At 55.1% G+C, this 55,533-nt stretch overlaps 2 long non-coding RNA genes across 2 annotated transcripts; both read right to left on the bottom strand.

Moving 5' to 3' along the window:
- Positions 1-2,593: 2,593 nt before the first annotated feature.
- On the bottom strand, positions 2,594-38,841 carry LOC105069230 (uncharacterized). Its single transcript, XR_835316.3, has 3 exons — positions 33,318-38,841; positions 15,989-16,119; positions 2,594-4,078 (listed from the first exon to the last, which is right to left on the bottom strand). It is a non-coding gene; the product is annotated as an uncharacterized LOC105069230 (long non-coding RNA).
- A 2,540-nt stretch (positions 38,842-41,381) lies between these two features.
- LOC141575276 (uncharacterized) lies at positions 41,382-47,403 on the bottom strand. The gene is made up of 2 exons (XR_012502743.1): positions 47,229-47,403; positions 41,382-47,052 (listed from the first exon to the last, which is right to left on the bottom strand). It is a non-coding gene; the product is annotated as an uncharacterized LOC141575276 (long non-coding RNA).
- Between the last annotated feature and the right edge of the window lie 8,130 nt (positions 47,404-55,533).

Raw genomic sequence — 55,533 nt, 5'->3', positions numbered from 1 at the left:
ACAGAAGATGGATGTTTTTAGTTCTGAAACAGCCAGGACGCGTCTCTCAAAGTCAGAGCACAAATAGCACACAGCATGCATCGTGGAACCTGGCCTGTTCAGGTCAGGTCCAACAATCTTCTGGAACACTAATGTCAGTGCACTGGCTCAAGGGGCGTCACGTTATTTTCACAGAATTGCTCAAATGGTTATGGGCTTCCAAAGACCCTGCAAGATCTACTCAGTTTAACTCACTGAAACTTCCGCTCCTCTTACGTGTGTATTTTAAGGGTTATTATGATGTTCAATTAAATTAAGATATGTGTGCCTTTCACCTTCCAGTATCGCCCCTCTGCCTGGGCTACTGACTACCCACCCAGCTAACCCTACTCCTCCTGGCCTCAGAAGCCCACCCCAGGCCGTATGAAGTCTCTGCTCTGAGTTTCCGGTGCACCACTTCTTAGAAGTGCGTGCGTAACTGCATTTTTGGTAGTGTGTTCAGTATCTTTCTCCCTCCACACAGTGAATTCGGGGATCAGGCCTGTGTTGCTCACTTGTATCCCCAGTACTCATCACAGTGCCTGGCTCGTTGCTTGCATTTACTGTGTACTTATCAGAGTCCAACCCTCTCCTTTCACACGGGAGGAAATCAAGGCCCAGACAGGAGGAGGAACTTGCTCCGCACCAGTGATTAGCTGAGCCAGAACGGGAAACCGAGCCTCAGGACCAGCGAGTGCTCTTCCCACCGCGACAGGCCTGCCCCCTCCCACCAGCCTTCTGCACTCAGTTCACACTTAGCAAGCACCTTCCAGGTGGCCAGGTTCAGGTGTGGGTGTTCAGGAGCTGAGGTGGGGGCCCACAGGCCCAGATGAGGACGGAAGGCGCAGACGCTGGTACCGGGTCTGGCTTTACACATTCTTAATCCGGGAACCCGCAGGCCCCGGGTCCGCTGGCGCAAGGCGAGGGCGTCCCGGCATCCCCCCACCGCAGGTGACGCCTTGTTGATAAACGTGGAATTCTCAGCAGGTGGGACGGCTGAAGCCTGCGTGGCGCCCGCAGCCCGCAAACTTCCTCCTGGACACGGTGACCCGTTACCTACCTCGTCGCGTTCACGTGGCCTAGAGTGGGAGAGAAGGCGCAGGAGAGCTCGGAGACCGAGGCCAGGCCGGCTCGCCTCTCTGTGCCTTCGGGAGGACCCACACTCCGTAGTGGCGCTGATGACAGCTTCACGCACCTGCGCTCGAGCCCCGCCTCCCGTCAATCAACACCGCGCGGAGGAAGGGGCGGGGCCAGAAGCCGAGCGTGGCCGGGGAGGGGAGCCGAGCGCCGCACCTGCACTGAGGCCCAGCGACCGCCAGGGGCGCGCGCGCCGCCTCGGGCTTTCGCGCATGCCCAGTAGCATCCGTCCCGCCTGTCCCTTTGGTGGCGGCATCGCGGTCTGGGCAGCTGGTTCCTGGATCAGGGCAACTAGTCTGTCGTGAAGCCTCTGGGTCTGGAGACCCCTGCACTTTAATTGGCCGACAGGAGTGAGATGGGGCCTATCTGTAGGCCCATTCCCGCCTCAAGCCTGTGTGTGGCGGGGAGGCGGGAGCCGCGGCGGGTCCGGGCGTCCGGGCGTGGCTAGTTGGCCGGAGTCGGCCCCCTGGGCTCCACTTCGGGGGTGGGTCTGGGCTGTGCCCAGCGCCTGCGGCTCCGGAGAGCGCTCTCGGCCCGGAGAAAGAGGCAGGAAAGCACGCCCTGCTTGCGACTGCCTGTCATGGGCCGAGGCACCTGGGAAGCCGCGAGACGAAACGAGACACCGAGGGAAGCCGACGAGCAAGCCGCCCCCGGGCCCAGAGCCTTCTGACCGGCTCCGCTGCGGAGCGCCGGCCGGGGCAGCCCGGACCCCCACAGACCCCCACAGCGCCTGGCACGCTGGCGCGCGGCTTGAAAGAACGGCTGGGTTAGCGGCTGCCTTCGGATAGCGAAGGACGATTCAGCAGTTGAATTACAAATCATGCCAACACTTGCACATGGACTGTGACTTTGAGCGAAGATCACGACAGCTCTTTAAAGAGTGTGATTGGGTTCTGTCTCTCAGACTTAAGAGTGCTCGTACCTCCCACCCAGGAATTTCACTTCTAGGAAGCCGTCCAAAAATACATGTACGGTTTCACCGAAGCATTATAGGAGAGGGGGAAAGGTACATGAAGGGAGGTTTTCATGTAGCCATTAACAGGAGTGCTCTAGTGAAAGGCATCTGGGGGACCGCAGGTGAAAGCAAATCGGTGTACATAACGTGACCCTAAAAGACTCACACGCACGTTTGTATGTGCAAAGGGAATTCCTGGAATTCAAAAGCAGCTACACGGGTTCCCTCTGAGAGGAGACTGGACAGGGTGGGAGAGAGGCTTTCCTGTTCCAGTCTATCCTCTTCCATATTGCTTGCATTTCTAAAAACCACAACCATGCACTACCTTTAGTAGCTCTTAAGTCTGGTTTAGTAACAGCAGTGTGGTCTTGGGCATCGGCTGGTGGATGAAGGCAACTCGTCTGCTGTGAAACCTCCGCGTCGAGAGTTGTTCAGCACTTTCGCTAGCCAGCAGGAGTGGAAAGGGACATTTTTGTAAACAGGGACTAATGACCTCGTTCCTGCTGTAGGGCTGTTTGAGGGTTGGGGAGCAACAATGAATGTTGTTATTAATTTTTCAAAAATTGTAGGGGTTTTAGTATGGAAGAGAAACTCACTTTATTCGAAGCAGCTCTGGAGGGAAAAACCCTGACCAATTCGGAGTTTTAGCTCAAAATAAGGAAAATAAGGAGAAACTTTTCTGGACATTAGGCTGAGGCTGGGATAAGGAAAACAATGTCTGTTGAGGGAACAAATGTGGACTAGACAGCTCGTCCAGCCATGAGATCGCATAGGTATTTTGGTATACAGGGTTAAGCACCCTGATGTCAGGCCACCTGGGTTGACTCAAATGCCACTCTGCCAATAAATAGGGCTGTGTGACCTTAGGTGAGTTGTCTAACCTCTCTGTGTCTCAGTTTCTTCATGTGCATGGTGGGGCTAATGATGGTACCTACCTCAGAGAGTTCTTGTAGGATTAAATGAGATGGTGCATGTTAAGCACTTAGCACAGTTCCTGTTGAAAAAAAAACTTAGCATTTCTTTGCTATCTCGCATGATGGATTGACACTTAAAAAATTAAGGGAATCTGAGAAATCATTCCTACCACTGGAGTGGCTGTTTTATTTTTACACCCTTTAAATATTTATGGGAACAGCCATATTTTGGGTTTTCAGGATTCACGGAGTTAGTAGATTGGTAGAATTGCACTTATACTGGACGGTTTTGCCTACAAAGAAAATTTTGGACCTTTTTTCCCCGCTGCTGGCTCAGTGCTGCCCCCGAGTGGTCGGTCCTAGGGATAGCTACTCGGATAAGTTCGCCTTGTGATGGGGGAGCCTGGGTGGGCTGGGGTGTGAAGCAGGCAGCGGTGGCGGGGCTGGTGGCCCAGGGGCGAGCGCGTCAGTCCACACATTTGAAAGGGAAGGCATGTTTGTGTGCCCACCAGTGACCCAGTCAAGAGGAAACCAAGTGCCCTTGAATATGGTCTTGCCTCCTGTGCAATTTGCTCAGCACGTCTGACTTTCCCTCTAAATACGCGTAGGCTCATTTCTCATCTGAAAACAAGGCAGGACGTTCCTGAGCTGCCGTGCGGCCCGGCGTGCCCTGGGCTCACCTGCACGGTGGCTGGACGGCCCGGCCACGGGAAGACCACTGTGCGTCGGCCGTGAAGCTCGTGGAAGGGCCATGTTGTTACTGTCTCCTAAATAAGGTCTTGGGTGAAACATTTAGGGCCAGGAGACAGTCTGTCACCTCTGGGAAGGGGAGCCACGTCCCGTTCATAATAACCAGGGCCCTGTGACCTAGCGCGCCCGCCGCCCGGCCCCGCTGCCGCCGGCCCGAGCTGGCCGCCTCGCGTCTGCTGAGCTGCCCTCGCTGGGCGGCGGCTGGCTCCCCCAGCCTCTCCTCGGCACTAGCTAAAACAACTTCTTTTTGTGGTTCTTGTGATGACTTCACTGCCACTTGTGCTTTGATCTGTGTTCTTAGATCCTGTCAAGAAAGAGGAAAGGAATCCATAAATTAAACAAGAAGTGGAGTGTTTCAGGTTGGGTTCTTTTTTTCTGGTGAAAAGTTATTTGAGATGATTTAAAGTCAGCATTTGCACTTGGGTTTTTGAGACTAAAAAGTTTATGGCTCAAAGATTTTAGACCTAAATTTTTTTTTTAACTTGGGAAAATGAGAAGCCCCTGTAAATAAGGCCGTCAAGGAAGTTGTGAGGTGTGGGCAAAGGCCCAGAAGCCATTGAGGTTTGTTTCCGCAGCCACTGCCACGAAGGGTAAGACTGTATCAGTGTTAATGCTGGGGGACAGAAAGCTGGTCACCTGTTTGGGCCCCAAATATCTTCCCACCACTGTCTTCATAAGGGCCGCAGTTCCTTGCTTTGTGTTTAAGTGTAAAAGTCGCCCCGGGAAGGTTGACACCCGGATGCCTCACAGCAAATGAGACGGACCCCCAGATTCTCCTCTTGGAGAGTCACTCAGAGGCTGGAGTTTTGCCTTCTCCACAAAAGAATCAGCTCCTTGGGAGGGCAGAGCCCGTTGGGCAAGAGAGGTCTGCCTCTGCTTCAGCTGACGTGTGACCGTCACTGAGTCCCTTGACCCCTCTGGCCTCCCATCCCCATGCCTCCTGGCAGGAAGGTCTTCCCAGGGCGCTCTGGCCCTTGCACCACAGGCAAGGCCAGCTCCCTCCCAGGACCCCGGGGACAGCTCCCAGCCCAGGAAGGAGTCACCTTCCAGCCCTCAGGCGCACCTCAGCTCCCAGCTCTGTTTACTCTCAAGCAAAGCCTTCCTTCTGCTTACTCAGTGAAGATTCTCTTAAGACGGGCTAAGCACACGGTTTACTCTGCTAACAAGCCCTGCCGTTTACTGTGAGGACCTGTGTTGACTTATTCTTGAGTCTCCATTGACATTCACTGGGAAACGTTAACGCAAACACGAGGAGACGTCCTGGGAGCCTCAGGCCCGAGGACGTGCTCTGGAAGGGCCATCCGGCTGCTTCGGTGACAACCACCTCAGAGGTAGAAATAGCAGCCCCGTGCCGCCCGTGGGAGCCGAACCATCTCCGCTTCGGTTTTTAGATTTGGTATCTGAACACTTTTGCTAAAGGTCTCTAGAAAGCTTGCTGCGTTCACTCTGGACGAGACTCCGTCCGTGCCAGCCTCCTTCCAGGCACAGAGTCCTGGGCCACCTAGGGACCTTGGCACGGCCACCAAGTACCGGGCTAGGGGTTCAAGTACACCCTGGCCCCTAGGTGGCCCTGTGATCTTGGGACAGCTGCGTCCTCTCTCTGGCTCTCCGTTTTCTCATCCACAAGGCGAGGGAAAGTGGTTCATCCTGGCTCCTCTCCCCAGCCAGACTCAGCCCCAGGCCTGAACACAGGCCTTAAGAGCCCTCAAAAATGTTTATTGAATAAATAGGTGAATAAGACATGCCAGCTGATCCCTCCGGCCTTAATTCTGGTGCCCGAATCCTCCCCAAGGACCGGCTTGGCCTTGAGTCATCGTCTGACCAGATCTGCTAACGGGGTCGCTGCAGACAGCCGCAGACCATGGAGGTCTGGGTCAGCCGGTGCGGCCGCCAAGGGGCGTGACTGGCCTCCGCCCCCCCGCCCCCGCGCCCATCCAAGCTGCCGCTTGTAGAGGAAACGTCTTTTCGGGTGAGGGGACTGCATATTTGGTTTGTCTTTGTTGCTTGGAAACTGTTGACATCCCGAGACGTTCTGTTGCCTTCGCTGGGTGATGAAAAATTGATGACTCTTTTCTGTCAACAGACTTGCAGCCTGTTCACCTTGGCCGGGAAGGGGTGGGAAGCCTGCTCCTTGCTCGGCCGCTGTTTGCTCTCTTTGAAGCTGTTGGGTTTCTTTCCTCTGAGGTTGGGCGGGTGGAGCGCGCGGCCTGTGCATGGCGGCCAGGCACCGTGGACAGGGCTGCCCTGACTTCCCTCAAGGCTCCTGGTTCCGGCAAGTGCCTTCGCGCAGCGGCTCGTGGCACCTCTGCCTTCCGCGGCACCCCGTCGCACCCAGCCCGGACCCGCCTCGCCCTCGGGGACAGCCTGCGATGCACAGCTGCTGCCGTTTCCAGTCCGCTGGGTCTGCCGTCTCCTCCGGGCAGTGCAGGAGCCTTGCTGCCCACCCTGAGGGCCGGCGGCCCACCTCCAGGGACAGGCGCAGGGCGTCAGACTTAGGAGGGATCCCAGAGAGCATCTGTGGGAGAGGAACCTCGGAGTGGCAAGGTGGCCTGGCCATCCGACTCTGGACCTAAGCCCTGTCACCCCTGTGCCCCATGTCAGGCTAAGGCGCCCACCCCACCTCCAGCTTGCCGGGGGGAGGGTCCGCCTTCCAAAGGCCTCCTGGGCCCTGACGGCCTCAGCTTTCTGCCCCTCTGTCCCACAGCCGGGGACGGCAGAACCCAGGACCCGGCTTCTGGGCACTGTCTTCGGGGCCCTGCCCCTGGGGCTCTCTCAGGCCTCAGCTCTCCTTCTGTTCCAGCTGCAAGTCCAGAGATGCCCCCGGGCCAGCAGCTGGACCCGAGTCTCAGGATGGCGCAGAGTCCTTGCCCTCGGCTGAGGCCGTGCCCCGGGGGATGGATTCCTCATCACTAGCCACGTGACCGCAGGCCAACCTTTGCCCATGGCCGTTTGGACCAGTGCCACTCTTGGTGTGGTCCCCGGACTGTGCTGGCTCCTGGACAGTTGGCACCTGGAGGCAGGCACAGGGAGCACTTACTGAGGACGTAGGGGAAGCATGTAGAAGCTTTTACAGCAATTTGACGTTGCCATGTCATTCAAGCGGCATTTCATTTTTAAACTAATTCATTTTTATTGCATTTTCACAAAGTATTGGTCCATGAAAGACTGGAGGTTGGGGAAAAAAAACCCTAAAACGACAGCTTAGTCCTTCTCCAAGGATGACGTCTCAGGAAGCAGTGCTCTGGCCAGCCGTCCAGCCCGCACTGGGCTGCTCCCCGAGGGCTGCGGTCCTGTGAAGTTCCCGGTTGGGGCAGCAGGGGGCGACAGAGACACAGCTAAGCGTCCGTCCCCAAGCAAGGCCAGTTCGTTCTCCAGGCATCCTCCACTTGACGGCTTCTAGGGGCTGGGACATAGGGGAAAGGAGGTCCTTCTTCCTTCTGCTCGGCTCAGCTGACCGAAGTGTCACCAGAGAGAAGGGCCACGTGCAGATGGCAGGGAAGCGAGGACCCCGGGCAGGGGCTTTCTTCCTGGGGAAGTGTCACCCTGACTTGGGCGTGGGGCTCAGCGCTCTGAGCCTGGGCTGGAATCTTGCTTCCTCCCCTCAGTTGCTGTGAGACCTTGGCAAAGCCACTCAGTCTCCCGGAAAGTCAGCTTCTCCAAGTGGCAAGGGGCCACGTTCACGGTACCTTCCCCACAGGGCTCTCGGGGGGTTAGGGGAGAGAACCCACAGAAAGCACCTAGCAGAGCGCCTGGTGCTCACTGTCACGGCAGTCCCGTCACACCTTGCTCCCTCTCCGTCCCAGATGGGCAGCCAGGCCCCTTTCCACCAGTCACTCTGCACCCTGCGACATGGTGAGATCGGGCTCAGCCCCCACCTCCTCCAGGAAGTCTGCTGAGATGGAGGCAAACCCCAGGAGTCTTCCCACATTTTTGTAATTGCTGTTTTTTTCCTAATTTCTTCCTGCTCCACATCTCCCCAGCCATGCACAGACTCTGCACGTTTCATAGCCTATAAGGCGTCCTGCCACTGGAAGGCACTGTGACACAGTGGCTGCGAGCCTGGAACCTGGAGCCATGCTGCCTGGGTTGGAATCCTGGCTCCATGTCTTGCCAGCTGTGTGACTTCGGGCAACTTGCTTGACTCCTCTGAGCCTGGATTTCTTTATTCTACCAAAGTATTACTGTGGTCGTTGAGTGAGGTAATGTAAGTGAAGGCCAGGTGGCCAGTAAGCAGCAGCAGGGGAGGAAACTGAGGCTCAGGAGCTCAGGTTCTGGGGACTGGCCACGTACCAGACCCCAGACGTCCCCTAGCAGCGAGGTGGGCACTCTGGTCTCCAGCTGGCAGATGAGGAACTGAGACTCAGCTTACTCACGTCTGCAGGGCCACGAAGATCTGGAGCTGGGCTGCTGACCTCTGGTGCCTGACACCACGCCCAGAGTTCCTCTGTCTGATTTGTGACAGGAGAGTGGGACAATGCGAGGTTTTCTAGGCCCCAGCAATACATACACACTTCTCTCTCTGAGTTGCCCCAAGCCTAGAAGACTTCCAAGAAGACAGGGCTGTTAGTGAGAGGCTGGGGCTCCTGTTTGGGGAACCCCCAGAGTCTGTTCACAGGCAGCCCCTTGGCATTGAGCGGTCCTGTGGAAGAGAGTGCGGTCAGCAGCGGGGCGCCCGGCCTCCCTGGGAACAGACCAGGGCTCCGCCTGCCCCTGGGCGAAGCTACGTGGGCGACACCAGGGCAGGACGCGCTGCACATCTTCCTCCTGAGGGCCGAGGGCTGGCCGGGTCTCGGGAAATCAGTCAGCACGGGCCTTGTGAGCGCTGATTCGGAGCTGGAGGACCTGGACTAGAAAGCCTGCTCAGCTCCTTCGAGTTATGTGATCCTGGGTGAGTCGCTTAGCCTCCTGGTGCCTCAGTGGCCTCATAAAAAAAAAAACAGATGCCCGTCTCACGGGGCTGTCGGGGAATGAACGTGACGAGGCAGGGATGTTTCTTAGTGTGGCGCCTGGCCTCGCGGACGCTCTGTGGGTGGCAGCTGTCACTGTTACTGAGAGACGTGATCTGCAGGGTAGTCCCAGAGAGGTGAGGCCCTGCCCTCCGAGGGCTGGGGCCCTTGGGCGCTCACCCTCTGGGACACGGACCTGCCCCTTCCCGCCCGCGCAGACTGCCTGTGCCGCGAGGACACTGCTTGCTGCCGTCGGGCTTGCCCAGGGACAGCGGGGGTGGGGGGAGAGGAAGGGCGTGTGGTCCCTGCCCTGCTGTGCATTCGCTGTAAGTCCCTTGCCCTCTCTGGGCCTCCCTTTCTCCATGCACAGCTGGAGGCCCTGCAGGAGATGAGCATCAGGGTTCCTCTTTGTCTGCCATCAGCCATCTAGGACGTGTCCCCATCCTGCAGACACATTCACGTTTCAGCAGGCCCTTTACTGCGAAACCCAAAGTGTGGCCCAAGGTAGGGGACGGGGAGGCTCTAGCTGATGCCCATGGAGGAGACGGCTGGTGGCGACTTTCCTCAGCCAAGAGGCGACCCCGGCCTTCCTCATGTCCCGCTGGCCTCTCCTTGTCCCTCTACCCACGTGGTGCCCAGCCAGGGCTCAGGGCCCCCACGTTCTCTCCCCCGCCCAGCGTGGTCTGCTCTTAGAGGCGGGTCCCAAGACCAGTTTGCTGTCAGGGACGGATGCCTGGGGGCCTGGTGCCATTCGACTTGGGCAGGAAAACGTTTTTAACCCAGAGAAGTTAAACCCTGTGCCTGGAATCCTAGCAAGAGCCTCTGAGGCCAGAAGGACGCTGCCTCCCTTCAAATGACCGCAGCCTCCACTTCCCGGCCTCGGCCGTAGGGGGAGCTGCTGGGACCACAGTTCCAAGCCCACGGCACACAGCGATCAAAGGACGAGAGGGGAACTGGATTCCGTCATAGCAAAAACCTTTTGCGCTTCAGTGGACATCATCAAGACAGTGGAAAGACAGCCCACAGAATGGGAGAAAATTGCAAATTACACGTCTGAGAAGGAACTCGTATCCAGAATATACAAAGAACCCTTACCACACACCACCCGAAAGGCAAATGACCCAGCTTAAAAGCAAGCAGAAGACTTGAACAGACACGTCTCCAGAGAAGATGTGTAAACGGCCAATGAGCGGTGGCAAGATGCACCACGCCTTCGGTCACCAGGAAGATGCAACTCAGAGCCCTCACGCGGTGCCACCTCACTCCCACTCGGACCACTGCTCTCAAAAAGACAGGGACAAGCGCTGACACACATGTGGGGAAGCTGGGACCCCTGCTCTTCGCTGTTGGGGTCTTAAATAAGACAGCGACTCCCTTAAAAAGTCAGGCATCAGGTGCCCGGACGACCCAGCGGCTTCCAGGTGGACACACAAGAGAGCGAACCAAACACACGCGATGCGGGCGGGGGAGGGGCGGGCGGGGGCGGCCACAGGCACACGCCCACCACGAGCGCCAGAGATGCCACGCACAGCACGGCAACGGAGCGAGCACGGCTGCCTGCTGTCCAGGGGAGCTGTCGGGAGAGTCAGCCCTAAGGGTTCTCATCACCGGAAGACCTTTTCCTCTTTCTTTAATTTTGTGCCCAGGTGAGATGACGGATGGCCCCTGGACGCATCGCGTCCAGCCTTTCATGACGCGCGTGAGTCACGTCATCGCGCTGCACACCCTCGCTCGCGCGGTGCGGCCTGTCGATTCCATCTCAGCACAACCGGGAGAGGAACACGTATACTTGAGTGTTCGTAGCAGTGCTGCTCATCATAGCGAAAAGAGGAAGCAACTCAACAGACGAGTCGATGAACTGTGGTAGATCCAGCTAATGAAATACTATTCAGCCATGGAAAGGAACGAGGTGCTGACTCAGCGGTGGCCTTAGCGAACCTAGAAAACACTACTTAAAGCGAAAGACCCACACGCTGTATGATACTGTTTACATGAAATGCCCAGACTAGGCAGACTCAGGGCTGGAAGGTAGGCGAGCGGCTGCTGGGGAGGGAGGCTGGGGAGCGACAACTAACTGCACAAGGTTTCAGTTTTGGGGTGATGAAGGTGTTCTGGAACTAGTGGTTGATGGTTGCCCACTTTATCAATATGCTAAAATAGTAATTTATACTATTTAAGGGTAATTTCTCCATGAAGGTGGGAATGCTCCAATGGCCACTGAAAACATAAGGGGGCATTTCTGGCGGTCCCAGTGCTGAGGGGAGCACTGCTGTCACTGGGCGGGGGGGTTGAGCCCGGCATGCTGGGCATTGTGCAATGCTGGGGACCAGCTCACGATGAAGAACTGCCTTGCCCTCCACGTGTCTCTCAGGACATTGATGTAGGTGATTATCTGAGCTCCAAACCAAACTCTACTTTATGTAATAAACACCAAGTATATTTGCAAGGGTTTAACACACACTGAACTTCTCAGGAACACCACCACTGTGTGAGCTGGGGGGGGGCTGTGTAGCATCTCCTGCTTAATGTCAGCGATCTGTTCTTGCAGATGAGATGTTCTATATGCAGATGCTTCTGGGAACACCTTTCTTGTCCTTTCCTCTGTATTTCCTTTAGTTTTAAAGAGGAAACACTGTATTGCTGTCACCCCCAATCCCTTAACCAATTTGCCAGCTCTCACTAAAATACAGTAAAATGCCTACATGTGCAACAAACGGCCATGTTAGGTTGTAAGATGCTTAAAGCTCTGCTTCTGGTCACCCCACAACCAACAGGGACATTGACGAGCAGTGTGCCCTCTGCACACAGGAGTCTGCCCCAGTGCCAGCGACGGCCAGGAGGCACCACGTGCTTCACCGTGACTTTCGTATTTTTCAAAACACAACTGGATTCAGACCATCCACTAACTGTACTTGGAATGTATCTTGATTCTTTCCCTGCTCCCTGTTTCATTAAAAATGTTGTATTAAATTTTGGAGACATACACATACTTTTCTGTCTTCCCATGTAAACATCAGCCCAGAAGCACTCCACTGGGGACACACATGTTGTATAAGGGAGCGCTCTACGGGAAGAAGGCTAACTGGGGACGCGGTGTGCAGGGCAGACCCGGCTTGATCTTCCCTGGGCAACGGAGGGAGCGGGACTCTCCGGTGGGAGCTCGAAGGACCCTGGAGAATGTCTCTCCTCCTTCAGTCCACAAGGAAGAGGCCAAGGAACCTGGAGACTTGTCTAGGATTGCAAGGAGCCCGTGGCAGAATTTGGTTGGGAGCCCAGACTCCTGGCACCCGGGCAGTGGGTCTGAGTTCTGCACCAGGACGTCTGGCTTGGAGTGGCCTGTGGAGGTACAGGCTGCTCGACAGGTTTGGGGGATCAGTTAATTTGCCTTTGAACAAGGAGCCTCCAAACACCAAGTAAGGGATGCCCCAAGCCGGCCCTGCCGCTGGACGTAGGGGTCCGCGTGCTCTGGGTGAATACATGCCTGGCTATAGACAGCCCTGAGCACGGGGATGAGCGCGCGTGATCCAACGGTCGAGTCAGGGGCGGGGCGGCCGGGCAGAGAGGCTGGGCCCGGGGTCAGAAAAGCCTGCTGGAGCAGGTGTTGCTGGAGATGGGGAGGTGGAGGCAGCCCCCGCTGCAGCCGCGCAGATGCATCCTGACTGGGGGGTCCCAGCCTGCATTCCCGAAACCTCACTGAGGGTCCTTGGGTCACCAGGACATGCCTCCTTGTCCTCCATGAGCAGCAGCCTCAGTAATATTTCGTCTCGCGCATTTCAGTGTTTAGAAGTTCTGCCGGCTTCCGTGCTAACTGGCTCTTCTTCCCCTCCCCACTCTCGGGACCAGCCCCCGCCCCGGGTCCAGGCTCTCCCGCCCCGGAGGAAAAAAACGAGGCTCCTCGGCTCCACACCGGCCCCACAGGGTGAAGGCCACATGTGTCCTCAGCAGACCCAGGGGTCCGCCTGGGACGGAGCCTGTCCTGCAGGAGGCACTGGAGTGCACTTTCTGGGGGACGCAGAGCGGCCTCCACGGCCCTGTTGGGGTTCTGGAGGCCCCAGTTCTGTTCTGTGGGCCTTCTCTCTCCTCCTTTCAGCTCCAGTGGGCCTGGCATGGCATCATCTGCGGCTTGGAGTCAGATCCCAAACAAGCCGCCTTTCTTGGGGAGACAAACACCCCGGAACCCGCTAATCTCTCTCCCCAGGGCGTCGTGTTGCTGGCTCTCTGCAATCTTCACCTCTCCTGGCAGGCCGGGAGAGAGCGTCCAGGGGAAACCGGATCTGAGTGCGGCCTGGGTGGCTCCCCTCCCGGAGCAGAAGCGCCCCCCAGCCTGCAGCCCCACCAGGGAGGCTTACAAGTGCTCCAGGCTCTGCTTCCCCTCCTGGCCCGGCCCCGGGGCTGGGCTCTGGGCGCTCGGCTTCAGCGAAGGGTCTCCAGCTCACGTCCCTCTGCGCGGAGGCGGATGTGTGGGGAAGAGGAAAGAGCTGGGCGTTGAGGCCCTGGGTTGGCCTTCCCGCTCCACTGTCGCTGCCCCGGCTGGCTCAGTTGTGGTGAAGCTGGCTGTGTGACCTCGGGCCTCAGTGTGCTCGTCTGTAAGCTGGGCCTAGTGGCCCTGCTGCCTGACAAAGCCGCAGTGAGCACCAAGCCAGAGGCGGCGGGGAAGCGCCCTGTGAACTCCAGCGAGCCGTTCAGCTGCCCCTTGTTAGCAGTCCCGACTCACAGTGTGACCTTGGGAAAGTCACTCCCCTGTCTGGGCCTCCGACTCCTGATGTGTAAAGTGAAGGGGGTGGAAGATGGACCTCAGGGAGTGTTTTTCCAGTGGACAGTGTGCTGTGATGTGGTTTTTATGTCAATTTTATTAAGCTGTACCCTAAGGAAGCTGTCACTTCTATGTAATAAGACGTGCCCATCCGTTCTAAGTACACAGTCCAATGAGTTTTGACAGGTGCACACGTCACAATCCAGACCCATTTCACTCTCCCCAGGAAGTGCCCGCGTGTCCCTTTCACAGTCACCTGCTTTCTGTTCTTACAGCTGGAACATCATACCGTGGAATCCCACAGGTAAATTCTTCCCTCTAGAAATCTGCATGTCTGGGAGATTCACGCGTGGCGTCCGGTGTATCAGCGGCCTGTGCCTCCATGAAACGGAGGAGTTTCTGCTGCAGGCACGTACCACGGTCTGTCCGTCCGCTCGCCTGCTGCGGGGCGTCTGGGCTGTTTTGGGCCACAGTGAATGAGGCTCCTGTGCACGAGTTCTGGCGTGAACATCAGGTTTCACTTCTCTGGAGCGAGTCCCAGGGAGGGCACTGCTGAGTCTTACCCTAAACACAGTTGGCTCCTGAACAGTGTGAGGGTTTGGGGCGCCAGCCCGCCGCATAGCCAAGTATGTAACTTGCAGTCAGCCCTTCGTATCCACGATTCCTCTGCATCTGCAGATTCAACAAACTGGATCGCGGGTCGTGTAGTCCTGTCACATTTACCATGGAAAAAAAATCCACGGATAAGTGGGCCCCCCACCTGCCGCTCAAATCAAATCTGTGTTGTTCGAAGGTCGACTGTGTGTGTTTGACTTTGGAAGACACCACTGCGCTGCTCCCCAAGGCTGCTGACCCAGTCTATGTTCCCCCGGGAGCACACAAGGTCCCAGGTGCCACCGTCTCGTTGCACTTGCTGTTGTCTGTCTGGCTTCCTTCCTCCTGCTGGTCTCCGTCCCCAGAGCCCCAGGGCCTGCCGATCCGCGCCCCTGCCCTCTCTGCCCTGCTTCCCAGGCCCAGCGCAGGCCAGCAGCCTGGTGGAGGGGTGGGGGTTGGTGGCTTCTGGGGAGACAGGGAGACTTTCGGGCTCAGCCTGTTTTGCAGACCTGGCCTGAGATGGAATTTCAAATGCAGCCTTTCAACTCAGCAAAGCGGATAGATGAGGGCCTTTTTAGAATCACTGGCTCCCACGGGCCAAGAATTTTGTTTTGCTCATGTTAACGGCTCCTTCCTATTCACTGAGGTCTCTGCTCAAATGTCACCTCAGAAAGGCCTTTCCTGGCCGCTGGGGGTGGGGCAGACCCGGCTTTGTGGGGCCTGAAGCTTATCTTTGTTTTTTTCTTGAATTTTCCCAGAGTTTATTTTTAAGCTTCTTTTTCTTTTTTACATGCATATATTCCTTTTCATATTCTTCTTCACTATAGGATAATACAAGACATTGAATGCAGTTCCCTGTGCTTTACAGAAGAAGCAAGCAGGGTTCCAGGCCGGAGGACGGAGCAGGTCGTGTCCTCCGACGGGGCAGTGGGGAGGGACCAAGGAGCCTGTCCCCCTCCCAGGCAGCGCAGCCCCGCCCAGGTCAACCTGAACTAGGGAAGCCTGGAATGAATCCGTGTTTGCTGTTAAACAAAGGTCCAGGACAGAGCCTCAGAGACGTGAGCTTTGAGGTGCTTCAGGATTTGGTTTGGTTTGAAGGGACGAGGGACAGTACCAGGAGCCTATAAACACTTCCTGCCCCAGATGCCAGAAATCCCCCCCCCCCCCCCCCGAGAGCTTGGGGGAGCGGCCACGCCGCCTGGGTTACAGCTTCCTCCTTCCCTCCCGGGGACTTGGGCACAAACCACTCACTTCACAGGTTGACATGAGGATTAGTTAAAGTCATGGCATGTAAAGCCACCAATGCCTGTGAACTCTCTCCTGTCTGACTTTTACTAAAGGATCTTGGACTTTTGGACATGGAAGCAACCTTACACACACACACACACACACACACACACACAGAGGAATATGACTCAGCTATAAAAAAGAATGAAATCATGCCATTTGTAGCAACATGGATGGACCTAGAAATTTTCATATTAAGTGAAGTAAGACAGACAAAGACAAATATACGATGTCACTTATATGTGGAATCTAAACAATGATGCAAATGAGCTTATTTACAAAACAGAAAGAGACTCACAGACATAGAAAAGAAACTTATGGCTACTGGGGGAGTGGGGTGGGGGTGTTAAATAGGGAGTTTAGGATTGGCAGATACAAACTACTGTGTACAAAACAGATAAACAAGGTCCCACCGTGTAGCATAAGGAACTCTATTCAGTATCTTATAACAGCCTATAATGAAAAAGAGTATGAAAAAGAATAAATGTGTGTGTGTATAACTTGAATTACTGTGTTGCACACCAGAAACCAGACATTGTAAGTCAACTCTACTTCAATTAAAAAGAAAAGATCTTGGACTGTTTGGCTAACATCAGCCTGGTAACCCTTCACTGCCCCTGCTTAAAACACTCACCTCTGTCCCAAGCTCTGTGTCGGACGTCACTTTCATCCTGGGGTCGTTGTTTTGTTTGCTGCAGCCGTTGATGGGGCTCCTGTTACGTGCCAGACACCTCACATCCATCATCTCTCTTCTTCACCACGACTCTGCAAGTAAAGTTTATTATTCCCACTTTGTTGATGGAGAGACTGAGGCCCCACGATAATCAGCAGTGCAGCTGAGATGAGGAGCCCAGCTCTTGCTCTGTGTCCCAGGTCTCTTCTCTCTTGTCTTTCTCCTTGCTGTCTACTCCAAGCCCAGAAAGATACACAGTTTGACTTTTAAGTTATCTAATATCTATTGAGCCGTGACTCTGTGGGGCAGGGTCCCAGCCCAGGACCCAGAGGAGGGCCAGCCTTATCCTTGCCTTCAAGGAGCTCAGAAAGTAGCTGGGGGAGCAGAGGAGTAGTAAGGAACTCCTTTTTTTAAAAAATTTTGGGGATTGAACCCAGGATTTCATGCATGGTAAACATGCATCCTACCACTGAGCTATGCCGCCCCTCCCAACCTGCCCCAGTAGTAGGGAACTCTAAAAGCCTCCGGCAGGTACAGGTTAGTGCCCTGGGGGCACCTGCTTCTGCTGGGAAGGCAGCGAGTTTGGGCATGTAAGCGGTCAACACCGGCTCCATCCACATACCGCTGGTGGTGGTGTGTGGTTGTGTGTGCCCACAAGTGTGACACAGTCGTGACACGGAGCAGTGAGACGTTACTATTACAGCGTGGGTGATACAGTGTCCCTAGTGGCACTGCGTCCTAATTTCCACTTCAAACTAAGCACTTTGAATTTCCCCTCTAACATGAGAGCTTTGATACAGGCACAGGTCGACGGACTGGATGGAGTCTGTTGATAGCAGCTTGGCTTTTGTTTTAGCCAATATGCAAAATGTTCACCATGGAAGTTTTTACTTCTGATACTAATTTAAGAAGCAGACTTTGAAAAATACATGTATTTTAAAATTTTTATTATGGAGTTTTGAAAACATGCATAAAAACAAAGAGACTGGCATCGTGAATCCTCCCCCTCCACGTGTCCAGAGCCCAGCTTCCTTGGTTTGTCAACAGACTCTTGACAGGCTCGACAAATTAGAACTTTGCGAATCATTTAATGTGATGCGCTCAGTGAGAAGCTACTGAAGACACACAGCTCTGCTGATGCAACTCTGAGTGTGCATGAGGAGGATTCCAGCTCTTGGGCTGCAGGGGGTCTGGGCAGGGAGACGCCCCTAGCCCGTCTCTCGCAGACCTAACATCCTGCGGTTCTCTTATCTGTAGAGAGAAAAAGCCCGTTTGTAGCTTTCCTCCTCTGGTTTTAAATGTGGTGGCAAAGACTCAGGAACGTGTTTGGAGCTCGGCGTCCTGGGAGCTTCCCTTAGAACACAAGGCCTCCGTGTCTTCTGCTTTGACTCCCGGGACATTTTTCATGAATCGCCCTCAAACCCGAATTGGCTCCATGCTAGCTCACAGCAGCTGCAGGATTTGGGGAGGAAGGGGGGAAGCCCAAAGCTGGGGGCGGAAAAATAAGCCCTAGCTCTGTCCATTAGCTGTGTGGTCTTGAGAAAGTCGCCCTCCCTCTCTGGGCCTCCACTGCCCAGTCTTCCAACAGGTTTTCACCTGGGTCCTCTCCTGCCTCCACAACTCTGAGCGACTGTGGTCCTCGGCCAAGTGCGAGGGTAACGTGGGAGACGCACACACCTGTCCATTTATTCCTGCAGAAATGCCGCTGGAGGCCTTGGATGGCCTTTGGGAAGGTGCACAGTGTTCTCCAGGTTTATCAGATGCTGTGCAGTTACCAACGCAATCCAGATGTCAGCTGAAGGCACTTAAGATCCAGATCAGCATGTCTTCAATTCCAATTCTGAAGCCCCTTCCACGTCGGCGAAGAATTCCACGGATCCCCAAGGGACCCCAGGCTCTTAAGGTGCAGATCCCAGAACCCCTCTCTCACGCCACATGCCCCATCACTCCGTCGCCACACCCCAGAGATGCACAGCTCCAAGCTCCGTGAGTATGGCAGCTTCGCACCCGCCCGCGGACTATCCCCCAGCACGCGAGTTAGAATCACGAGTGGTCTTTCTGACGTTAAAATGCTGACTCACCTCCTCACCCCCAACTGCCCGACCTCCCCACTTACTCGTTTCTCCCTCTCTTTCCCTCTTTCCTTTTCTGATGCTCCTCGCCTCCGTCCCCTGGATGTCCGAATTCTTTTCCTTCTCTTTTGCAGAGCGGTTCCAGCACTCAGCTGCTCCGGACTCCAAGTGCACACACCAAACCTGTCAGGGTGCTCGCCAGGCAGAAAGACTTCCACTGAACAGGACCAACTTTCTCCAGAAAGGAAGTGTCGTCATAAAGAATTTTAAAAGGTTTTAGGAGGCTGCAGCCCTATGTCACTTGGGCAGAACTGGGGTGACCATGCTACGTGCTTCCAGTCCTCCGTCCGCAGGCTCGCCCTGCGCCGCCTCCCAGGCAGCCCCACCCCGGAGAAGCTTGGCCAGCATCTGACACGGCTCCTGCCTCCCTGGCTGTGTCCAACCGTGTGCTCGCGGCTGTCCTTCCCCCGCGAGCCAGGTTCCTCTTCCTCCTCCTTCGCGGGTTTTCTGGACCAGGTGTGTGGGAAGCAGAGGAGGACGCGGGAGTTCAGCCGTGAGCGTCACTCACGGGGATCCTCCTGAGGCGGGTCTGCGTGGGGGTCCTCCCCGGGGAGCAGCTCTCCCGCGATGAGCCCCGCCAGTCCAGAGGTCTTCGGGCCCACCAATGACTCTCCCGAGTGTGAGCTGGCTGCAGGCACGAGGAGGAGGGAAGGAGGGAAAGAAGCAGGGAAGTGGCGCGTCTGACAAGGCCGGGGAGGGCAGCGGTGCCCCGGTGAGAAGCGGCCCGTCCCCTCCGCCCAGGCCCCCTGGCGGCGCCGGCCACCTGAGAAGCTGGAACAAATGGGCAGCGAGCTCCTGCTCAGAGTGGGAAGTGACTTGCTTTGCTTCCCACGGAGAAGAGAGCTTGGTCTTGTGCCTTGAGGTGGGCCGGGGAGTCGCAAGAGAAAGCAAAGTGTGGGGAGAGGGGTCTGTGGGCGTGTCGGCACCTGGCAAATTCCTCACAGGGGTTCTCGAGCGAGTTTTGAGAGTGGATGCTCGCCAGCTGATCCCCTTGCAGGTAGATCAGTGCGGGTGGGAAGGGGCTGAGTTAAAGGAGAGCTCACTCCAGGCAGAGGGAGCAGGTCACGGGGTCAGGCCAGGTGACGGAGCAGCTGGCCTGGTGGGTGGACGTGGACAATTCCGAGAGGCTGGGCTGGAAGCGCTGGCGAGGTGAAAGATGATGCCTTTGTGAGATCTGCTGAGGCATCTGGGTTTCGTTCTGTAAGCCACAGTCCTTGGAGGGTTTTAGGCAGGCAAGTGACAATGTCAGGTGCTCTTAGAAAGATGCCTTTGGGTGCCGGCCAGCTGCCCGTGGCCAATGTGAAGTAGCGGGTCCAGTTAGGCGTCGGTTGCATCATCCAAGCAACAATGGTGGCAGAGCATCGTTGGGGTGGTGGACGGGAGCGAATAGATTCTATGTGTCAAAGAGAACCTGTAGCGTGCAGGGAGCAGGTGTGAGAGGCGATGCGTATACATCTAGCCCATTTTAACTGCTGCGTGATACTCCACTGGGTGCGTCAGCCACATCTTTAGGTCTCCATTTTGCTAATGATGGTCATTTCCACTTACTCACTGTTACGAACGGCACAGCAACAGACAGCTTAGTGCCTGCCTCCCTGTGCGCCCGTGACTCTCTCTCGAGTGGCTCCTTAGAAGTGGCTGCGCTGTGTGGTGCGGGCTGACCCTCTCCCGACCTGCTGGCCATGCTCAAACGCCCCCACGCAGTGGCCGTCACCGGCACCCCCCATCCGCAAGTACAGCTGTTCCTCCCCCCGCTGCTGAGAACCCGTTACCAGACTTGGCAGATCCTGCCAGTCTGACCAGTGTGACGTGGACGCCCCTCTTCTGCAGTCTGGTTCCCTGGTTACTGTGAGATTAAGCCTGTTTCTTCGTGGTTACTCACTGCCCTGTTTTCTTCTCCGTGAATTTCCTGTTCACGTGCTTGGCCCACTTCAGGTGGGTTTTTTTCTTACTGATTTATTGGAGTTCTTTATATATTCTGGATACTAATTTTTTGATGTTTAAAGTATCTTTTCTCAATCTGACTACTCTTTTCCATTTCATTTGTAAGAGTCTTTGCTAGGCAGAAGTTTTAAATTTCAATCTATTCTGAGGTGACAAAATTCTCCTTTATAGTTTGTAGTTAATACAGCTTGATAAAATTTTTTCTATACTGATGCTATAAAATACTCGTCTGTATTTGTTTTTTTCTGAAAATTAGAAAATGATTTTTCACATTTAGATTTTGATCTCCTTGGATTGTGTGTGTGAGTCAGTGTGAGGAAAAGGCTAAATTTTACTTTTTTTCTACACGGCTAGCCAACTTTCCCAGTACCATTTATAGAATGATTCGTCCATTTATTATTTATATTCATTATTTTTAGAACAATTCATTACACTGATTTGTAATTCTCTCTCTGCTACGTATAAGCTGTGTTTATGGATTTATATTCTATTCTGTGGTTTATTTAACTATTCCTGGAGCAAAACCACCCTGTTTTTAATTATAACAGCTTTGTAACGATTCCTTATACCCGTCGAGGCAAATCTCCCACTTTTGTTCTTTCATTTCAAGATTCCTTGGCTCTTCTCGGCTCTTTCCTCCCTCATTAACTTTAAGATCATCTTATCGAGTCCTGTGAAAAGGCCCTGTGGGATTTCAGTGGGAGCGGCATCAAATCCACAGGCAGAATTTGGGGAGAGTCACTATTTTTAAGACGTGGAGCCCTGCCGTCTACGGATGTAAGATGGCAGCCTCCCTTTACGCCCTTCGCAACCGCGTCACACTCGTCACCATCACTCTAGGGCTGTCTGGGCCGGGTCTCCCAGGGAAAGGGCGCCGTTGCAGAGACGGGGCTAGAAGACCGGCATTTACGAGGCGTTGGTGCCTTCCGGGCTTCTTGAATCTAAAGCTGGCTCTTTCTCTACTTGGATTTTCTCGCAGCCCGTCCGCTCTGTTGGGCCCTCCAGCTGCAACGCCGACAGCGTGCTGACCTCTTGCCTCCAGCTGGCTCTGGTCTACTCCACCAGACTCTTGTCTGTCTGTTCCTGTCCCCCAGAGAGCAGATGCCACCCCCCTCAGCCCCTCCGCTGGCCCTGGACAGAGCCTGCTCCTCACTCTCCACTCTGCTGCCCGGCGGCTCACTGGGCCTTGTCTGTAGGTCTTCCAGGGACACGTGAGCCTGTGTGACCTCCCGCAGTCCTTGGAGCCCCTCGAGTCCTCTGACTGGTCCTCGTCGAGCACCTCTCACTGGGTCTGAGGGGAAGGGGAAGCACCTGCCTCCACGCCCATCTCCAAAGACACCCGCTTTCTTCCAGGCCTCTCCACCTGGGCCCTGGTAGCAGCCCCGCCCGGGGCCGGCACCCGCCAGCTGCCTGCACAGAGCCGGGCTCGCTCACCGGCGCCGTGCTGTGGCGTCCTGTTTGGGTGAAGCCTTTGGCACCAGCATCTGCTCGTGGTCTCTGGACCCTAACTGTTCTGCTAAGCACTCCTTTACTTTCTCCCGCAACAAACAACAAACGTTTATTGAGCCCCTACTATGTGCACAGGTGCTCTGGGACACCTCCCCCCAAATCATCCACTTACTTTTCACAAGCGCCTTTCACTTGTCTATTACACAACAGAAGCTCCATTTAGCACTTTGTTTTAAAGGACCCCAGGTGACCAGAATTGGATTGATCAAAACCCTTGCTTCCTGACACACCCTCCTCTCTGGCCCATGCACAACGCCTTTCTCTCCCCTCTCCTCCTCCCCTCTGTCCTCCCTTCCTTTCTTCTCCTTCTTCCATTTTCTTTCCTTTAATGTAAAAAGCACCTGTGACCCCACCAGCCACCCACAGGCAGGACCTTGGTAACAGCCCACGTCAAGCTCTGCTCCCTAATCCAGGTAACAGTCACCCTGAGATCTGTGTTACCTGCTCTCTTGCTGGCATATTTGGTTGTCCTATATTTGATTTGTTTTCCCAAAAAGCCTATTTTAAAAGTTATCATAAGACCCAGCAATCCCACTCCTGGGCATATATCCAGAGGGAACTCTAATTTGAAAAGACACATGTACCCCAGTGTTCACAGCAGCACTATTTACAGTAGCCAAGACATGGGAACAACCTGAATGTCCATCGACAGATGACTGGATAAAGAAGCTGTAGTATGTTTATACAGTGGAATACTACTCAGCCATAAAAAAGAATAAAATCGTGCTATCTGCAGCAACATGGATGGACCTGGAGATGGTCATGCTAGGTAAGTCAGACAGAAAGACAAATATCATGCTATCACTTATGTGTGGAATCTAAAAAAAATGATACAAATGAAACTTATTTACAGGACAGAAAGAGACTCACAGACATAGAAGACAAACTTATGGTCACCAAAGGGAATGTCGGGGGAGGGATAAATTAGGAGTTTGGGATTAGTGGCTTCAAACTATTATGTATAAAATAGGAAAACAACAAGGTCCTACTGTACAGCACAGGGAACTACATTCAGTATCTTGTAATAACCTATAACGAAAAAGAATACGAAAATGAATGTATATATGTATATATGACTGAATCACTATGCTGTACCCCAGAAACACAACACTGTAACTAAACTATACTTCAATTTTAAAAAAAGCATATTTTAGATTTTAGTCCTTTTAACTTTATGAAGAGGACATTATGCTGTGTGTCATCTTTGGAAATTTTCTTTCTTTTCTTAATACTATCATGATTAAGTTACATCTATATTATTGTGGCCACTGTAATTAATTTGATTTTTAATATGGTTATATATAGTGTGATATTTACCATTTAAAGTGTACAGATCCAGTGGCATTTAAGTACATTCACAGTGTTGGGCAACCGTCACCACCATCCAAATCCAGAGCTTTTGCACCTTCTCAAGCTGAGACACCAGTCAGTTTGCTTTGACTCTGCTGCGGGAGCACGGCCCCGTCACCCATTCATTCCTGTGTTGATGGACAGCAGGGGGCCCCTCCAGGGTTCCCTGTTGTGAACAGTGCTGCTGTGATGGCTCCTGCAGGGTCCACTGACGAACACGTGTTCACTGCTGAGTGTTAAGTATGTGAACGTTCAGCTTTAGGAGATAAAGTCAAGGGTTCTGCAGAGTGGTTGTGCCAGTCTTCACTCCCCTGAACTGTGCAAGAGACGCCATGGAGCCACGTCCTCACCAACACTTGGGGGCCTGAGACTTTGACAAACGGAGGTACGGAAGCTGTGAAAACCAACTGTTGCTACGTTACAAGTCGGGGAGGAGGAGAGCTTGCTGGGCCCTGCCCTTGGGGTCTCCTTGAACTCTCAACTTTCCAGACCCTTTTATAGACTATTCTTTTTTTTAAAAAGTTTCTTTGTTAAAGTGTAGTTGATTTACAATGTTAGTTTCAGGTGTACAGCAAAGTGATTCAGTTATACATATATATACATATATATTTTCTTTATTCTTTTTATTTTTCTATAATTTTTATTTTATTTTTAAATTCTATTCTGTATTTTAATTTTATATAGATATATAAATTTATTAAAAATTCTATATTTTAATTTTATTCTAGAGACTTTATTCTTGCAGATAACCCCAAAATGACTTTTACTGCCACTGACCTTTCCTCCCACAATTATAAAAATCATACATATAATTTGTAGAAAACTTGAAAAGTACAACAGAAGTCACTTTTGACCTCATAACCGTTTTTAATACTGGTGTGTATAATCTTTACTGCACAAAATTAAAAGTCATACTGTTTGTACTGTTTTGGAAGCTTGTCTTCTCTGCTTAATAGGCAAATAATATTTCTGCTGACTATACCTCAATAAATATTTCTCAGTGTTATTGAATATTATTCTACAAGATAATTTTAAGCAACTGCACATAACCTCATCATTTGAATGCACCATAACCTAACCAACCGTTGGGCCTTAAAAAGGTTTGTACACAACGTATCAACACCTAGCCTCGTCTGTAAGTCGCTGCATGTGTTCATAATAATTTCTTAGTCGAAATACCTAGAAGTGGAATTGCTGAGGATTGTAAATTTTGAAAAGAAGTCTTCCTACCGAACCGACCTTGTTTATCGTATAGCCGTTCATCAGGGTGCGTGTCTACATTAGTCAGAAACATGGGTGTCAGCAAGCAGCGCTCCGGCTAACACGAGGCAGTGGTGTGTCGGTCCTGCACTCTGCAAGAACGTTCCGGCGCGAAGCAGAGAAAACGAGCCTTCGCGTTCACCCGGGGAGACAGCTCCCACTAGACTTCCTGAAATCCTGGCAACAGCCTGGAGGTGCCAGGCCACATGCGTGGGTCCCTGGCAGCGTGGAACCCCATGTTCAGAAGCCTTCACTAAGATGCTTCCCGAGCCCCCTTTTCTCATAAAAACAAGACAAGGGTGTTCTGAACGCTGGCGCATAGGGCCCTTGTTGGGTACTGCGGAAAGGCGGTGAGTTGCTTTAAGTGAGTTCCACGTGAGATGGGCGCGGTCCCAGGAAGGCCTCACCAGCCGGCGAGCAGAGGGCTCCACTGCGGGAGCAGGGTGATCGCCTATCCTTGACACCCGTGTGGCCATCCTGGTCCCAGACTCCACCCTGCTGAGTCCTCATGGCCTGAGAAGCCAGCAGGACACAATGTACCATCTCACTCAACAAATGAGACTGGGAACCAGAGGTTCGTGATGTCTCTGAGGCGACACAGAGGGGTCAAGTCAAAGACAGCTTTGGACACAGTCCTAGTGCTTTCTCCTGCCCCATGATGTCCTGTGGGACAGACTGGCTGCCAAGTCCTAGACCAGGCTCCGGTGTCGGCCCACGGACTCCAGAGCTGGGGGACGAGGGGCTGAGAGTGCCCCGCAACCTTTTGGAAGAAGGGACTCGGGTCTTTGGACACTTAGCACCAGTGACCTAGGGAAGGACCCCACTGGCTCTTAGGGGACATTATCCCAAGGAAGGGGTCGGGTGACAAGTTACTCACTGTGTGACCTTAGGCAAGTGCGTCCCTCCCAGGCCCTCAGTCTCCTGTTCTAGAAATGGGTGCTGGATCAGCAGGGCTCTGAAGGCTCCTCTGGGGCAGAACCCCTCAGGCTGCGCTCCACCGGGGGGCCCACCCTGCGTCGTGGGGGCCCTGCGGGGTCTCCATGCAGGCCTCTCACCGCTGCCAGGGGCCTTCGCACTGCCTCGGGCTCCGCGTCTGAGGCCTGCGATGTGGTCCTGTGGCCCCAGGGCTCCCATCTGTGGAGACGGCCCAGGGGCCTGCCCTGCCTGCCAGGTGGGGGGCCTGGCCGGGGCGCCCTCTCCCCCGCGGCCCCGCACCACCCTGCGCCGCCTTCAAAGCTCCCAGGGAGCCTTCAGCGCAGGCCCGGCCTAGGCGGCCGCAGCTGGGCCTGCCCTCTGCTCCCTGACGTGGGATGAGCGGGTGGTGCGGCCGCCTCCACCTCCGGCCTCGTTCTGCGCCCGCGGGTTTCACAGAGCAGCAGAGCCGGGGGAGCTCTGGTTCAAACCAAGCTCGAGCTGCGAGAGAGAACAGCTGGGCCTGGGGCCTTGCTCCGCGCTCCCCGCCTCCTGCGGCCTCCTGCCTGCCGCCTGCAGTTGGTGACCCGTGGGCCGGGCCTGGGCCGGGCCTCGGCCGGGCCCCTTCTCTGCTAGTAACAGGGCTCCACTAAACTGGCCTGAGCAGGACGGCGACCTGGTTGAGGGAGCAGAGCGGGCGGTTCGGGCAGCGCAGGGCTGCGGACTTTCACAAAGGCCTGAAGCCAGCAGTGTCCGGGCCCCTCCCCACCTCCCCACCTCTCTGTCTCTCTGTCTCCTGCTCCCTCTGACTTTATTTCTCTCACATTTCGGCCGTCTGATCCTGCAAGCACTTGGCCCTGGCCATTCGACGCACTGAATGTGGTGGTTGCTGACAGACCAAATCTGCTCTCTGGGATGTGTCTTCGACTCTGCCTGCCTTCCGGGTCCACATTCTGGACAAGAGACGGTCGGCAGTGCTCAGAGTATCGCACGTTCTCGTGCTGCTGGTCGGCTCCGCCCGGCCTGTCCTGTGAGAAAGCAGAAGGGAGTGTCTGCGAGGAAGAAACAGGCTCACAGGCATAGAAGACAGACCTACGGTGACCAAAGAGGAAAGGGAGGCAGGGAGGGACGAGCTGGGGGATTAACAGACCCAGACTACTGCACAGAAAGCAGAGAAGCAACAGGGTTTACTGTGTAACCCAGAGAACTATGTTCAATGTCTTGCAATAACCTATAATGGAAAACCATCTGAAAAAATACACATGTATAACTGAATCACCTTGCTGTACACCTGAAACACAACACTGCAAATCAACTGTCCTTCAATTAAAAAACAAAGCGATGACGCTATAGGTGTAACCCTGAATTCTCTCCAATCTGTACAACTAAATAAACCATTCCCAAACTTTGACACCTTATGGTCAGTAACAAATCATTTGCTCCATGCTTCACAGCCGATCACTGCCTGCTGGAGGGTCAGTGCACCTCACCCCTGAACTCTCCTTTCAGGGAACTGAAGTCTGAGTACAAACTGAGGGATGGGAGGATGGGTCCCGGCGTCGGCCTCTAAGTACTAAAACTTTGCATTTTAAATTGCACGTGGATGGCGTGTGCGTGTGCGCACGTGTGCATTCTGAGACGGCCTGGAAGAGTTGGTAAATCCTCCCCCCGACCTCTGGCCACTTCCCTGGTGCAGCTGGGGGGCAGGTGCTGCAACTTCAGAGCAGAGGGAACCAATCACAGTGTTTTTCCCCTCTGTCTTCTCCTTCCAGGAAACTCGCCTCTAGTCTGCTTTGTGATCACCCTGCTTATCGCTGCACACAAGCTGGGGCTGTTCCTCTCTGGTTTCTCCTTTCAGCGAGTCTCCCTCCCCACCTCCTTTCATTTTCATTGCTTGGTATTTAGCCCCAGGCGGTTAAGAAAATCTGCGCTGCGTGCAGCCACCCAAGCCCGGCCCCTTGTTTCGGGTTGATCTTGGTGTGCGGGCGGCATCCTCCCAGCCCTTTGGAGCATTAACAGGCTGGATGATCGTCTCCAGGTCTGCAGACAGAGCAGATCCTGTGTCTGAAAGTTTGAGCTGAAGGGTCCCAGGAAGGCCTCTGCCAGTCCCCATCCCAGCCTTGCACTCTCTTTTTCAGAGACTGAGATTCGCATTTATTCATTCATTCATTCATTCAACAAACACTTATGGAGTACCTGCAGCCGGTCAGATCTGTGGTTGGTGAATGAAAGGATCCATGGCCCCTGCTGCCTCTTTCTAGTTGTAAAAGCCTGCAGAGGGGGCTGCCCGTGCCCTCTTTCATGACCTGATTAGTGTGATGGATTTCTGGCTGTTGCAGAATTTCCACAGCAGAACAGAACCCAGGCTGGGGCAGGGGCCAGCAGGCTGTAATGATGAGATTAGGGGTGGGGGGTCTGCAGCCGTGGATGAAGGGCTGGGAAGTCAGAAGAGGGCACGGGAGTGCAAGGCCCCTGGCAGGGTGTGTGGTCCCTGTAGTTAGAGAAAACGGAGGCAGAAAAGGCCTTTGAGATAACTGACTTGATCTCTTTCATTTTCATCTTGAGGACAACGGGACTGAGGGCAGGCCCTGCTGGTGAGGCGTGCTACCTGCTCGCTGCCCTGAGCACTCTGGCATCGCACGTCAAAGTCCCTCTGGCTCATGTAGCTGGCGTCTTCTTTGTTCACACACCTCAATTACGCTCAGCCCAGCTGCCGGGAGAGCCGTGAACAGAAAGGTCAGGCGTATGGTGCCCCCGGCTGGCGCTGACTCCATGTGTCGGCCCACAGTGCCCCGGCTGTGGGCTCTGAATGAACAGGACTGTGGGCTTCTACCTGGGCGCCAGGTGCAAGGGTCCCTGTGCAGCCCAGCACTTAGATGGCTTGGGGCCAAAGGCGGCTCCAACTACCATGGGGAGTGGCTGGATCTTGAGACTTGGTCCAGAGCCTCCTCGGAGCCTGGGCCAGAGGGAGGACTCTGTGCCTCCCTGAGCACGGCAGGCTGATTTCAGGTCCCGACCGGCCTGCTGCAGTCACGCCCTTCCCCTGGCCTTTCCTGCTGGTGCTCCGGGCTGGTGGCCGGAAACTCTTGCTCAGCCCCGTCGCTCCCCACGCGCACGGCCCTGGTCCTGCCTCGTCTCCCTCGCTCGGCCGGCTGTGTCGTCCACGCTGGTGCCGCTGCTCCGGGAGCTGGAGCAAGAAGGTCTCGGGAGTGTCCCTCGGGAGGGGGCTGCCTGGAGGAGGGTGGCCAATTCCTAGGGCTGCTGTAACAGGGCGCCACGAACCAAGAGGGCTTAACGTGGATTCTCTCATAGCTCTGGAGGCTAGAAGTCCAAAATCAAGGTGTCGGCAGGACCACACCTTCTCTGAAGATCTAGGCAAGGACCCGTCCCCTGCTCTTAGGGGGTTTGCCGGCGATCCCTGGGTCTCCTTGGCCTTCAGCCTCTGCCTCCCTCGGCACAGAGCCGTCTTCGCCTGCTGTGTCTCCACGTCCCCTCCCCTCTTCTTGTAAGGACACCTGTCGTATTAGAGTAATGGTCACCCTGCTCCAGTGTGACCTACCTCAACCCATAGCACCTGCAATGACCCTGTTTCCAAATAAGGTCACGTTCTGAGGTTTGGGGGTGGTTAGGACCTCAGCGTATCTTTTGGGGGGACACCATTCAATCCACAAGCCCTGACAAGTACAGCTCCCTGAGTGGGGAGGGGATGTGGGTGGAGGTTATGCCCAGGAGGCAGCCTCCCCTTGGAGCTGTGCTCCGCATGACAGTGGCGGGGGGAGGGGGCTTGGCAGCGAGTGAGCTTTAAGGGGAGGGGCAGAAAGCGCCCCCACATTCCTCTTCAACAGCATATGTCAGCAGGTGACGTTTCCAGGATATGACTGTGTCAGAAGCTCCGGGCTGTGGGTCACTATCATTCTGGAGTAATAAATAAAAGACTGCTTTCAATTACTCCTGTGAAATTGCCCGACCAAGGTGTGATTAAATATTCATTATGTCAAAAGAGGCATTTCCTCGAATATAGATCTACGTTAAATTTAGCTGGCAACCGGCGGGCGGGATGGTGCTGGTAGATTTCTTGTGATGGGGGGCTTGTCGCGGTTTCTCCGTCTCTGCTCTCTCCAGTCCTCTCCAGGGCCCTGCCTCTGTCTTGGCCGAACTGTCTCTATGCCATTTCTAAAAAATTGTTGTGAATTTCACACAACATACACTTGATCATTTTAACATGTGAATTCAGCGGCATTTAGCACATTCACCATGCTGTGCGACCACCAGCCCTCTCCAGTTCCTCCCGCAGCAGAACTCCCCGGACACGTGAAGCCGTCTCTCCCGCACGCCTTTCCCCTTTTGTCTCCTGGTGACCACTAATCTGCTCTCTGTCTCTGCGGATCTGCTCGGATATTTCATATCAAGGGAATCGTGTAACATACGACCTTCTGTGTCTGGCTTCTTTCACTCATGTTTTCAAGATCTGTCCAAACTGTGACTTGCATCAGTGCTCCGTTTCAGTTTATGGCTGAATAGTATCCCATTGTATGGATGTGCCACAATGTGCTTATAAATTCATCTGCAGATGGACACTGGGTTGTTTCCACCTTTTGGCTGTTATAATTGATGCTGCTGTGAACATGCATGTGTTATGTGGACATAGATCTTCATTCCTCTTGGGTCTACACTAAGAGTGAAGTGCTGGGTCCTATGTCAGTTCTACGTTTAACCTTCTGAGGAGCTGCCATGCTCTTTTCCACAGACGCTGGACCATTTCACAACCCACGCCCCAAGCCATGTTACGAGGGTTTGTATTTCCATTGCCAGATCCAGTGCCATGAAGAGTTCCCCTGTGCTTTCTTCTGCTGGCTTTATAAAGTTCGGGCCTTACATTGAGGTTGTCAATCTATTTGAGTTAATTTTTGAATGTGGCGTGAGGTAGGGGTCCAGCCTCCCTCTTCTGCACGTGGACACCCAGTTGTCCCGGGACCACTTGTTGAAGAGCCCACTCTCCCCCACTGACCGGCCTTGGCACCCTTGTAAAACTTCTGCGTCAGTCTTTGTCTCTTCCTGTTTCTCTGCCTCCCCGTCTCCACCTCGCTCACATCTCACGGACTCACAATTACCGTCCCCATTGTCATTGACGCCAGCGTTCCACGTGGAAGGGAAACGATGGGATGTGGCTGTGGCCGGGGAAAGCTGCCAGCCAGACGCAGAGACGGATGGTGAGGGAGGACTGAGGCTGGCACTTGCCAGCCGGGTGCTCTGGCACAGAGAGGCAGAGGGGACGCGGGGCGGGGGTGGCAGAGGAGGGTGGGGCTGGCTCCCCTTCTAAAACCGGGTCAGGACTCCTGTACGTGTTTGTGCGTTACTTGATTACATTCTGAGTCCACCCCTGGATGTGCCCTCTCCGACAGATGCTACGGAAAACTAACCGCAGCACAGCAGCAGGTGACGGGGCTTTCCCAGTGTTTTCCCTGCTCTCTCGTTCCCTCTCGTTCCCTCGTCTGTAACTGCCTCACTGTTCAGGGTGGCCGCCCAGCACTCTGGGCAGCTAAACTTCAGGGATTCTTTTAAATCCAGACCAGGTGTGCCACTTACTAGCCTAGCTAGGGGCGAGGAACACCCCACCCTCTGGGATTCGGTTTCCTCATTTGTAAAAGGAGCAACGGTTGTGAAAGCACTTTACAAACTGCAGCGCAAGGGGTTACTATTGTAATAATTATCGTACAAGTACTTTACTGTTGTTTTAAACCCACAAAGGTTGACTAAAGGAGTGACAAGTTGCAGAAAATCCTGGAGCGTTCTCCTTGGGTGAGCAAGGAGGCTGCAGAGGGTCCACCCTCATGCCGCCAGAGCCCGGTGACTCCGCCACGTCCCCACCGCCTGCCCAGCCTCCGACTTCCTCCGCACTCGCAGGGCCCGGGAGGGCATCAAGTCTCACCCACTTGCTTTACAGACCTGGCCAGGGTCCCTCCAGCACCAGTGACAGAGCCCAGCCTCCCACCCAGGTTCTAGGCAGGGGCCCCTCTGCCTCTTTAGACAGTTCCCTGGCGGTTCTACTCAGCTTCACAAAGCATTGCTTTACGTTTTGGGAAGCTGGCATCTCCCAGGGTACAGAAAAGAGCTGGGCTCTCTGTGGGGCCGAGAAGCCCAGTAAGAGCCCAAGGGCTGCTCCCTCCTCCAACTGTAGCTGGAGGGGAGTTACTTTAGTGAGAACATGTCTGGGGCTCAGGGTATTTGTCTTTTAGTAAAATATTCTAGACACGCAAAACCATATACCCACCACCCAGCGTAGAGACAAACAGGAAAAAACGAATGCAGCAAAGTCTCGGGACATATAACCAACAAGCGAAAAACCAGTTGCACTTGTACCCGCTCAATGAACAATCCGGAAAGAAAATAAGGACACAATTTCTTTAAAACAGCATCAAAAGGAATAAAATGCTTAGGAACAAACTTAACCAGGAGCAAAAGACTCATATTCTGAAAACAACAAAACCTAGCTGAGAGACATTAAAAGAGGTGTCAGTAAATACAGAGGCGTCCCACGTTCATGCGCTAGGAGACTCAGCATTACCGTTAAAATGTCACCACCACCCAAAGTGCCCTGTAGATTCAGTGCAATTCCTACCAAAGTCCCAATGATGGCCTTTTGCAGAAACAGAAAAAGCCAACCTAAAATTTAAATAGAATCTCTGGGGGGACCCCAAATAGCCCAAACAATCTTGAAAAAGAGGAACAAAGTTGGAGATCTCACACCGTCTGATTCCAAAACTTACTTCAAAGCATGTGTGGTGCTGGCGTAAAGGCAGGCACATAGACTGATGGTCTAGAATAGGAAGCCCAGAAAAAAACTCTGGGGGATACAGTCAAATGATTTTTGACAAGGGACGTTGGCTATCCACATGCAAAAGAATGAAGCTGCCCTTTCACCTTACACCACCTACAAAAATTAAATCAAAACAGGGTAAGATCTAAATGTGAAATCTAAAACTATAACGCTTGTAGAAAAAAAAGCAAGGAAGAAAAGTTACCAGACATTGGATTTGGCAAAGGTTTCTTGGCTATGACACCAAAATCACAGGCAATAAAAGACAAAAGTAGGTAAGGTGGACTTCATCAAAATTAAACATTTTGGGCATCAAAGGACACTGCCAACAGGGTGAAAAGGCAGCCCACGGAATGGGAGAAAATATTTGCAAGTCGCATATTTAATAAGGATTAACATCCACAATGTGTAAAGAATTCCTACAACCCACGCGCTACATTAAATGGGCAAAGGCCTTGAATAGATGTGTCTTCACAGAAGACGTACAAATGACCAACAGACACGTGGAAAATCCTCAACATCCCGCGTTACTGGGGAAATACACATCAAACCCGCGTGTTACGTGTCTGTTAGAGTGGCAGGTTTATATATTAAACAAAGCCAGAAAGTAAGCGTTGACAAGGGCGTGGGGAAGTTGGCACCCACGCCCGCGGCAGGTGGGAACGCAAAGTGGTGCGGCCAGCGTGAAGAACAGGATTCTCGCGGGACCCAGCGATTCCACGCCGGGTACACGCACCCAGGAGGAGTGAGAGCAAGGGTAAGACACGCATCACATTTCCAAGACTTACCATGCGGAGGGCAGAGGCGCTGGTTAATAATCATACAGACTGATTACATGTTGACATAATAGTGCTTTGAATGTATCGGGTTAAATAAAAATATTTTAACGTTCATTTCACCTTTTTTACCTTTTAGCCCTCTCTTTAATGAGGCTGTTGGAAAACGCCCAACCAAGCGTGTGGCTCGCACTGAGGCTGTGTTGGGTGGTGCCGGCCTGGAGCTTGCGGAGGAAGCTCAGAGGAGCGAGAGCCCTGCGCAGCTAGCGGGCGGCAGAACCAGCATCCCCGGAGACACCCGAAGGTTGAGTTCTCTCTTCTCGGTTAACTGGGAACCCTTGTTGGTTTGCGCTCGGGCCTCTAACAAAGCCCGCCTGGGGGGGAGGCACTGGGGGGAGACAGGCCGGGCGGCAGGGCTGCAAAGCTCCGCACCCCGCTGCACGGCCGCCAACACGGTCCGGCAGGGAGCTCCGCTTTTCCGCTGTTTCCTTCACACTCTGGCCCAAGGCTTCCACGTGTGCGCACAGCTCCTACGTAGAAGGCTGAAAACCGCCGGAGAAGACGGGAGCCTCCGGCCCCCGCATGCTTACCGGCTGCTTGACGCCGGGCGCGCGAGCTGCCCTGAGCCGCAGTCTCACCGTCTGTAAAGTGGGCGCTGGTGTCAGCTGTCCTGAAAGAGCGCGACAGCAACGAGAGGACGGAGCACGCGCGGCGGCCGTGACGCCCGCTCCCGCGACGCCTCAGGGCTGCCCCAGACTCGGCGCCAACCCCGTGCGTGCGCGGGTGCGCGTCCGTGCGTGAGTGTGCGTGCGCGCGCGCGCGTGTGCGCAGGGGGCGGGGGGAGCGTCTCCCGGGTGTGAGGCGAGCGGTGACCTTCGCCCTCACAGCCTCTCGCCTCCTGCCCCCCCTCATCCTCAGGACTGTCTGTTTCAGCGGCGGCTTCACACCCACCTGGAGCCGGCGAAGGACTCGGGAGGATGCGGGCGAAGCGGGGGCGGCTGAGCGGGTGACCCCAAACGCCGCCCAGGCGACTGTGTTGCGTCGCGTGGGCTTTTCCTTTGCCCAGCCGGTGAGAAGCGGAGGCCTGCAGGGGGCAGCACCTGGCTAGTTCTCCACCCGTGAGTGAAGGGGGCTGGCTTGGGGGCTCCCGGGCTTTGCGAGGAGTCGGCTCCTTTCCCGGCATGGGGGACATTGGGGTTTCTGCAGGGAGCCTAAGTTCTGGTGTGGAGGTGCTCTTGACTATGCCCTGCAAGGCAGTGATGCTGGTAAAACCGGGGTCCTGGGCTTCCCGGTCTCCAGGTCCCTGTGGTTCCAGCCAACCTCAAGGACCCACTTATAAAACCTCCCACCTTCAGACCTGAGAGGGACCGAGAGGGAGCTCTACCTCGAACACATCACTGCAACCTGGCGGGGCAGGTGTGCGTGTGTCCCCCATCCGACAGAAGGGAAGACAGAGGCTCAGCCAGGTGAAGTGACTTTCTAGGTCCCGCAGATAGGAAGTGATAATTAGGCACATTTCTTCTGTTTGCAGGCAAGAGAAATGACTAGTTAGCTTAAGCCAAGGGGAGGATTGTGGATCCTGGGGCATCTTGCAGAATGGCAAGAGAATTGGCTGGCTTGGCCCAGAAGAGGGGGGCCCCGGGGCTTCTTAAGAACCACAGCAGCAGGTGGTGGCCCTCCCTCTCCTGGAGGCGCCTGCCTGACCGACCAAGCTCCTCCCAGGCCTTGTATCTCTCAGGTTTAAAACCCAGGTTCCCAGGAGAGAGGTTCTGAATGGACCTGCCAGGATCCCTCAGCAGAGGTCAGGGGTCAGCGTCACAGTGCAGATGAGGAGGAATTGCTTCAGGTCCTGCAGGGAAGCCTGGGCACAGGGGTGCACACCTGGCCTCTGCTGGTCCCGTGACTCTCAGCCGGGCCTTTGCTCTGTCGCACACGGCACTCCCAGGTAGCTGCAGCCTGATCCCGGGGATGGCCGGCCAAGGATGCTGAAGGTGCTCTTTCCATTTTAATAAAGGATGTCCAGAGACCAAAGGCCTTTGAGTCCTAAAAGACTGATTCTCCCAAACGATGGAAATTGGAGGCACCGAAGCAGATGGGGCATCAGCGATAAGGCGCCCACTCCTGGTCCCTCCTGCCGCGCCCTACAAGGGTGCCTCCGAGGCGCCGAGTTCCCATTTGCTTTATGTCTCCTTGGTCCCCCAACTCCTTTCCATCTCCCTCTCCAAGGGTTTGGTAATATGTTGTCTAGACACCACTGCCGCTGTCTCTCCTCCATTAATCCATTTTAATTGGAAAGTTATCATAATGCAAACTCTCCTTGGTATTATTTGCAGCTCTGCGTTATTAGAACTTCACCAACTCGCTTTCCCAGCAAATTAAACTTGCTATGGAAGCAATGAGATCAGCTGCTCATATTAAATCAGGCTGTGTGCTGCTGAGCGGGGCTGGGAGCGAGGCTTCCTCGGCTGGGTGGGGTGCGCGGCTGGAGGCGGCTACAATGGCACCACTGTTTCTGGGCTGGGGATTTGGCCTCGGTGCCCGGTTCTCCTCTTTTTGGCTGAGCACTGTGTGTCGGCAATTAGAGATGGAAAGAAAGAGGGGACAAAAAAAAAAAAAACCTCTGGTGGTATCTGGCCTCTCATCCCAAACCTGGGGCAAATGGCAGCGATCAGAACGTTCACAGGCCTGACACCTGACAGGTGACAAGGCACATTTGGCGAGTCCCTGGAACACCGGGAAGCAGAGCGTTCATCCCTTCGCACAGAGTGGGAAACCAAGGCACCAGGAGGGCGACAGGGCCCGCCCCGGGCCCGCAGGAGCCCTGTGTCCTTGCTCGCGCAGCCCCTGTAGTGGAGCGGGGGCTCCATGCCAGGCCCTCTGCACCTGAGGCCACGCCGCCCCCAGGGGCAAAACCTGGACCAAAGTAAGTAACTCCTCCTCAGGGCGCATCTGGGACTGACGCGTGTTTGGCTGACGATGAGGTAAGCAGTTAACACAGTGGCCGGGCCTCGCCGTCTTCCTCTCCCTCTTCGCCCGTTTCATCGAACAAGACATAGACACCCCCGCCTGCTGGCCCAGCAGCCCCTCCTCGAATTCATGGCCCCTGGAAACGCACGTGTGTTAGGGCAGAAACGTGCCCAGCCCCAGAGGAAGACGTCACGGAGAGACGCAGCCCAGAGAGGAGCGGGCCGGCCGGAGTCACACCAGGGCCACGGCAGAGCCGCGCCGGGTCTCGGACGCTGGCCTGAGGTCAGGCTGCCTCCCTCAGGAGGGGGTGCTCCTGGGCTGTTCTGGCCACAGGACCCATTACTGATGCTACAAATTGAATGAAATAGCTGCTTGGTTACAAATTAATAACGGATTTGTTAGTCATTAAGGCAGCATTGTTTAATAAAATTAGTTCAGCTGAGCGTAATTACCTTCATATAAAATTCCCCCTTAAAAATTAGTTTGATAAATCTAAGCCAATTAGGTGGCATAGAGACTGGGCTGCAGGGGTTTGGCTCTGAGCTTGGCTTGGGTCCCTGCAGTGATGTCCTGGGGCGGGAGCTCAGTTCCCGAGCCCTCTGGGCCATGCCCCCGGGGACCTCTTGAAGGCCCAGTGGAGAGCGTGGAGCTCCGCCTCTCCAAGACAAGATGCGCAGGGCCGTGGGTGGACCTCCCGCTAAATCCGAAGCATTGCTCCTCCTAAGGAGGCCCGCCGCCATTTCTCTCCAGCCTCACCCGTCCAGCCCTGCACGCTCACTCCTGGACTCGGGGTATCCAGGTCATTTCTCCCTCAAAGGCTTTCAGGGCCTCCCTGTCACCCACAACCCACTATCCCAAACCTTAACCTTATTGTTCAAGGCCCTGCGAATCTGACCTCGTGGTCACTTGGGGGAACTGGTAACCAAATCAGGGGTCAGGAGACTGAGGTCTCAGGCCCAGGCTGGGTGCTTTCAGCGGACACCTTCACCTGTTGGGGCTTCCATTTACTCCCCGAGAAAGTGGGAAACAGTCGTTTCCTTCTCGGGGGCTGTGAGGATGGCAGGAGAGGAGGACTCCTGTGCTCTGTAAACCGCAGACCCCGCTGAGGCCTCCCTGTGCCCTCTCCCCTCCTGACCAGCTGGCCGGCTTCTGCAGCCTGGCCACTCAGCTCACCACCATTCTGGGCTCCCTTGCTGCTGGAGCCGCAAGCCCTTTCTGGAACACCCTGCCGCCCCTCTCCCGCTGGCTGGCTGGGCTGTAAGTCTCAGCCCACGCCCTCCTTCCCATATGCTTGTCCCACTCGCTCTGCTGGCCCCGAGCCTTATCCCTGAGCCTGGCCTGGGGGCTGTGTCCCCAGCCAGGAGTGGGGGTAGGTCCGTGGAATCACACCTCCCGTGTGTAGCTTACAAGACTTGAAACGTGAATATTATGCCATCGCTTCTTGTAGTGAGTCTTTGAAAAACCTGCAGGAGGATCAAAAGACGCCTCCTCTGGATGGGCCCTCAGAGCCCAGCAGTTCCCGTCCTCGCTCACGGACGGGGACACGGAAGCCCAGCGACCCTTAGTGGCGGGGCCAGGCCTGTCCCTCGTCTCCTCGCTTCCAGGCTGGAACTCACCCCAGCCTGTACTGTCCTTTGCCCCCCACTGAGTCTGCTGGTCATTTCCTGAACAACACTCTGGAATCCAGCTGCCTGGACTTCAGCCCCGAGGAGGCAATCGAGGGAAGATTTTCAAGCAGAAAAGCTCATTGTATCCCCAAATCTTTCCTGTGCTACTTGCAGGCCCAAGATGCCCAGATGGCCCCGCGGGAAGCCAGTGGGAGGTAAGGACGCTGAGGCGGGCGCAGTGCTGCGCAACTCCAGGGGGCGCCATTCATAGACCGCACCGTCCCCTGGTATTGCACAGTGCACAGCCCACACAGCTGCTCACTGTGCCCTGGGGCCAGGAACCAGAGGGTACACTGGCATGTGAAATAAAGACCCAGCTTAAGCTGCAGGGAGGTGGTGGAGACAGAATCAGAGCAAGAGCTCAGGCAGGAAAGAGGACAGCCCTCCCCCCAGAGAGCCCCGTGTCCGGCTTGTCCTGGCGGCGGCGGCTGGGGGCGGCCTCTGGAGCCTGCACAGGGGCACAAACCCACTTTGTAGCTTCCGGCCTCAGTTCCCTCATTTGTAAGACGGTGAAAACAACATGCAACTTACAAGGGCAGCTCATGAGGAAACAGGTGTGGATGTGCTTCAGAAGCAGAAGGCGAAATCCGAGAGCCGTGATGTCAGAGCGAATGACCAGACGTCAGAGCGCAGGGGTACCTGGGAGGGGGGCTTAGGGTCCAAGGAGCCCCTCCCCTCCGCCCCGAGCCCAAGGCCAGGGCTGGCGGCCTGGCTGAAGACCCTGTTTCTGGGTGGAACTCCAGCATCCATCAGGAAGCCAGAGCTTTTGTGACACTGGTGAGTGCTGGGGGCACGGTGGGGTGGGGACACTGGCCTTGCTTCCACTGCAGAGAGAAGGGAGGACACCCCCCTTGGCCCTCGGTTTCCCCGGATGCCCCCACATTCCCAGGGCCCGGACTCCTGGGGTGGCCTCTCTTGAAAGGCCTCCCCATCATCCAGCCGAGGGCTTGGAAGGGGAGAGGGCGGGGACAGCAGCACGCATGGGCTGAAAAGTTCTGAAAACAGGCTGCCTGGGTGCCAGCCCCTCCCCGGCCCCCAGGCTCCCTCTGAGGCCCCTTCTGAAGGGGACCTCGAGCTCTAAAGAGTTGAGCGCTTTTATGCGAGCCCAGGCAAACCAATTAGGTTTGCTTAAAAACATTGTATTCATTAGCATGAAAATAAAGCTGAACTTTTTAGAGATAATTGCGTCTTTTAAAACGTGGTCGTCTTTGTCTGGGCTTGCCTCATAAATATGCATGCCGCATAATCCTTTTGGAACCACGGTCGCAATCAAGAGTAACACACACATGCATCCAGGGTGTTAATATTCCGACAAGAGTGGGGCCTCTCGGGCAGGCAGGCGGCGCTGGGGTGGTGGCCCGGAGGCGGCCCTGTAATCCCCAGCTGCAGCCTGCGCCTGCTCGCTCGCTCGCTTGCGGGGACGGGAGGCTGCCTCCCGTCCCTGATACCTCAGACCAGGGCTCCAGTTCTAAATCGCTGCCTTTTGTGATGCTTCCAGGGAGGTGGGCTGCAGGATTCCGGGGCTCAAGATGCGGAGAAGGGAGGGGTGGGGGGGCAGGGAAGTTGAGCTAATTTCTAGCTGGGGAAATTGAGCTCCCAGGGGTGAGGTGGGTTTGCCAAGGTCACCCAGCACTGCGGGGCTGAGACAAAGCCCAGTTTACCACTGAAGATGGCTGCTGGTGATCTGAAATCAAGCAGAGGCCTGTACCTGGGAATGGATTATATTTAAATTTGTATTTATATCTGGTAGGGAAAGAGGGCTATTCAGGTGGTGAGCTTGGGTGGCTGGGGGAAGGGTTGGGGGCTCCAACTGGCCTCCAAGCCACCCCAAATAAACCCACCATCTAAGTTAAATCAGTCAGCTTGCTGTGTCAGTGCTGCTTTAAGACAAGTTCTAAGCAACCCGCTTCCTGGCTTGGAGTGCCCCGCAGCTCCTCTGGGAAGAAATTTCTGAGCTGCCCCTGGCGCCTGCCTACAGGAGTTCTTTCATCCCCCTTCCCCGCTCCCTCCCTTCCTCCCAAGCAGAACAGCTTTACAAGATTAATATCCCACAAGGAGGATGAGACTGGCCCCCAGGGGAGGCTGTGAGCTCAGTGAAGTTTCATTTCAGCAATCATTTCCTAAGACCTTGCCCGGTCCCAGGCACCGCGCTAAGCCTTACGGGGCTGCATGGGCTGCAGACAGGGCCTGCCTGGCCTAGTTCACCATCATGGGGAGGCAGGCGCGTTTGTCAGGGGCCTGACACCAGGGCTCCTTGCAAAGCCATGCAGAGAGGAGCGTGGCACACGTCTGGTGAGTGGCAAGGCTGATCGTGGCCTGGCAGGCCACCTTTTGAAGACCAGGTGGGATTCGGGCAGGCTTTGGGAACAGCTGGAGCAGAGGGAGGCCCAGGGTCTGGGCTGTGTTTGGGCAAAACCTGAGCCCAGAAAGTTGTCCTCTGCCACTCCCCAGTGTCCCTCCAGAGGCTCCTCTCTCCTGTCCCTGGGCTCTCAGCGGCCCTCTGGCTGCCCCTGCTTCCCACCCCAGGCCACTGCAAGGCGTGCCAGGGCTCCAGAGTTACCAAATAGGAAACCGTCCCAATGTCCAACGGTGGACGGATGGGGTGAGAAAGGGCGTCACAGTTATTTACAGCCCGCTGACTTTTGCCGAAAACCTGTTAGGTTGAACCACGTGAAACTGTCATATTCAGCCATTCTGGAATAAAACGGTGACCTTTGACCTCTGTGGAGCGCCTTCTGTGCACAGGCGCAGTTTATGCGCAGTATGAACCCACGTGAGATCAAGGACTCCCACTCCCACTGAACAGACAGGGAAACTGAGGCAAAGAGAACTGAACTTTCCCAGGTCTCGTGAGCTGGGCTTCAGCCCCGGCTGTCTAGGCCACGTGGGGGAGCCATGAAATACAGGGACCGTGGGCTTGGCGCTCACAGGCGGAGGAAAGAGCAGCACGTAGTGAGCAAGAGGCAGTTGAGAGGGGACTGCGTCGCATAACTGACCGCGGGGAAGTTCGGCTGGGAAAGGCAAAATGTGCTTCTGCGCTTGCTAAGGAAGGAGGCAGTCGGGGGAGGACACCGGGGGTCCCGGCATTCTTACTACCGTGGGGAAGGGCCCGCCTGCGCAGCAGGGACAAGTCCAGGGCCGTGGCGCCGTCTCCCCAGGGGGCACGCGGACCGGCACGAGGGACCTCTTTGGCTTCGGTTTTTAGACCAAGAGCAGAGGTAACGGTGCTGAAGGCCAATCGCAGTGTTAGAATCAGAGATGCGCTTGGAGGGTGGACACTCAAGGCTTGACCCCAGGAACGCAGCTCCCTGGCGACTCGGCTTAATGCCGGGGTACCTCCACAGCGCTGTCCTGCTGTCACCTGCCCGCCACCCCCTGGTGGGCGCCCCGGGTCAGCTGGCTAACTGTGTCATTGCATACCCAGGCCGAGTGGCTCCTGGAGCGCTTTTCTTTCTCTGCTTAAAAATCCCAGGAGAATTAGTATTGCCATTACACAGACTTCACAAAAAGCCAAATGGACTTCTACCTTGTGAAGAGTCCGGTCTGGGCCCGCGGACGTGGCGGACTTTTCACTGATGCCCCTCGTCCTGCTCATTGTCGATGACGCTGACCTGACTTGGTTCTTGGGGGTCATTATAAGCACGTTAGAAATCGGAGGGCAGGGCGGGGCCCAGGCAGCGCCGCAGCCGCACACAGGAGCGTCCTGAGCGTCTCTCACGTCCATCCGTGCTTGTGGCGCCACCTCACCCTTCGTAATGACGGCGTAGATGCCAAAGCACACACGAGCCACATTTGTGTAAAAGCGATACAGTAGTCCTTTTTTCCCTTTAAAAGCAACACTGTTTTTGGCCATTACCAGTAATTCTGTAACGACCAACATGGCGCACACGCACTCGCAGGTGATATTTTGCGTGATAACACTGTGCATCGTACATTTACAGACAGTATTTCTTTCTTAAGATTATTTTTATATTAAAATTCTTTTTTCCTTTAATTTCTTGGGAGAGGAGGCAATCAGGGTTGTTTTTATTTATTTATTTTATTGGTTCCGGGGGTCGACCCGGGGCCTCGGGCGTGCCAAACAGGCACTCTGCTACTCGGCTGCGCGCTCCCGCCGCGGACGGTATTTCGCATGAAGGCTTGGAGGAACTGCTTTTGTGTTTGCGTTTGCCCTGGTGAGAGGTACTTTCAAATTACTCTCAAAAAATAAAAAAAGGGAAAATCAGCTTACTCCTCACGAGTGTACGAACAGGTCTGCTTCCCCAAACCCTCTACGCAAGCCTGCCTGTCCTGCGCCGTCAGTCCCCGCACCGGCTCTTCCTCCCGACTTCCAGGAGCCCTCTGCAGTCTCTTCCGTGGACGTTCGCTCGCTGCCGGCCACGCATGGCGGCGCAACTATTTCCCCCGGTCTGTTACTCATCTCTTCACTTACAGATTACTTTGCTGTGCAAAACATGTTTGCATTTTTATCCAATTAAATCTGTAATTCTTTTCTTTTATGGGTTCTGGGTTTAATGCCTTGACTAGGAAGCCATCTTCTCGAAGATTATAAAAAAAAGTTTACCTGATATTTTCTTTTGGCTTGAAAAAAGTGAAAGCTGCCTTTTGGGGGGTCAGGGCATGACCTGGGGAGGGCAGGCACAGTGCTCGCTGCCCCGACACCCTGTGGTCCTCTCCACTCACAGCGTGTGGTAGGATCTCACCTCCTGTAGCTTCGTGGTCCAGTGGGCCATGCAGCTGGCTGTAGCCTGAATTGTGAGCGGAACTGATGAGGTCGCTTCAGGACCAAGCATTTACTTCTAACACAAGACCTTCCAGTCCATGCCCAGACCTTCCATGGCAACGTCTGAGATGGTGGCTGCTCCGTCACTGGTTCCTGTGTGACCTGAATGAGCAGAGCCACCCCACCAACCTGCTAACGCACGTGTGCCCGGAGCCAGAAGTCAGCCTTTTGTTCGGGGGCAGTTTATCGCCACAGCACAGCATCGCCTGTCCTGGCTGAGACCTTTGCTTTTTTCCATGTGGGCAGCTGGTGATTGACTTTCCATTTTTTGAAATGGCCCATCTTTCCCTGCTGATATAAGATGCTGCACTTGTCACTGTCCAGTCCCCATTATATACACAGGTGTGTATCTTGAGTCCCATCCATCAAACCATGGGCCTGTTGGACCCAAATCCCTATTTTAATTGATAAAGCTTTAGGACATATTTTGATGTTTTGTAGAGCAGGTTTTCAAGCTTAATCTGCTTTTCCAGACGAATTTACTCTTTAGACAAACTTTAGAACTAGTTGCTCAAGTTTCCGAAAAATCCCATCAGAATATGGGTTGGAATTACACTGAAGTTCTATTGTAATTGAAGGAGGATTTCTGACTTGACACCTGGAAACCTCCTCTTGTAGACTTTTCATGGATTAATCCTCTTTTACTTTTAAGAAATAGATTTTGAGCTCCTTCCGTGTTTTTGCTCGCCCTAAAGATCAGAGATAACAGGGCACTGTCCGTGCCAGCCAGGCTCCTAGTCTAGTGGGAGACGAACAAGACCACTGGTCGCGGTCCCAGCGGGTGTCGCAGGCCCGGCGAAGTAACGGGAAGCGCAGACCTGACTCCATGTTGGGGCTGTTCCTCTGGCTCTAACACTGGGCTCGGTCACGCTGCTTCTGTACCTTTTGCGAAAGCATGTTGCCCAGAGCCTGAAAGACACAGGAGAGCCTGTGCTCCGGGCTCCTCCCTGTAAGGGTGTGGCACGTTCCCTTTCATATAGAGGTAGGAGCTGCGGAAGAGAAAATGCCACTCGTCTTGCTGGAGGTTTGGAGGCTCATCGTGACCTGACCCCCGTGGACAGATGCAGGAACAAAGGATTCTGACACCAAGAAGTCTGCAACAACCAACCGCACCCCCTCCCCTCTTTAGTCTAAAAGGAGCGTGAGTTCTGACCCAGGGAAGATGGTTCTCCAGGACACTCGTCTGCTATCTTCTGGGTGTGCCAGCTTTCCGAATACAGTCGTACCTCCTTGCCCCATCACCTCCTCTCCCGTTTACTGGCCTGTCGTGCGGTGAGCAGAACGAGTCTGGGCTGCGTGATGGAGGCAGCCCAAAGACAGGATGTGATGAAGCTGCCTCGCGGTTTGAAGGGGAGTTCTCCAGGCAGATGGAAGTGTATGGCCAGGGATTCCAGGTGGGGACACGGCAGGAGATGAAGAGGAAGGTGGGAGCCGCCTCGTGCAGTAAGTAGTGCTGTGGAGTCTAGGCTTGGGGAGGGCCCAGAACAATGGGGTGCTGCTGGTGGGGAGGGTGCGGCTCAGGGGAAGAGCGTGCGCTTAGCACGCACGAGGTCCTGGGTTCAGTCCCTGGCACCTCCATTAAAATAAATAAATAAACAAACCTCGTCTCCTCCCCCTTCCAATTTTTTTTTAAATAGGGCGCTGCTGAAGGGAGAGTGGAGAGCGGACCCCAGGGCCTTAGTGTAGCCTGTACTTGGAGGCATGGTCTGCTAATTTCACTGAGAAGGCGCGGAATCCCATAATTCCCATATTTAAATCACTTAACCGGTTTGGAGCACAAACCAATCCAAAGGCTATCGAACAGCTGAGAAAGAAGGACTAAGAGCTCACAACTCACCTACTATGTGCCAAGAACTGTCATGGCCTAGGATTCGTGTGGCCAGCGTCTGGCCAGACGTTTTTACACAATATAAAACCTGCAGTAACCCCACATCCTGCAGGAATGATTCCTGTTTGACAGAGAAGACGGAGGAGCTTCCGAGGACTTCGGTGGCTTTCCCCCCGTCCAGGAGCTAGGTGGCCGCAGAGCTGGGGCCGCACAGCAGGTCTCCCATTTCCGAATCGAGGAGCCTTCCTGCGCCTCCGCAGCTGCGTCTCGTTATAAAAAGGAGCTGGTTCTCAGCCTCGGGGGGAGAGGGAAGGCTCCTTGGCTAAGTTTCATTTAATTTTCCATCAGTAGGTGTCAACTGTGAACTAGTCAGAAATGCTAAAATAACAGCTTAAAAACATAGGAACAGAAATGGAAATGTAATTTTAGCGGCCTCACCAGCCCCCTCCTGAAGATAAGTGCTGCTTTTTGGAGTATCTGTTACAGAAATTTAACACTTAGGGACTAAACTCACAGGAGCTGCTGGCGATGTGCAATTTAGCAACTCGGGCTGTTAGAGAAGAAGGGAGGAAGAAAAAACCTCCACAGGCAGAAAATTGAAAACAAAAGGAAATGGAGGGGAAAAAAAAGCAGCAAAATATTCCTGCTCTGGTTGCAGTTCCTCCTAATGGCCTTGGAAGTAGCCTGTCGAATTGAAAAAGTCTTGCCGGGGAGAAACATCGACTCAGAGCCAGCCGGCACGTTGGGTGGAAAAGGAGGCTGGGTTTAGCCAATCGAGCGTCAAGGCCTCTGACTGGTAAATTAGCAGGGGCTCATCCCGTGCCCGCCACGTGCTGGGAGTGGTGCCCCGCCCACCGCGCAGGGCTTCACGGTGAGGGAGGTGGCATTCCTCCCTCAAAGGGTTTGCTCCTGGCACCTCAGAAGTGGCAGCAGGTTAGTGGGCTTTTTGTACCTTATTGCTCATAATTGCTCCAACTACGCACGTGTGCAGTAATGTTTAACCCCTCAGGTTTCTTTGTGGTCTGTTGCTCAGAGGGACCTTAGTCCAGGATTAAGCACGGAGGTGAAGGGTCCCAGGTCCCAGCCCATCTCACAGGCACCAGCTGAAGGAGGTAGGAGCCGTGGCAGGCAGAAATGACAAACGACCTTCACAGGGGCCTTGACTGCATTTTAAGTTCAGACCGGAGGAGGGGAGGACCACTCCAAGGAGAACTGCAGGGTCGAAGCTGCGCCACCGGCCTGGCCAGAACCTCTGCGGAGCTGAGGGCAAGAGCCCAAACGGAGGCCACAGACCACGTGTCTGAACATTAAAGAGCTGCAACTCACACTAGCAATCTGTTCAGTAAAATACGTTTCTCTGCTCGTCTGGACGCATGAGTCTTCGTAATGACCTGATGGCAGGTTCCCATTCAGAATTTTCAGCATCCTTGGAATTTTGCGCTGGAATGAGGTGGAGCGGGGAGAGCCTGCAGCCTGACCCTTCCTCGTGGACACCTCAGCACACATGTCCAGCCTCAGAGCCCTTGCCAACCACTGGCCTGGGGTGCACATGCTGGCCCTGTTCACCTTCAGGGGAACCGGCCTGGAGGAGGGCTGTGCCGGCGTGGAAGGGGGCTGGGCCGTCTGAGCAGTGAATTCTGTGGTTCCAGTTGCTGGAGCGCAGCATTGGGACAGGCTGGGACCTGAGACCTTTACCCGAGTGCTTGCCCGTGGACAAATGCCTCCTCCAGCAACAGAATACAAAAACCTCTAAGGGACAAAACTGACAGCACGCATGTGCAGTTGGGGCAAATTATGTGAGACACAAGAGGCCACAAACCAGCGGCCATTTCTGAGGCGCCGCGAGCAAAAGCAGGGCCCTGCGCACAGCAGCCCCGTGGGGGTGGGCGGGCCACTGAAGCCAGCCCCCCGCCCCCGCCCCGTTCGCTCCGCTAAAGCCAGCAGCCCGCCCCTCGGGGGCCAGGGCACGGCTGCCGTGTTTTCGCTCCCTCGTGCTACCTCCCGGGTCCCGGTCAGGCCTCGTCTGAACTGCTTGTCTAGCCTCTTTTCCATTTTTAAGATTTCCAGCACTGTGCTGGTTTCCGTCGTCCAGCACGGTGACTCAGCTGTGCATGTTCGTTCCGTTTCATGCGCTGTTCCATGACAGCGCCCTGTGCCTCACAGTGGGACCTTTTTAAATCTATTTTATGTAGTGGTCAGTCACAGGAAGTGAAGTCAGAAAGAGAAAGACAAGCTCCTTTCGATACCACTTACTTGTGAAATCTACAAAGAACGACACAAATGAACTTCTATGCAAAAGAGAAACAGACTCCCAGACACAGAAAACGAACCTGTGGTTACTGGGGGGGAGGACACAGCAGGAGCGCTTATCAATTTCTATTGACCGGAAGTCCAAGCTCCCGGGCTGGTGACCGTGTTGAGGGGGCGTGCGGGTTCCGCGCGGACACTTCCTTGTGGCCCAGACTGCTCACTCCCAGGACGGGGGTGTGGCCAGAAGAGGGGCCCCAGAAAGAGCTGGGTCCAGAGCAGCAGCCTTCTTGCCCAGATCTGGGGCTGGTAGTGGAGCCAGGAGCGGACGAGCCCTGCTGGGGTGGCAGAGGAGACTCAGATTTGGAGGGGAGAGCTGGGAAATAAAATTGAAAGCATATTTGGGCTTGAATGATGATGGCATTGAACTTCAGGCTACAGAGTGTGGGCTTGTTCCTGTGGGCCATGTGGAGCCCTGGGGGATCGGAGGACCCAGGTCCACAGTGACCCCACTGATTCCCGCATCCGGGAATGCTCCCTCGCCCGCCCTCAGGTACTCGCAGGAGCTGCTTCCCGAGTCTGCAACAGGCCTCATCTCAGGCCCCTTGAGATCTAGCCTTGCTGTGAGGACAAGTCCTTTGGGGTAACCTTTCCTGGAACCCCCACCCCCACCTAGATGGAGTGTTTCTTCCCTTGGTACCCGGATCCCCTGGGGTTTTCTTCATCACAGGGACCAGGTCTCATTCCTCCAGCACACGGACTTCCAGAAACCAGGCACCAAGAATGCTGGTGGAGGGAAGGAAGTTACTGCAAGAAATCCCAGGGAGGCGGACCTAAGAGAAAGCATGTTGTGAAAAGTAGCTCGTGCACTCACCTCGCAGAGGCTTGGTTTCCACGCTCCAACCCCGCCTCGCCTTTAAAAATACATCTGGAATCTGACCGCTTTCACAGCCTCTCTCGGAACCAGCCCGAGGCCAGCAGCCTCCACCTTTGCTCCACCTTTGCTCACCTGTACCATTTCAGGCCTCTCCTGATTGGTTCCCCTCCCCTCGCAGTCTGTTTTCAGCCCAGCAGCCTGTTAAGCGCTAGATCAGGTCATCTGTGATGGTTTCCCATCTCACGCAAAGAAAATGAGAGAGGCTGGGACCTGGGACCCTTTGCTGGAGTGCATGCACCTGGACAAACTGTCTTGTTGGGCAACAGACTACAAGGAAACTGTAAGGGACTGAAAATAACTGCACGCACGCGCAGTTGGGGCAGTTACGAACAATAAGGTACAAAAAAGCCACAAACCCACCACCACTTCTGAGGTGCTCTGAGCAAAAGCAGGGTACTGGGCATGATCCCTGCACACAGCACCACCAAGGGGGTGGGCGGACCACCTAAGCTGCCCCTCCTGCCCACCCCATGGGCCCGCCCCATTTAAGGAACCAGCTGCCCCCCACCCACACCGCCCCTGCCCTCCCGGAGCAAGCAGGGGAAGCTGTTACTCATTTTTGCTCCTTCGTGCTGAACGAGTCCCAGTAGAGTCTTGCCTAAATTCCCTGCCTGGCCTCTTATCAATTTCTATTGATTAAGGAGTCCGAGGACCTGGGTTGGTAACAGAAAGGCCAGAGTCCTTATAAAGGTCTAGAAGGAGCAGATATGCACCTGGACCCCTGCGGGATCTTATGAAAATGCAGATTCTGATTCAGGAGGTCCGGGGCAGGGCCTGAGAGTCTGCATTCCTCACAACCTCCCTCCCTCCACCCCTGTACCTCCCCCCATGTGGCACCGCGGAGCTGAGGACCACGCTGCGAGCAGTGAGGATCCAGGGTGGTGCCGCTGCTTCCACCTTTGCCCTCCTTCCAGGGTGACCGGCTGTCCCTGTTTGCCCTGGCTTTAAAATTGGCAGTCCTGTGTGCCCCGCCCCTGCCCCCTCCAGGCCCTTAGGTCCACTTCCTCCTGGGTCCTCACCTCTCAGCAAGGCGCCCTCTTTGCAGCTGCTCCCTCCTCAGCTCACACCTCATTCCCCTCCCCATTTAGTCTTTCCTCTCAGAAGCTGTCGCCCACTGGCACCCTGTCTGCTTTACGGATCTCAGTCACCGTGTTTCTCTCCACTGGAAAGTGGGCTGTCTTCTCTCCTTGGTCACTGAGGTGCCCCGGAACCTACAGCACTGCCAGGCACAGAGGGGACGCTCGGTGAAAATTATTGCAGGGCTAAATGAGTGCTCAAGCCAGCCAGCTTCTCAGACTTGGATGCGCCCGCGAGTCCCCTGGGGCAATGGTGAACTGCAGACTCTGCCCCAGGAGGTCTGGGGTGGGGACTGAGTGGCTGCACTTCTCAGGGGCACATGTCCGGGGCTCCGCTGGTCCAGGGCTAGAGGTGCCACACGGCGGTCCCTTGGCTTCTCCCCCACATGCCCCCTCCTCTCTTGTCTGGATTTGGAGGTGGGGCAAGGAGTCCTTGGAAGTGAGAGGAGCAGGTGGGCCGATCCCAGTGTCCGTGACGGGGGGCACTCAGCTCTGGTGTGACTGGGCGGCCATCCAGCTGGCCCAGCCAACTGATTGACTCAGTCATGGAAGTGGCCTGGACCAAACTTTCCCTGCTCTGAGCTGGCTTTCAGAAAGAACCGTCCCCCCTCCCACTTCTCCTCACTGACTCTACAGCTGGCTTGACGAGCAAAGATTTCTCTCCAGAGCCGGGCTCTGTTTGGCTTTGCACCTGCTGCCGGCAGCTGTTGCTGAAGTTCCCGTTAATGGCACAAATGGAGCCTCTAATGGCCGGGGCCTAAGCCCTGGCTGGCAGCGGGGCCGGGGGTGTGTGGGCTGTGCAGACAGATGGGAATTCTGCCAGCTCCCGGGATCCAGGCTGCCCTGTCAGTCAGCCCGACGGCCAGACAGCGGGCCGGCCCGCCCGCCAGCCCGCCAGCCCGCTCAGAGTCTTCACCCGAAGAGGCGGTTTTAGGGGCCTTGGGGAGATGTACGGAAGCTCTCAGCTCCTAGAAGCCCACATGTTAGTTGAGGTGGGAAGACTGCGACATAGAAAAGACTTGACGAGCGAGATGAGATCCTGGGCCCGAGCTGTGTCTGCGGAACCAGCCAGAAGAGTGGCAGGAGCACTGATAAGTGGGGCTGCTGCTTCTCCCCAGGACTTTGATTCCCCGGATAGCATGTTTAAGTTGAGATCACAGATTGCTCCCTGCGATAGCGCATGCACTCTTTAGAAAGTGGTGACATGTAAAAGCTTTTAATTTCCAGAAGCAAAATAAAATTGTGGGTGGTCCTGACTGGCCCTCATCTGAGGTTGCTAAGAAGTCTTAAAGGTTGTAAGGGTTTGCATGTCTCTGTGCGGCCAAGTTTTGGAATTTCTAGCTTTTAAAACTACCAGTCTGCTCATAGACGTACCCAAGTTAATAATGGTACTGACACAGGTGCCGGCAAGAGCCAGACGCAGCCTCTCACTGCATCCTCGTGACACCCCGTGAGGTCTCGTGCTCATCAAACATGCAGCCACCCGCGTTCCATTCGCCCTTCAGCTGGTCACCTTGTTCCCACCAGGGACCCGCCCTTGCCCCATTCTCGTTCCTTGTGCTTCTGTGGGTGAGCCCCCCCCCCCCCGGGCAGAGGTGTGACATGTGACCCAGGCCTGCCCCGTCAGAGTCCTTCCCTGCCCTGGTGGTTGGCTGTGGGCTGGCCACGTGACCCAGGGAGAGCCGGTCAGGCCTGGGGACGAGAGCTTACTGCTCCCCCAGGGCTGTGAAGCGAGGGGATGTAGGAGCAGGAGTCGCTGTCTCCAGCTTGTGACCAGGAGAGGGGGCCTCTCAGAGCCGTGGGTAGGTGATGTTCCCAGGGTGGAGAGCAGAGCTGAGCCTGAAGGTAGAAAGCAGGGCCTGGTGACATGCCTGCTTATTTTTGCTGGAACCAGTCTGCGCTGTCTGCCCGCGTGCTACTTGTGGCTCAGAGTGTCCTAGCTGGTGCAAGGGCTCATTCTCACGGTGCAGCCAGGACAGCCTGTCTGGTAAGCAGGGGATGCTGGCAGGTTGAGCTGGCATCCACAGGGCGCTGCACCCGATGTGGGGCTGAGCAAGGGGGCGGGAGGGTGGTGGATAAGGCAGTTTCTGACGGCATGGCTGTGGGGGGTGGGGCGGCCCTGCCTGGAGACAGAAGCCACAGGAGGGTCGATCTGGAGGGTAGGCAGTGAATTCAGTTTGTGCAACACCCAGGTGGGAACGGAGCCTGGAAATCCAGACAAAAGAGAGTTGGAGACAAGGGTTTAGATGCAAAACGAAACCAGCCAACCAGCCACCACAAGGAGCCAGCCACAAGGGAGCTGTGCGGCAGGTGGTCACTGCAGGTGGCCCAGCTGTAGGGGAAGGGGCCTGCTTCCTTGTGCAAGCATGCTTTTGAGTCTCAGGTACAGAGAATTGAGTTACTTTACGCCACAGGCCGTGGTGCTCCAGTCTTACTGGTCTCCATGCATTCGTTTACGTTTGTTATTTATTCCCGTTGATCTCCACCCCCCTTTCCCACACTGTGCCCCAGGCAGCCATCCTACTGGGTTTAGCAGGTGCCTTGCTGTTTTCATGTGTTCCTGCAAAACGTTTTGCTGTTTTACGTGCATGTATCTTTAACTGATATAAAGGAGAAGGTGCTCAGAACTCACTCTATAGTTCACGTTCTTCACAAAGCACTTGGCTTTTTAAGATGCCTCCGTGTTGCCGCGTGTTCATTCAATCCCTTTGCTTTCCCTGCAGTGCAGCCTCCTTTGTGGGTGTCCCCCATGCCCCCTCTGCCGGGAGCACTTCCGCTCCTGGCCACCCCGTGTAGCCGTGTGGTGAGCATCCTTGCCTGCGTCAGCTGAGGATTTCTGTGGGATGTGGGCCTATGTCATCATCAACCTACAGGACAGCCCAGTATTTCTTCTCCCCTGGAATTCACACCCTCCCTCGCTGAACAGGGCTGGGTAACCAGAAGGATATTGCAGAAAGGCTGGAATAGGACTTCCAAGGTGAGGTCATAAATGCGATTTCAGACATCCTCACTCTGGGGACAGCAGCTGCCATGTTGGGAGTGCCCTCCAGCAAACCTATGGCTCCAGATCCACGTGGGGAGAAGCAGGCATCCCCTCAGCAACTAGCGCAGCCTTGCTCTCCCTGTAGGGGGTTGCCTTGGAGCCAAGTCCTTCAGCCTTCAGATGACTGAGCCCTAAGTAATGTCTTCCCAACAAACTCATGCAAGCCAGAAGCACCCAGCAAAACTGCTCCCAAACCCCTGAGGTACAGCACCTGAGATCATGGACGTTTATTATAATTTGAGGCTTTTTGTTATGCAGTGGTGCCTAGCTAATACAAACTAACAAAACCCAGGAGGGTGTTGCTGGCTCTTGGGATGTGGCTGAGTAAGATCATGTGCATAGTTTAGAGAATCAATATGTTTTAAAAACTAGAGTGGAGTTGGTTATTATGTGTCCAGCCCTTCTTCATCTGATAGGAGGTGGTGAGTGGCTTCCCCTTGGCAGAAGGCCCTGGAGTGGTGTCAGACTCTGTGGATGCTATTGGGAGAGAAAGGTCTGTGACAGGGGCCAGCATTTCCAGAGAAACTCCAAAGGATTGTCCCAGAGAACTATCTTTTGTGAATCAAAGCACCCCAGACCCTCCTTGGGCCAGCAAGAGCCTGGGGACTCCCGGGGCAGGCTGACTGCTCTGGAGGGGAGCTCAGCTAACCTGACCTGGCTGTGGGATGTGCGGACTCAAGTGCCATTGCATTTGGCCAGGCCGTTGAAAAGCTTCAATTTGCAGATTGAAGGGATGGAAATTCATTTTCTCTTAGTTTTCCAATCTTTGTCTGGAAAATAGATTTCTCAGTGTCATTTCTCGGCTTGCTCTAATCTCTGTTAAGGAAATGAACTGCTGGAGTTGGATGTCTGTTTTATTTAGAGTGCTTTCGCAGTCCCCAGGTACTGGGGCCGCTTGGATGTCCTGAGCTGTTGGAAACTGAGCTGCTCTGGCCAGGGATTTTTCCATTTCCAATTGTGCTTCATTTTCACAAATTTCATTCAGAAGGTACAACAGAGTTCCCATTGAGGACAGCGGGACCAGAACAGCCGACTCACACGTGGCACCAGGAATACACTCTCCCTGCAGCGTCCCCTAACCGGGAGTCAAGCCTATGGGGCCCAGAGCTGGCCTGCTCGGGCGAATGAATAGGTCAGTGTTGGGGGTCTGGCCGTACTGAACTTCAGAAGGAGGTAACAAAATAAGACACTCTGTTCCCAAGAGGTATTGGCAAAAGGTGTCTCTGGCCAGCTTGAGTCTGGGAGCTACCATATTCCAGTTCAACGTTCAGACTTGAACAAAAATGCATATCTGCCTCCCTCCAGTTCTCCCTTCCTCCTCTCCCCCCAAAATGCGTCTGCGGGGACAGATGGCCCTGTGTCAGCGTCCCTGTGTGATATTGATGTGAACAGCGAAGGAAGGCGACATGTCTCATGGCTGTAAAAATAGACGTGCGTTAGGAATGCGTGAAGTCAGACCCCTCCTCTGGCCACGCCGGGCCTGCTATTCTAAACCCAGGCTCATGGGTTTGGTATCCAACCACCCGGCAATGCAGAGCAGTGGTCTGGAACTTGACATTTAAAGGGTTTGAAAGAAATAGAAAGAGGCATGGAGAGTTCTTTTTTTAAGCCAGTCTGGCTATTTCTGAATGGGACATGCCAAGGGAACCGGAGATCGAATTCACAGCGTGTTTGAACCATAGCGTCTGGGAGACGGAGGGGGCTGAGGAGCTGTCTGTCTGGTGTCCCTCCCCAGGCAGGGACTCCTTTCACGGAGCCTCTGACGACTGCCTGGTTTCTGCTTGGATACCTCGCGTGGCGGGGCGCTCTCCGCCTTGAGGGGCAGCGCTCCACGATCGGGCTGTGTGGGGGCCTCCGGCTGCTGCGGCCGGGAGCTTGCAGGAAAGCCCTGCCCAGGCTGCTGTGGAGGCTGAAAGAGACGACATGGTTTCCAAAAGCCAGTGAGCACCCAGTCTGGGGAGATAATGGACATGTGTGGACGATGACACAGTGCCCGGCGACAGGACGTTATTAAACCTGACATTGCGTGGTGCTGCCTGCTTCCTTCCCAGTCAGAGTCAGTGGGTGTCTCGCCCCCCCCCACCCCCGCATCGGGTACCGGCACGCCCCCCTCCCCCCGCCCCCCGTGTCGGTTAAGGCACCTGCATTTTAGCCATCTCCCAGGCTCCGGGGCGGGGAATGACCTTGCGGATTCTCACTCGCCCCCGCTCCCCATCGAGTCCCTCCCGGGTCCTGCAGAGAGGTCGCTCACGGGTGCCTCCCACCCTGCGTCTCCTCTGCTCACATTGTCCGCACAAACTTCTTCCTGGGAATCGAGGCATTGCTACAGTTTGGCTCGCTTCTGGCTTTGCCTTCTCGTTACAGCTCCCCCGTCCGCCCCGCTCTGCGCCGGCTGCCTCTCCTCTCCCCGCTCTGCGCCTGAGCTCCGGCTGCTTCGCCCCCGACTCTTTCTATCCAGTCTATCTCTTCCTCAAGGTCTGGTGGAACCTCGCCCTCTCTGCTCCCTGTCATGAGGGCTGCTGTTCTCTTTATAGCAGAACTGCCAGCCATCCCTGGAGTCCTCTCTGGGTCCTTAAGGCTCACAGCCCCATATGATGGGAAAAACCCAGAATGGGCTTGGGGTCATAAGACCTAAGTTCAAACTGTGACTCCACCACTCACTAGCTGGGCTCTCAGGCCAGTCCCCGACTCGCACTGGCTGTCAGTTTCCACATCTGCCTTGTGGGCTCAATGCCACCCACCTCCCTGGGTGGCTGACCGAGATAATGAGCATGGCACGTCTTTCACACACGCAGCACCTTGCAGGTGCTGGTTACGGCTGTGGTCGTGCCTTTCAAAAGAGGAGGAAGCTGGACTGGGGCCCTCTGAATCTTCGGAATTTATATCAGCAGGTCTTTACTGGGCGCCCGCTGCCCCGTCCAGCCCTGTGCGGCGCACACAGGGGTGAAAGTGAAGGCACGTTCTCCAGCCAGCGAGCTCGCGCTCTGGGGGATAACGAACGCGTGCAGAGGCGCGAGGCTGCCGGACTGGACAGTGTGTTATTGAACTCGACTGGTGTGAGCCTGCCTGAAAGCAGGGGAGGGGTGCGGAGAAGGGGGAGGGGTGCGGAGAGGGGGAGGGGTGCGAAGAAGGGGGAGGGGTGCGGAGAGGGGGAGGGGTGCGAAGAAGGGGGAGGGGTGCGGAGAGGGGGGAGGGGTGCGGAGAAGGGGACGGTGTGGGAGAGTTAGGGTGATGGGGGAAGGCTTCCTGGAAGAGTCAGCCTGCAGCCGGAACTTGAAGGTGGGCAGCGCCTGCACAGGGGGCGAGGAAGCAGGGGGCAGTCCAGGCAGGGAGATTTCTCTGTGGAAAGCTGACCACGCGCAGGGTTTGATGGGAGAGGGAGTCCCCTTCAGTCCTGACCTGTGCTGGCCGCTCAGTTAACATCTCACCACAGCCTGGGGGCCGGGCTCGAAACTGGAGGAGAAGCTGGAGGACCGTTCCTCATTTGCAGATGAGAGGCTGCAGCTCTGGGGGCCAGCAGGGGGCTTGCAGGTGCTAACTGCATTTGATATGCTGAAAGGAGGCACACTTGGGATCCAGCATTTTCCGGTGTGACCTCCTCTGACTTCCTGGGGAATCACACATGCGTTGGAGGGGGAGCCACACAGGTGAGCGTTGCTTCCCCCAGGCGTACACCCGGACGGCGCGGCTCCAGAGTGTCCCTAGAGAAGGAGCTCAGGGTGGTCCTGGTCTGGGGTGCAGCCGGCACACTGCACCCCCAGGTAGGTCTGAAGTGACTTGCAGAGGCTTCGGAGGGGCTGATGGAGAGGCTGCAGGGACTAGCCCTCCTCGGCCATGTCTTGGTGAGACTCTGGGTCCCCGTCCCTCTTATGGGGAGAGTCGGCCGTTCACCTGCCGTTGTTGCCGGGGGTCACCATTTCCCAGTTCCTGGTGGAGCCGAGAGGTCCCTTTCAGAAAGGGCCTGGTCTCCTGCCTCATTGTCCTCGTCCCACATCTCAAGCCACCTTGGGCCTCGGCCTGAAAGGGGACGGGATGCGGACGGCCGCTGGGCTCACAGTGAGAGCAGGAGAGAGCAGAGGCTGGGGCGAGGCTCACAGCCTGCTCTGTTCTTTGGCTTGCCCAGCCTCCAGCAAACAAGTCACCGCAAACTGCATGGCTCTGGACATCGAGCAAACACAGAGAAGGTGTCTCGGGAGCAGTAGAGGAACCACAGCCGAGGTGTCGGGCAGGAGCAGCTTGCCTAATTCCTCCCCCAAGG

This window comes from Camelus bactrianus, chromosome 27 (assembly GCF_048773025.1).
Source record: "Camelus bactrianus isolate YW-2024 breed Bactrian camel chromosome 27, ASM4877302v1, whole genome shotgun sequence".
NCBI lineage: Eukaryota > Metazoa > Chordata > Mammalia > Artiodactyla > Camelidae > Camelus > Camelus bactrianus.
The sequence above is the reverse complement of the archived record's forward strand: the minus strand, read 5'-3'. Positions and strand labels throughout refer to the sequence as shown.